Source organism: Parasteatoda tepidariorum, chromosome 5, assembly GCF_982258835.1.
Source record: "Parasteatoda tepidariorum strain Cologne lab strain chromosome 5, Ptep-v5.0, whole genome shotgun sequence".
Lineage (NCBI taxonomy): Eukaryota > Metazoa > Arthropoda > Arachnida > Araneae > Theridiidae > Parasteatoda > Parasteatoda tepidariorum.
Window position 1 is genome coordinate 28,247,999 of NC_141759.1, and position 62,791 is coordinate 28,310,789.

The 62,791-nt window shown below is 30.8% G+C and overlaps 2 protein-coding genes across 2 annotated transcripts; both read right to left on the minus strand.

Annotated features, from left to right (window-relative positions):
- Positions 1-8,955: 8,955 nt before the first annotated feature.
- LOC107448184 (carbonic anhydrase 1) lies at positions 8,956-34,595 on the minus strand. Its single transcript, XM_016063299.5, has 7 exons — positions 34,468-34,595; positions 27,187-27,264; positions 22,171-22,338; positions 17,346-17,491; positions 12,806-12,862; positions 11,155-11,412; positions 8,956-9,130 (listed from the first exon to the last, which is right to left on the minus strand). The coding sequence occupies exons 1-7, from the start codon at positions 34,520-34,522 to the stop codon at positions 9,011-9,013; spliced, it is 882 nt and encodes a 293-aa protein (XP_015918785.3). The 5' UTR covers positions 34,523-34,595; the 3' UTR covers positions 8,956-9,010.
- A 1,384-nt stretch (positions 34,596-35,979) lies between these two features.
- Positions 35,980-47,819, minus strand: LOC107448183 (carbonic anhydrase 1). Its single transcript, XM_021145344.4, has 7 exons — positions 47,676-47,819; positions 46,633-46,710; positions 44,845-45,012; positions 43,368-43,513; positions 42,687-42,743; positions 38,624-38,884; positions 35,980-36,162 (listed from the first exon to the last, which is right to left on the minus strand). The coding sequence occupies exons 1-7, from the start codon at positions 47,725-47,727 to the stop codon at positions 36,043-36,045; spliced, it is 882 nt and encodes a 293-aa protein (XP_021001003.3). The 5' UTR covers positions 47,728-47,819; the 3' UTR covers positions 35,980-36,042.
- Positions 47,820-62,791: the final 14,972 nt, after the last annotated feature.

A 62,791-nucleotide genomic window follows, 5' to 3' on the forward strand; every position in this document is an offset into this window, starting at 1 on the left:
ATTTTTTATCGGTAAATAGTTGTTATAATCATAAATTCAAGAAGGAAAGACATATTTGTAAATTTTAATTACTTCTCCAGGTCATCATAGGTATTTGTAAATGGTATAGGTATGTGTAAAATTTTAAACATATTTTAAGTAAACTAAGAAATATTGAGAAAAAGGAAAAAAACCTTGTTTAAATTTTTTTCCAATTTTTCATTTTAAACTGTTTTTTTTTTTTTTTAACTCAAGAAATTTTCCGTAATTTTGACTTGGGCTCATAATCACCCCTGGAACCGGTCATGAAAAGGTATCACGCTGTCGCTGGCTAAATACGGTACTCCTACATACAGCATGTCTCACGGATGTCAGCTAACATACACACAAGTTATCACGATAGGTACAAGTGTTTCTCGTTCAACAAAATTGCACACGTAAAATAGATATTTACTCACTCTTAAAATGAATGAATTAATTCCCCTTCCCAAAAAAGAGTGAAGTTTTTGAACTCAACTTGAGTTGAATACATAATATCTGTTCGAGTCAAATATTTGCTGTGCGTTAAATCGAACTTGAGCTGCAGATATTTAATATTCAAGCGATACTTATTAAGTTTTTTTTTCTCGCTCAAGCATGATTTTGTGAGTGGCAACATAAACTGATAAGAAGAGATTCCATAATTAATTGTGTGCGAGCTATAAGCTAGAGTTTGTCTCGATATATTAAAAAAAGAAAACGATGTGGATTTTCAGTTGCTATGACGTTATGACGGAACAACTTGTGTAAATTAAAACTTTATGCTTTCTTTTATAAATTTTTTTTATTTTAATTGAGGTATGTACGACAAAATATTAAAATTTCTGATAGTCTCCAAACAGAAACAGACGCCGTTCTCTCTTCGTCTTTACGTTTTGTTGGATATTTAATTTTTACTTGCGATTATGTGTTTAAATATTTTGAATAAAGGAGAATTAAAAGATAATCTTATTAGAAGTAGTATTTCTGAAGAAGACACTATTTTACTTTTTGGTAAGTTAATATATTTCTGTTAATATATTACTGCGTATTTACAGTATGTTATTTGCAATTAATATTTTCCATTTAAATTGCCTGTGAGTTCAGCGTTTTTAAATAAAATACTAGTCATTTAAATTATTCTTCAACAGGAATTTATTAAAACTGAAATTGGGTCGGCAATTCAACGGCGTTTATAAAATAAAATATAAAATTTTGAAGTTCAGCTGTAAGATCTATTCATTATTATATATGAATTATAAATGAAATATTAAAAATGTCGAAAATCGAAAAGAATAAAATGTCATATCTTCATAAGTTATCATTTCGCATAGGAAATATCCGTTTAGTTTCGACGAATGAAAGAAGTTATCCACAGGTTTTCACTCCTCAGGGCAAATACCATAGGATAAATTCAAATATTATGTTACTATATCTAAATATATATTGCTATATCAAATTTATATTGCGATAAAATATCTAAATTCAGTTATTTTATAATTTTATTCTACTATATTAAATACAATAACAATAATGCTAATACAATATACGCCGAAGAGCTTTACATTATGACCACCCTCCCTCTATAACAATGGGCTCGCTCAGGTTTTCATGGCTTCTCGCCCAGGAACAATGTTTTCATGGGGCACATTAGGACCCATAATCCTCCTAGAACAGGGATGGCGAACGAATGGCACGAGACTCAATATTTTGGGCACGCCACCGATCACAATTGTTATTACACTATGAATTGTTATTACACTATGAAGCATATGAAACAATTAAATTAAAATTCACAAAAACGAACAAAATAAACAATTATTAATAAAAAAATTGACAATTAATGCTAAAAAACAATTAATAACCATAAAAAACAAGCTAACTATAAATAACTAGCAAAAAAAAAATAACAATCCTGCTTAAACTAACATCTTACAACCTAATATAAGTTATTTGTCATCTAATCTGCAACAACAGAATGTTACAGACACTGATGTTACTTTAAGTTGTTTTAAGACATGGCAAAAGGTTTTTTTTTCTTCAATGTAAATAAAGAGTTTTGATTTGATAGTATTTAGTATTATTATTTTTCCAATAATCACGAAGTCAAAATTATTGTCTTTGACCTAACTAGAACAATTTTTAGAAAAAATGGCACGTTGGCCTATAAAAGTTCGCCACCCCTGTCCTAGAACAATCCCTGACGTCTGTAAGCTAATTGAACATAGTTGCAGACTAGGTTCACCCATTCATGGCAACAGTTTTTCCTGCGGGGGATGGTGTTTACCAACAGGATAATGCACGATGTCATAAGGGTCGAATCATCGAGGAACATTCCAGTGACTTTCAAGTCATGTCTTAGCCCCCAAATTCACCTGACCTTAACCCAATAGAGCATTTTTGGTCCTACTTGGAAAACCAAATTCGTGCTGTCACGCTACCCCCTCGCAATGTGAAGGAATTGCAAGACCAGTTGGTGAGCGCTTGGAACCAAATACCTCAGACTACCTATCAGCTCCTTGTGGAATCAATGCCACGGCGGGAGCTAGCAGTTTTGAGGGCTAAAGGTGGTCCTACATGTTATTAGCAGGGTGGTAATTTAAAAAAAAATTATAAATGTCTTATAATGTATATGAATCATCAAATTACTGTTGCGATTAGCCGTTTAAGGGATAAGCGTTGCATAATTTATTCTGAATCAAATTATTCTAAATCAAATTATTCTAAATCAATTTATTCTAATTTAAAGCATACAGAAGAGGTAACTAGAAGATATTCAATACACCTTTGATGCTTGCTTGACGTAGTACAAAACTGACATTTTTTGAAGTACGAAATTGGGGTCAGGAAATAAAATAGATGTAATGCAATCATCACTTCTTCAGCACTGACATTTGATCTAGAACTTGTATTTTTGTTAGAGTATTTGTTTGAAAAATATTCGTTACCTTTCGTGTCATCATCATATTTTTATTTTGAGATTTGTTTTGTTCTAAAAATAATATCAAGTGTGAACTTTCAATTTGTAATTTCTTAAGATTTAATGTAATGTCACCTAAACAAAAATCAGTGGAAAAAAAAACTGAGATTCATGATGAGTAGACCAAATAAAAAATTAATGAACCAAAAAATTGCTACGTTTATAGATAATTTCTAGATAAAAAACTGTTTCTAGATAATTGCAAAACCCAAAATATATCTTCCACGTGGAGACTATAAATATTTATTGTAATCATACTTAGTATTTATAAAATTTGTTACACCAAGCAAAATAGTCTCCAGAGATGAAAACAAAATATTATTTAGGTGCCATAATTCCTCTACTCTCTATAAAGGATTGTTGTTGTTGTTGTTTCTAATACCACTTCGCCAACAAGCGATTAGCTTGTGCAGCAGCTTCGTGAAACCAAGCGATTTTAAGGTAGAGGGTGAGTTTCTTGTTTTTGAGTGGTGCCATCTATTGCCAAGAGTACGACCTAAGTCACACACTTCACAACTCGTTCATAGGGTGGACCCATTCCTACATACATTCATTCATCCACAGATTGTAAATTTAACCTGAACCTGAGGACGATCAATCTCCAGTTTAGTACCCCCAAAGGTCAGGGAGCCTTCAGACGGCACGGTTTGAACACATGACATTTTGGACATAAGCTCAACCCCTACTAACCAGGTTATCCCAGCCCTAAAAATGTTTATTTTCAGGAACATGTTTCCTGAGATAAGCCTTCAGAAGAATTTGTTTTTTCCTTACAACCATCTATTTAAGAATTTAGTTTATTGCTCTGAATGTTAAATTAGCTCCGTAACAAGACCTAAAATTAGTTTGGAAAAATTAGAGGCAAAAATATTAAGTGTATCAATGAAGTTTTTAAACCTCTAGTGATATTTAAATTCTCAATTAATTCATTTTAAGTGATTGGAGAAATCTTGAAAATGAAATGAAAATGCCTTGAAAACTATTGTCACATGATGAACAGGAAATTGATAAAGAATATAGTTAGGAAACTAGAATAAAAATTGTTACTTCTTCATGATCTTTAAACTTTTAATTCTCCAACTTTTTTCCTTTTAAAAGTTAATATGTATTAAATTTAATTTGAATACAAAATTTGCTTTTTTTGTAACTTTATGGCTCTATGTTCTGTTTCAATGATATTATCAATTATATTATTTGAAATGAAGACATTTTTCTTTTTTTCAATTATGCATTTTATGCCTATCTTGGTATAAAAAAATATTATTTATGGCTTCTTACTTAAACAATTTTACGATGGATAATTAGCAATTGTATGTAGTTTTTCTCTTTCCTTAGAAAATAATTTTTCTTCGTAAAGTTCGTTAATATTCTTCAGGAAGGGTCAAAATTTGATGGTGGTTAGTTGGTTCGGGTCAAAAGTCATTTTTTCTTTTTTTCAGTTTGGCATTTGAGCCTATCTTGGTACAAAAAAATTATTGTTTATGGCTTCTAACTTAACGATTTTATGATAGATAATTAGCAGTTGTATGCAATTTTTCTTTTTACTAAAAAAATCATTTTTCTACGGAGAGTTCGTCAGAAAAAATACAAATTATTCTTAGATCTGTTCGTTAGACAAAGACATTCCAAAAATAAAAGTTTCAGTTGAAAGCATTATCTTCCAAATAAGCCTAGATTTGCATTTCTGCAACTATCCTATCTATTCCGATTTTATAGCTAAAAATGACGTCCGATATTTCGAGCAAAATTATGATTTTTGTTCAAAATTTGACGTTTGGGAATAGGATATATATATTATTATTTTTTTTGTTGCTCTGATATTTTCGAATTATGTTATTTTTATATCGAATGGCTCCATTTTAAAGGGTTCGGTCAAAGAAATTTGACATTTTATTTCTTACATCCACCCGGCCTGTTAAATATTGACATGTGTGTTTTTTTAATTTTTGGTCTTTTGTAAAACTGCAGAAATAATTCCAATTTTACTAATTATAATAAATTTATGCAGCCTAAATTTTAGCATTAATTTTTTTCCAAACATTTCCGGAACGCATAATGTCATACCTAAGTCAATAGTATGTAGGCTATCATTATACTTGCATTTGGAATAAGGACAAGATATGATGACTTACAAGGACAAGGTTTACATTAAGATAACTTTTAAGTTAAGATAACTTTACAATGTCACAGCAAACATCACAAGGATTAGAAATCAGAAAAAAACTTGGAATTATTTTGGTTAAGAACCACATTTTATTATTAATGACCGACCAAAACCCAAAAAAAAAAACCTCTTGATTCTTTTTATGCTGAATAGTACGATATTTTCTTATTTTATGAAAAACAAACTATGATAAAAAGTGGGATTATACTGTAAAACATTCTTGAACTTTTTTACGAATTTCCACAAATAATAATGAGTATTAATAAACTTTATTAAATATTAATGCATATATTTCTAGCATTTTAGCAGTTTAATTAACATAATTTCTAATTATTTACATTTAAATAATACATAAATTTAAAAGTTATAAGCGTGTAGAACGTATGTTGAACTTCTGGGGGTACTGGATTGGAGATCGATCGTTCTCTGATTCAGGTCAAAATTATGATCTGTGGATGAATGATTGAATGTATGAATGGGTCAGCTCTATAAACGGGTGCGACGTAAGATGCGGCAGAAGTCGAATTCTTGGCCATTCTTGGCCATGGCGCCACTGAAAAACAAGAAACGCACACTCTGCCTTAAATTTTTCTCGGTTTCACCAAGCAGGCCTGCCCGTGTGGCAAGTGGCATTAGAACCAACCAACGTATGAACCACCTTCTCTAGATAAGATGTTTATTTTAATTGAGTCAAATTATAAAATTCCCCCTTACCGTTGTTTTGATCCAAGAAATTTGAATGAATTATTTAAGTCCTTTTTCAGCTTGGACTTTTTCATAAAAAATTTTATGAAAATTTGTTACATGACTGTAACAGATATTGGCTCATTTCATATATGGAACCATATATGAAAACTAAAAATATCGGTGCCAAATTTAACCGTGATGTAAAGTTTCGCGAGTTACCCGTCATTTTATTTTAAACAAAATCATGACAGAAGAATGTGGTAATTAAAGAATTTACATTAAGTTTTGAACACTTTATATCTTCCCAAAAGGAAATTTATTTTATTTCTCTTATATTTTGTAAAGAAATGTGAGATACTTAGAATTTTGCAACTCTAAAACGTTAAGTTATCTTCTTCTTTTTCTTTGTCTCTCTCTTCTTTTTTCTTCTAACATCTCTTTTACAGCCATCTTTTGAATTGGAATAAATAAATAAATATTTTCTGTTGTTTATTTTTATATTTTTCTTCATGCAAATCCTAAACACCTCTTTTATAGGTTGTGCTTTGTTTATTTATTAATTTGAGTTTGGAACTCCGAGGCCGATAAACCATAAGTAAACCTAATTGCTGCAGGAATTAGCTCAGCACTAATTCTCACTCGTAACTTATAATCTCACTCTCTCATTGGTGCAGGTGCACACCTAAAATCACGCAATATTTTATTGCTTATGCTAGGTATTCTGAAATGTCTACACTTTGTATCTTTTAAATTCTGCTGAAAATAAATTAGAAAAATTGTACGTGTAGAGAGGGTTGTAAAATAATAAAGCCAGATTGAAGGAAAACGCTTATCTAAATCTGTCAGACTAAAGAAGCCGGGATTGAAAAGAATTAAATCTGTCTGATTGTCGAGGGAAAATTGAAAGTGCTTCTGACATTCACTGTTTCATTGGGCAAACGATTAGGCCATTATGTGTTTTAATCACGGCTTCTTCAATTGCGATTCGTCAGGTTTCGATAGTACTTTTTGGGAACGGGATACAATGGCTGATTGAGCGTTGGGCTCATGTCCGTGAGGTCGTGAGTTTGATGCCTCCTACCTGTACAAAATCGGGACTGATGCACGATAAATATGTTGGAGTCGCAATGTTCTTCAAGTTCCCATAACAAATCAATACGTCTGAAGGTACTACATGGAAAATTGATCGTGCTCTTGCACAGTTCCTCAAAATTACAATCTGCTGATGGATGGTGTGTGAATGCGTCCTCCCTTTAGAACGGGCTTCGGTAAAATAAAAATAAAAATATGTGTTGCATTGAGTTTTCTATCTTTGTTATTGTATTTGCAACTTCAAAAAATATTTTAGGGTTCAAGTTAGTAGAAATTTATTTTAAAAAAAGTATTTTATCTCTGCTTTTCCTGAACTCTAAATTCTTATAAAGCAATTTAGGTCATTGCAAATGTTTTTATGATATTTAAAACATTTGATAAAGATTTTTTTTTTAAAAAATGAAACAAAAAGCACAAGTAAACATGTTAAGAATGCATTGTATTTATTTTGAGACAGTAAAAATTTCAAAGGAAAAATAGTTAAAATATTTTGTGTATTTTATTTATATTTTTTAAAAGTGAAATTTTTAAAAAGATATTGGGTAACTGTGAAAACGAGAATTAAAGTAATCATAAATAAGAAAAAAAAGTTGTTATGAAAAATTTTAGTCAATGTTTTTTTCTATTTTATTTCTAATGATATTTCACTAATAATTTGGAATTGATCATTGTTTCTAATCATATTAAAATATATTATAAGGCAAGGACAATATTATTTAAAATCTCTAATTTTCAATTCTTTTAATAAATTACCACTAATTGAAAGGCTAAGTTTTTATTTGTAATAAGAGCATATTTTTATTATTTTTTAATAACGTTTTTAATTTAGGCTCTATACTGCTAATTTTAAAATTACATGTGCATTACATTTAAGCATTAATAAAACCAAGATTTATAATAATAATTAGAGCAAAGTAGCTTTCGTTCCTTTTAGCATAGCACTTTAATATCTTTACTTTTTAATTAAACTGAATATATATTTGAAGCACGAAGAGAGGTTTTTCTGAATTTTCAGACCTTATTTAAATTCCTACTGCTAAAAAATAGGTACAATAAGTATCGGAGAAGAGGTTATTTCTTTAAAAATTGTGTTTCAAATACGAGTAAATGATGTTTGCATCTTTCTTTCAAGGAGTGAGTAAAAGCTAAAGCGCAACGGCTTTATCGTATCGAAGATTGGGGAGTGCAGTCTCATCCTTGCCTACACCTTCATGGGTGAGAAAACTTCAAAACTGATTTTTAAAAAAAATAATTTAAAGTTAACTATACGAAATTTTAAGCAGTCTTGAGAATAGTTTGCCCCCACTCTTTAATTTTTCCAGGCTATGGAAACCCTGTATTTGGTGAGGTATCCTAATAGTAACTTTGGGTTTGAAGAGTCATTACACTCTAGGTATCTACACAGAAGAGTCATTACACTCTAGGTATCTACACCGAAGAGCCATTACATTATGACCACCCTTTTAATAACTTGTAGTACCACCTTTAGCCTTCAAAACTGCTAACTCCCGCCGTGGCATTGATTCCACAAGGTGCTGATAGGTAGTACCAAGCGCTCACCAACTAGTCCTACACTTCCCTCACATTGCGAGGGGGTAGCGTGGTAGCACGAATTTGGTTTTCCAAGTAGGATCACAAATGATCTATTGGATTAAGGTCAGGTGAATTTGGGGGCCAAGACATGACTTGAAAGTCACTGGAATGTTACTCGAACCAATCCATGATGATTCGACCCTTATGACATGATGCATTATCCCGTTGGTAAACACCATCCCCCGCTGGAAAAAACTGTTGCATTGAATAGGTGAACCTATTCTGCAACTATGTTCAAGTAGCTTACAGACGTCAGGGATTGTTCTATGAGGATTATGGGTCCTAATGTGTCCCATGAAAGCATTGCTCCTGGGCGAGAAGCCATGAAAACCTGGGCGAGCCCATTGTTATAGATGGAGGGTGGTCATAATGTAATGGCTCTTCGGTCGATATAATTGCGCATTTTTGAGAAGAAATTTTTTTTTTAACTAGTATAGGGCAAAATATATCCTCTTTTTATTCAAATTGTTACAGAAGAAATTCATATACGCAGTTTATTATTTGTAAACTTTTCTACCGTTTAATGGCTGCACTGGTCTGTAAATGTTTAACATATGACATTTATCAGCATCTGGTGTACCTTCCTTCACCGAATACAAGCGATATAGCCCATTCAACTGAAAATTTAAAAAAATAATGAATTCATATTGGTAGAAGATATGCAACATATTTATTAGTGTGTCATAACAGTTTGACCATCGAAATAATTCAAATATTTTTCTCTACTCAGAAGCTTTCATATCTTTTAAAAATTTTCATATAATATGTTTGCACGTATGATTTGAATATTAATTACTTCAAAAATAAATTGAAACTTTAAAAAATGATTTTTTAAATAAAGTTTCTACAAATAGAGCATTATCAAATAATTGAGATGGCAAAAAATATAAGGCTTACTTCCCTTCTGAATTGGATTTGAAATTTAACAGTGCTTTATTCTTTTATCCTAATTAGTAAAATTATTTAACAATTTTCTTAGTTTCCCTGTGGTTTCGAATAAAAAATAAACCCATCTAATTGCTAAGCAGTTCTTGTAGTTTGAAACCCCAAATGCTTATAATATTAAAAATAAAAGTCTTGAGTTCACTTAGGAGTTTTATTATATTATTTATTATATTATTTATTAGGAGTTTTATTATTATTAACTATATAAATAAAAAAAGAGCAAAAATTTTAAAATTTACTGCGCAAAATAAGTCAATGGCAAAAGCAACATTTTATTAAGAGCAACAATGTCATTAACTCTTTGCTTTCTGTAGTACTTTATATTTAGAAAAAGTATATAGATTTGTTTATACTTTGAATCTAAATTGAAAGAATAACAATGGATTAAAACAGTATAAAATATATTTTTGAAAATAAAGATAAATATTATTTTAATAACATGTCTGGCAACTACTGAGCTTTTTAAAAATATTTAATAGAGTTGTAGACTATCGAAAACGTAAGCTTTCAGAATTTCGGATTAATTTGCTAACATTTTAAAAGACACATTTGCTTCTCAAAAAACCTCATCAAGAAAAAACTAGATTAAGGTCGCCTTTTATTTGCACCTTTGAATGACTTGCAGTTGAATGAAAAATAACTTTAAATCAACTTTTCTAAACAAAGAATCATATGTTAAAGCGTATTATAGAAAAAATTTCCCACAAAACGCAAAAAGTTTTAATTCTCGTATTAGTACAATAATAAAAGTTTTTTTACATGTGTTTCGCATAAGCCACATTATTTTAAATTTTTTTGCTGTAATTTTTAATGTTTCATATCTGCTCTATTACTTTTAAGTGTTTCACATCAGCTCTACTATTTTGATATTTTCACATCAGCTCCAATATTTTGATATTTTCTCAGTATCCCTATTATTTTAAATGTTTCAAAATATAGTTCCAATATTTTGAGAGTTTTACACTAGCCTGAATAGTTTGAGTATCTGTTCCAATTGCTTCCTTCTAAATCTGACATTCTATTTATATTAACTTTAATTAAACGGCAAATACAGGGTTTCCATGATTCTTATTTTTTTTAATGATATTTATTTTTTTCTAAAAAGAAATACGAGGTGGTTTCCACAAATGATAAAAATTGGTCTTCCTTACGATTAAGACCTTAGGAGCATAATTTATACAAAATATATTTTTTCATTATTTTGTATTTATTTAGGTCAAAATAAGAGAAAAACATTAAAGTTACCATTTCAATAACTTATGGTTATGAAATAAATCATACGACATCGTTGTCTTTTTCGGCATTGAGGTTAAAAAATTTTAAATAGAATAATTTTTCAACAAACACTAATTTTTGAAATTTGAACTTAGTTGCAGTTATTTAGATCTAAAAGAAAAAGTTATTCATCATTGAAATTTCTTTAATTTGCGAAACCAATTGTTGATAAATTTTTTAGTGTGAAGGAATAATTTTTTATGGATTTTATATTTAAGTACAGATCTAATTTTGGAAGTTTAACATATATTTTTAATAAGTATTTGATCATTTCTAATAATTTAAAAATATCAAATTTCCAATATCCTTGTGACATTTCATCCACAATTCTTACAATCAACATCGTACAAATTTTACCAATAAAACATTTTACGAAGATTCGAAGAAATCTTGGTATTGAGCATGAAATTAAAATACATACTTGGTTTCTGCGTACTCCCTTGTGTCTTCTGCATATCAGCCGAGTAATTCCTTCATCACATGGTGGAAAATTCAAGGAACCCTCATACCTGTAGAATGGACACCCATTGTCAATCAGATCTTCCAGATAAATCTTGCCCTGTCTATGCGAATTACTTCTATTCAGATGAATTTCTCCTTCGAAACTTTGTCCTGCATATTGAAATGAGTCCATCTGGGACAAAATGTTGTATATCGCTGAGTTTATTTGACTGCTTTCCTAGGAATTGAGAAAGCATGATTAAGTTTCTTTTTTTAAAGTATATTTTGACTCTTTCATAAATATATAGATTTATCTCAAAAGTCTTTTTAGAGTTCATTTTTTACATGGTAGTACCAATTGGTTATGCAGCAATTGATTTGATATAAAGGTCCATGTCATACTGAATTATGCAAAGCATATTTCCTAACATTTAAAAACCAAGTTATTTTCTTATTTAATCCTTCTTCTATAAATAAAAATCATCAATATAATCTGTAACTTTTTCATACTACAACTTTGAATTGAGAACAGAATAAAATCTATTTTTAGATATTCCCTCTACATCTGCCTAACCAACGCCTCCTGTAACTGAAAGCCTCCACACGGTTTTTTATAGATAATCTGATCAGACCACTATAAAGGATATCCACTTTTCGAACGAGTCATTTAATACAAAATCTAGTTAAAATAAGAAAGTGGTAGCAAATATATGACTAAAAATTTGTTTTATTTATGAATATTATTGGTTTGCCTTTTTCATTTGTCAACCACTGCAAATTCAATTATCAAATATATATGATCAATTTCTCTTAATTACTTTTATAAAAGGTTTTGGGTTCATGCGCACAACTGGTTCACTTTTTAAGCAGTCTGCGCGTACTACTTATAAAAGACCGTGTGGAGGCTTTTTGATGTAGGAGGTTATGGCCTAACACATTAGCATAGTATTCAAAAACCGTTATATGGATGCTAATGTTTTGGATTCATGAATATTTTTTTATTATTTCTCACGTTTTCTCTTTCGCCAACATATTTGAATGTATAAGGCTAAGAAAAATAGCCTTGGCATTAAAATTAATCAATTAATAGCATGGATTCCTTAATTTTTCTCAACGAAAACAATACTAGCGCACACAAGACGCTCTATTTTTGATTTCTTGGTAGACGGATGCGTCTTGTGGAGCTCAGCCCTGCAACCACACTCTCCAAGCCATTTTCTAAACTTATTAATTTATATGTATACAAAAATTAATTTTTTTTATCTCTGGAGCTCCATATGATTCCATATTTCTAAAATAAAATATTTCATTATAATTTGATTCTTAATTAGCAAACTTATGATTTCTGATAACTAGTTGCTTACTTACTTTACTCCGGAATAAAATATTTTCAAGATAGTAATACGCCAACACCAAATTCAACGATTGATGGGATTGAACCCAGGACAGTGCCTTACATACGCAGGCTATCCCGGCCTTGAATGGTTAACTATAGTTTTTTGTAATTACATGATGTATAAAGATATAATTTTGTAATAATAATTTACAAAAGAACCGGGTTAAGAGCAAGTTTTGCGCGTGGTACTAACAATCGTTTTAAAGACAGATAATAAAAAAAACAATTTTTATACCTTCAGAAATCCTGCAACTGTAACATATTTTTCCTCGTTTTGATGAATAAAGCGAGTCTGTTAAAAAAAGGAAAAAAAAAGGTTAGAAAATGATTAGCATATGTAAATATAGTAAGAAAAATTAATAGTAATAAAGTAATTCCTCCGTATGTGTAAATTACGCTCTTGGCGTTGGAGCATCTCCCTTGGCGCACTGTAATTACGACACTTTGGCAAGCACAACCTTTTCTAAACGCTAAAACTAAACTCAGCGGCGCGACAGCCCATGAGGGCTAAGGCCTACTGTGCCCATCTCAGTTTTCTTGACCTTAGGCTCTGGGGTGCAGGAGCAGATGTTCCGATCAGGTGATCAGCCGAATGCGGAACCCCCAGTGTTTAGTTCCCAAGCATGCTTGGTACTCATTTATCGACCCACTAAAGGGATAAAAGGTTGAGTCAGCCTTGCCCGGCCCGAGGATCGAACCAGGGACCTGTGGCACGACAGCGCGAAGGGCTACCGCTCAGCCACCGGACGTCTTTCTAAACGCTAATAAACTCATTTTAATAAAAATAAAAATTTTGCTCTTCATTTACGCTACCACCGCACATTTTGGTCCTTAGTGAAACGAAGGTGATCCAGATCCTGTGGAATACAAAATAATTAACGTGCTGTGATTGAATTTAATAAATTCATTCCGCTAAATATGGCAAATATCATAGGGCTAAACCGCAAGCGTTGCAGCATCAAAAGCCAGCTGACGAAATTAAATAATGTCCTTACAGAAAGACAAGACAAGATGGACATTTCTGAGCTTCAGGCTCAATTGGATATTGTGCTTAGTATCCAACAGAAGTTTGAAACACTAAAAGATAGCTACTACGAAATCGCAAAGGAAGACTTCCAGAAAGTCGAAGCCTCTGTCTTCGAAGTGGATGACGACATGCAAAAATTAGAGGGTAAGCCTCAAAACCTCTATTTATATATTAAAAACTATAAACATTGACTCTGGGCAAAATCAAAATGTTGATAATTCTATCATCAGTAATCAGCCTAAAAAGGCGTTAATTAAACTTCCTTTTTTCTGCGGAAAATTCAAGGAATGGAACATGTTCTAAACGCAACTCAATAGCCTAATTTGTGAAAATCTTGATTTTCTGACCATGAAAAACTGCATTATGTACGCGGATCTCTTAAAAAAGGAGCTAAAATCATAGAAACTGTTGACGATAACTTTTCTTCTCAATTTAAAGCGTTTGAACGCCATGAAAACAAAAGAATGATTGTTAACTGTCACATCAAAAACATTTTAAACATCCATCCCTTAAAGCATGAATCAGGCAAAGATCTCCGTAATATATTGGATAATATTTTGAAAAACCTCAGATCATTAAAAATTTTAGATTTCGAACGAGATAAATTATTCAACTCTTTATTATTAAATATAGTACTCTATAAATTAGGCACTCGCAAATCCCGCAAACAATTTGAACAGCAACACCCGCAAACAATTTGAACAAATGTTCAGGATGTTTAAGGTTAATCCTTCGCAAACCAAGCTTCAAAGAATTCTATGGAAGAACAGTTAAACCGCACCAACTACAGTTTATGAGTTGTGAACTGTAACATACGGAACAGCATCCGCTCCATACTTAGCAGCAAGGGTTCTGTAGCAACTTGCCCTGGAGGAGCAAAAGGACTTTCCTTTAGCGTCAAAGGCAGTACTTAAAGATTTTTTTATGGATTACCGCCTCTCTGGTGCTCCGGAACTTAGCGAGTTCGAAAAACTCAAATAAGAATTGACACAGCTACTCCAACGAGGAAGCATGACTTTGCACAAATGGTGCTCCAATACGGCTTCATCATTTGAACTTAAGAAATTCTCACTTGAAAGAAATTCTGATGAGATAATGAACAGTTTAACAGATTCCTTTACGTATACGGTTGCCTCCAGTACAGATTGCAACTACACCAAATGAGGTGCGCTTTTACAAATAGCTCGAATCTATGACCCACTAGGACATCTATAACCTGTCATTGCCAAAACTAAAATATTCATGCAGCAATTGGGGTTGCTTCAATTGAACTGGAACGGAACATGAAACTCTACCACCAGGTGTGTCCAAACAATGGGAAAATTTCATTAAAACTCTACCAGATGTAGAATCCATTCATGTTCCTAGATGTATCTTAAGTTCGTGCAAGGTTCGTAGTGTTGCACAGATTTGCAGACGAATCTTCAAAGACATATGGAGCCGTGATTTACTTACAAAATGTATCTAACTCCAATGAAGTAACTACCCAATTTCTTTGTAGTAAATCACGGGTGCGCACCAACCAAATCCATAACAATCACTAGGCTCGAGCTTTGCTCCTGTCTGCTTTTCTCAAAACTTGCACAGAAGGTCATAGCTGCAATAAGTCTCGAAATAGACTCAGTTTTATTATATTCAGATTCAACAATAGCCCTAGCATGGATAAACTCTCCTTCTTCTTAGCTCAAAATATTTGTAAGCAACCGAGTGTCTCAAATTCAGCAACTATCCAAAGATTTCCACTGGAAACACATTCCATCAGAACTTAACCTCGCAAAATTGATTTCCTGAGGACTTAATGTTACGGCCCTTGCAGCCAGTGAATTGTGGTTTAAAGGACCAACTTTTTGAAATTAAACTTACCTGATCTTCAGAGTGGGAAGATTTCTAGTGGCTCAACCGAAAAACTTCATAGTGATGAGTTGAAGCCAGTTTCCAAAATAACTTTGATTTCAAATAATGACTCTAAATTTCTAGATGATTTTCTAGTTGTCAATAATGACTTTCACAAATTAATCAGAATTCTAAAATTTATTTTTAGGATTGCCCAAATCTGCAAATTTCCTGAAAGGGTAAAAGGATTTCCCAAACAGGAGGAATACATGAACGCGGAAAAGGTGCTCGTAAAAATTTTCCAGGTGAAGTATTTTTCTTCTGAGATCTCTGCTTTAGAAAAACGATGGCCAGTTCCATCTACCAGTAAGTTAAAATTTCTTAATCCTTTCATAGATCCATCCGTTGGACTAATTAGGGTAGGTTGTAGACTTGCGCATTCCAATTTAAATTTTAATAAGAAGCATCCACTTATTCTTCCGTCGGGAAATAAATTAGTTAAGCTCATATTTCAGTACTATCATAAACAAGATTTCCATGTAGGCCCTCATGCCGATCTATATACTGTACGTTTAAAATATTGGCCCATTGGTGGTAGGAATGGAACATGCAAAGTTGTTCACGAGTGTGTAGAATGCTACAGGAACAAGCCAGTTGTCGCAAATCAAATTATGGGAGACCTTCTTGCAGAAAGAGTTACACCTAGTTCAGCATTTTCAAATGCAGGAATTGATTTATGTGGACCGCTTGAAATGAAATATAGGGGACAGAGAAAGGGTACTCTTCAGAAAATATCTGTTGCTTTATTTATATGTATGGCAACCAAAGCTGTACACATAGAGTTTGTCTCAGATTGAATGTTCGAAGCTCTAATCGCAACCATAAAAAGATTTTTTGCGCTTCGTGGCAAAAGCTCCATGATTTTTAGCGACAATGCGACTAATTTTACAGGAGATTCCGCCGAACTTGAACGCTTATACAAACTAATGTTAGGTAGCGAAGATATTTCGAATATGCTTTCCTCCGAGGATATCAGATGGAAATTTTTGCCTCCTAGGGCTCCCAACTTTCGCGGTCTTTAGAGGCGGGTGTAAAAACTTCCAAATATCATTTTACGAGAGTGGTAGGATCTGCAAGACTAACTCTTGAAGAGTTTTTACCAGTAATCATCAAAAATAGGGAGGGCATACTCAGTTCGCGAACTCTCAACCCCCTACACACTGATACTGACGAATTTCAAGTTTTAACTCCGGGCTATTTCCTTATAGGAAAACCTATAAATTCGACACCAGAACCTAAAATCATCGGCAAAAGAGGTAATCTTCTTAACAGATGGCAAAAAGTTTCAAAAATATGTGCAAACTATTTGGAGACATTGGCAAAGCAGTTATTTGAACCATTTGCAACAGCGCTTCAAAGTGGCTGCTCAAAAAAAACAAAATTTATGTTCTGACATGCTAGTTCTTGAGATGGACATCCAACTTCCAACTAATCAGTGGTTTTTAGGTCGAATCACATTGTTTGTCATCGGTAGTAAATTGTTTGCCATTGGTAGTAAAATAACATTTGTAGGGATAAATTATAAGCAGAAATCTTTTCGGTTTAGTCTGCACCTAAGTTTTGAATACAAGAATAATCTGATTTTTTAACTATGTACCTAAATATGTTATGGGGTTCAAAACCTTGAAATTTATTAAAACAAGAATGAAGTGTCAACAAAACATACCACTCATGCCACTTTAAAAATAAAAACTTGGAAAAATCTAATATGTTGTTAGCATAGTGCATAAGAGGGGAGAAGGATTTTATCATTAAATACTCTATAATAATAGCATAGTCTATGAATGGGATATCGAATGACGAATCAGCTTAACGTCGCAGGTGTCGGGTAACTAAATGATTTTTTTATGCTTACTTCCATGGTATGTCTTCCACCATTTATCACGTCTTCTGATCCTTCGTGTGTTTTGTTACCCCAATTGAAGTGAAAGTGTTGAAATGTATAATTCTTACCATCAAGTTTGATTGATCTTTCAACTCCGTCTTGAGGTGTTACAAGAACTGAAAAACACAGTATTGTAAAAGAATTTAAATACAATTTAAAGTAACATTATTTTTAACCTGACTATTTGCGATTACTGCAGAATCAAGAATTACTGTAAGAGTTGCAATCTATTAATTTTTTTAAAACACATAATCTTTAGCCTCTTTTGTTGTCATAAAGCATTTTTATACCTGAGGTAGGACATTTGGTTAGTTATTTCTTATAATTTGTTTGTTTATATTATAAGAAATTATCACAACGAGAACATATCCTTTAGCAATATATTCTATATTAGACTACATCCTATATCCTTCCTTAACTGATCAATGTCTCATTATATCGTCTTTTATGCATGCTTTTGACTTATTTATATAAAGATACTTATTGTTGATCAAATTATCAATGTGGTTTTTACCATGCTTAGTAAATTGTTAATCAAATATTACTAGCATGTAGCAGAGTTAGCCGTCGATTACAGTAATCGATTATAACTGTAATTGATTACAGATAATTACAGCTATGTAATCAATTACTTGTAATCACGATTACAAGTAATCAGAATTTTTGATTACATCAGAGTAGAGCGAAAATGTAATCGATTACATTTTTCAATTACAGTAATCAATTACTTGTAATCATGATTACAAAGTTTGATTACAGCTGTAATCATGATTACATAGTCGATTACAGTAATCAATTACTTGTGATCGTGATTGAAACTTTCAAAAAATTTCGATTACAGCTGTAATCATGATTACAATATTGATTACAGTAATCAATTACTTATAATCTTGATCACAGCTGTAATCAAAATTTGGATTACTACTGTAATCATGATTCCAAGTAATTGCAATTGCTAGTAATCACAATACGAAGGATTACGAGTAATTATGATTACAAGTAATCGAAATATATGATTACATGTAATCATGATTACATGTAATCGTGATTACATGTAATTTGATTTCATGTAATTGTGGTTACTTGTAATAAAACTATATGATTACAAGTTATTACGATTGTATACTATATGCAAATTCATTATGTAAGTATATATGAGTTTACATATTTTTATGTACATAGAATGTACGCATGCATGAACGTACAATTTGTGATTCCTTTATATAAAATGTATACTCAAACGTTGTTTGTACGTACAATCTATATAATTATATTGTAATATACTTGATGCAATACGTATATGCTGAATACATATAATTATTCATTTATGATACATGCACGCATGTATGTTAGTTTGTATGAAAATGCAATGCTTTGTATCTTTGTATACATAGACAATATATGTATGAACGTATATGAAAATAATGTTTATACGTTTGCATACTTTTATGTACTTAAGTACATACATTGTATAAATTTAAGATGGGAGAAGGATTTAATCATTAAATACTCTATAATAATAGCATAGTCTATGAATGGGATATCGATTGACGAATCAGCTTAACGTCGCAGGTGTCGGGAAACTAAATGATTTTTTTATGCTTACTTCCATGGTATGTCTTCCACCATTTATCACGTCTTCTGATCCTTCGTGTGCTTCGTGTTCTGATCCGCACGTATATACAATGTACGTATGATAAAATTGTACGTATTTACATACAATATGTAGGAATGTTGTTTAAAGGTACAATATATGCAAATAGTAGCGTAAATATATTGCATTCATGTATGCATATGCATTTATATGTACATCGATTTATGTATAGGCAAAGTATGTACTTATGTACAACGTGCGTATGTACTTATGTACAACTTACGTATGTACTTGTATAACTACATACTTTGTTAATACTTATGCGCATGTAATGTATGGATGTACACAAAAAATAGTTACATGCACAATGTACATACAACGGATACATGTATGTATACATGCATGAGTACATCTAAGTATATGTAATTACAATATACACATACATTGTGCATGCATTAAAAAAATTTATGTAAGTAAAGTTATTAAAGTTAGTTTTAAAATTTATTCTAATGCGTATAAAACTCAACCTCATATTTTTTAGAAAGCAAACGATAATCTTATTTTAAATTTCTAAATATTTATATCCGCACATAAAATTTACAGTTTTTCTTTTTTGTCATTTAAAAAATTTGTATGAACCATGCATTATGTTATAAAAAACTAAATCTGTATTGTCAAACATTTCATGAAAATACCTGAAAATAATTTTTTATTCAAAGAATTTTAGAATGATATGGAACAATTAAAGCTGAAAACTAAATTTATGCATTTTATTTATTACATTGTACACATATTTAGACATAAATGTAATGTACATATGTATGCATGTAATGTATGTACAATGTATGTATATACATTCATGCATATATAGTACATATGGATATGCATACATAGAACATACGTGCATTGAACACATATTTAGACATAAATGTAATGTACATATGTATACGTGTAATATATGTACAATGTATGTATATACATTCATGCATGGTACATGCATATATAGTACAAATGGATATGCATACATGGAACATACGTGTATTGTACATGTGTAGATACATTCATTAGACATATATACATTGCAGCATATGCATAGATTGGGATAGCATGCATGTACACATGTAAAATTTGTACGAAAGAATTATGGTCAATATATTTTTGCACATATGTACTGTATATGTACGCACATATGTACATTATATGAACATTATATGTTCATTTCATCATATGTACATTATATGAATATGAATCTGTACACTATGTGTATATACATCTGTACAATATATGCATCTCAAATGTGTGTATGTACATATAGTATGTATGCCGAATGTAAGTATGAATATATGTAAAATATAAATACGCCCAGTGTACGTACAATCGTACACAAATGTATTATGCATATTTGGATACATACATTGAACATGAACATATTGTGTATATGTACATCCATACATTGGAAATGCATATCATGTACTTGTATACATACATATATTGTGCATACTACATATACCTATATTGTACACATATACATATATTATACTGTTCATAAATAAATTGTACATGCATGCAAGGGACATACATTGTACAGACAATGTATGTATGTTTGCACAAACAACAAGTACTTGTATATACATGCGTACATGAACATAGATATACATTTTACATATACAAATATTTGCACAAAATGCATATATTCATTGTGCATAAATGTACATGTCTACATTGTTTGCACATACATACGTAATTATTAGCTATATACATACTTATATATATTTAATACTTACAATATAAGTGTATGTACATGCGTGTGAAACTAAAATGTCTGTACATATGCACTAGATAAAATCATATGAACATACATTTTAGTTACATTCATTTGTACGTATAAAAATACGTAAAAAAATGCAGTACATGTAAATACGTGCAAAATGTATCGTAAAATACATTATACTATCTACTGTAAAATATATTAATTTAAAAGAATACAATAGTCTTGTAATCGTGTATTTATATTACATTTAATCATGTATTTTGCTTACTTGTAATCATAATTACTCGTAATCGTTTCTGTTGTGATATCTTATAATCGCAATTACTTGGAATCATGATTACAGTTGTAATCCAAATTTTGATTACAGCTGTGATCAAGATTACAAGTAATTGATTACTGTAATCAATATTGTAATCATGATTACAGTTGTAATCAAAATTTTTTGAAAGTTGTAATCACGATTACAAGTAATTGATTACTGTAATCGACTATGTAATCATGATTACAGCTATAATCAAAATTGTAATCACGATTACAAGTAATTGATTACTGTAATCAAAAATTTTAATCGATTACATTTTTGGCCAACTATGGCATGTAGGTATTTTATTTTATAACCGTTGATGACCCAATTTTATTTTTTAGGTAACGGCTTCTGATTTCTGTAGCCTTGTAATTTTGAGCGCAATCCGGAAGATAAGAGAACCTCTGCATCAAGTATTAGACGAAATTTGCCTTCGTGGAAGTCTTATTTGATTACCCGCATTTGCGTAACATGGAGAGGAAAATCACGAAAACCTACCAGTCTGTGGCGCTTTCCACTGACGGCAAGGGGAGTCTAACCCATGATCCGCCTACCACTGAGGATATTTTTTGTCAGTACTGTGGTCGGTGAGAGTCGGGTGTGGAATGTAGCATACATGTAGCTCTACCGCCGCTCTAGCATGTATGTAGTAATATTTGATTAATAGTTTACCATGTACGCGAACATGTTTACGTTGCTGTTGTTTCTAATGACACTTGGGCAAGCAAAGATTGGCAGCCTTGCTTTCGTTTGATAAGAGAGCATTGCTATGGTGAAAGTGCGACACATCAACTTCCTGAGAGAAGGCAGCACCACTTCATTTTACTAACATGTATTTGGTTTATCCTAAGGGACTCGAGGACTGGAGCCCAGTCCTTATCTCTGAACCATCTAGCTACCATAGCCCGAATATGTATATATTTATTGTTGATCAAATTGCTTTCTTATCACATTTAGTAAAGAAATATTCAAAATCTACTAATTTTAAGAACGCGCCTTTAAAAGGAGCCCAAAAGTTTGGAAATATAGTAAATTATAATTCAAAATTGGCGATAATGAAATACATGGTAAACTTTTTTTGAAATGAGTAAATCTTTATAGAGTCAAAACAGAAAGCAAACCTTACTCGTAAAACCAGTGTTCATTATCGAGACGTTTGTAATAGGTTCATCGTAGCCATGAAGTTCAAGTATCTGACGCTCTCCACTTCTCACAGTTTCTCTCGTTTTTATGTTTATTGGAGATTGAGATGTTCCATTGCAATTAGGATACTTCTCACCCCAATGCAGCGGACCTAATGGAAGTAATTCAAATAAGTATGTAAAACTGCAGGTATAATCTGATGCATAAGACTGGATTTTGTTTCCATTTTTTGTTCGAATATGTTTAAATTTTGTTAATCCGGGACTTCTAAGATTACGTTACAAACTCTCCTGTGTACGCTTTTCCTTTTTTGCCGAAATTGGGGGTGATTTCCCGCCAAAGTGACGGGCCTCTATTTCTCGTGCTTGTGATATTTCCATGCCGATGCGTTGTTCAAAAGTATTGCACCAAAACGATTAAAACAATCTACACTCTGTAACAAAAAAATCGGAGTACCAAGAAGCACTCAACCGATTGCTTTGAAATTTCGTATCCATGAATGTTTTGAACAGATATGACTGCAATGATGCCGACTGGGGACGTATAGTCTTTAGCGACGAATCCTGCTTCCAACTGTGTCCTGACGATCATCGAAGATGTGTTTGGAGACGCACAGGGCAGAGAGGGGATCCTGCCTTCACTATTGCACGCCACACCGGCCCTCAACAAGGCATTTTGGTCTGGGGTGCCATTTCCTTTGACAGCAAGACCCCTTTGGTCGTCATTAGAGGTACACTAACTGCAAAGAGGTACGTCGACGACATTCTAAGATCTGTTTTGCTACCGTTCCTTTTTGCAGTGCCCTGGGCTGGTTTTTCAGCAGGACAATGCCGGACCACATACGGCACGTAATGCTATGAACTGTCTGCAAGCTTGTCAAACTCTTCCTTGGCCTGCCAGATCACCAGATCTCTCTCCCATCGAGCATGTCTGGGATATAATGGGAAGGCGATTGCATCTGGCACGGAATGTTGATGACCTCTTTCGACAATTGGATCGAATTAGGCAGGAAATGCAGTAAGAGACCATCCGGGAGCTTTATCGGTCTATGCCACGCCGTGTGGCAGCTTGTATCCAGGCTAGAGGCGGGTCAACACCTTATTGAACTTGTTACTGTAACTCAGCAATAAATTATTCAATTTTTCTGAAATTTTAATCATTTACTATTCTGTACATTGTCTTCCTATCCACGAATTTTCGTTGCAATCGGGAAACTCCTTCTTGGTGCGTCGATTTTTATTGTTATAGAGTGTATTTATAATACGCGGAATCATGTTTATTTCTCAATCTGTAATCCAGATGATAGTGTTAGATAGTTTATTTAAAGCTAGAAATCAAACAACATGTAAAATAAAAATTTACCCATAAATTAAAAATGAGTTTATATACTTTACATACGTAGTTTTATATAAACTTTGTAAGATTTAAGTTTACGTCAATTTGATGAATTCAGTTAGTCAGTTGTAACACAGATATTGAATTCGCAAATACTTTTGGTTTTTTGTATTTATTTAAAACATTTTGTTCCCTTCTTCTTTTTCTATTATTTTAATTTTTTTAAAGTGCATACCCTGTCCTTTATACTTGCAACTATTTATGGACCTGATGTTACTATTTCAATAAGTGAGACTTGTTTATTAGGTATTTTTTACGTTTAATCAAAGAAGAACTTTCACATTTATATGGAGCGAATACTTCTAGAGTTGAAAGTATTGTCACGTATAAAAATTACTACTCTTGACGTGTAATTAGGTACTCTTTTTATTACCACGTTTATATCAACTTGCCTTCGTGTATGTCTGTTCGGATAGAATTTTGTAATCGATTTTAAACTAACTTCCCGACTAGCTACAGACTTCAAATTTTGCACATAGTTCAGAATTGCATGACAATGCATGAAAATGAAGCGAAAAAAGACATACAAAGTAAAATAAAATTAAAATTAAAGAAAAATTAATGTTTATGCGATTGTCTTCTGTTGTCGATTCGATTATTTCAAATTAGTGTCACACGTCAGTTGAAGAGTTTTGTGTACAGTGAGTGAAAAAATTGAGATTTTAGAAGAGAGTACAAAAAAAGTCAAAATCAAAATAATATTTTTAAAAACCACGTTTTTGTAGTGGAGAATAATAATTAAAAAACAAAAATTGGAAAAATGAAAAATGTGGGGCGCTAGAAATACATCTCAGTACATATACACATACATATACACATTTTCTTACTTATACACATGCACAACCACATGCACATACACATGCATATACACAAACATATTCCACATACACATACACATTCAGATACAATTACAGATATACATACACATATTCTCATGAGCACACATACTGTTACTGTTATGTATTTCATGCTCCCCACGTTTTTCGTTTTTCAAATTTCTGTTTTTTAATTATTATTCTCCACTACAAAAACGTGGCTTTTAAAAATATTATTTTTATTTTTATTTTTTTTAAAATTGTGGTCTCTATGGTTTATCTTACCAGGCTTTCTGAAGAAACAGGATTTATCTGCATTACAAAGCACAAGTACAATAGTACTTTTTATACAAAAGAAGCAATTTGCTAAATTAGTTCGTTTGATTGTTGTTTAGTCTTAATCGATGAAATTAAAAAAACATGGGAAACAATACTTCACTTTTCTCCACAGCAATGTAATATGCGCAAATAAATGCAAAGTTTTACATTTTGTACACAAACTTATAACTGCTTAATTATTCATTTTATCGATTCTTGTTCTGTTCAACTCAGCATACAAACTGCTCAGGAAGCAAATTCCTGACTTGTTTAGATAATAATGTCAAATGCGTATATACGTACAAGTTGAGAATTGTACTTTTTGTAATTGATCTCATTTAATCAAGGCTGGCGAAATAAACCCTTACGGTCTTTTTGGAAGAAAGTCACCACTCCCCCTCAAAACACCACGATTTCTTTCAAAAATAGGGATTTACTTACTTTATTTACATCTAGAAATTTACAGAAAATTTATAGTAATAACATTTTTAATTTAGCAGTCGATGTGGTAGCTAATAGAAAAACAAGCACTTTGCTTAAGTAAATATAACATTTGAATATCTGATTCATCGAATCTAAGTTGACATATATAAATATAAACATAATTTGACATATATATATATATATATACATAAGTTGACATGTACTTATTGCAACTCACAACAAGACTTCCATCACCTAATTTTTCAATGTCCTAAATTTCAAACGCGACGAGGCAACAATTTTCACAACAAAACAGAACACCAGATTTACTCTAACCTGACCTGCAGATCAATCATCAAAGACATTATCAAAACAACTTTGGAAGATACATTAAACCCACTGTAAATTTTTACTAACTCTGGCCGTCCAACTACCGTATGGATCAGCGTTTCCATTTCCCCTGAGTCAACTCTAATTTTTTTGCTTTAATTACCTCATCGCTGGAGACTCTGGTTCGGCGATTTTGATTTTTAGCCGGGATGACTATCCTTAAAACTGGACTTTCAGTGACTTTAAAAAATTTTTAAATCTCATGGTGTTCTTAGGTTGGATTTGAACTGTCCTCGTCATTCACACCATTTTAATCCACTTTTACTATTTCAACACTATTTTGATGATTTTACTATTTGTAACTCGTTTAATTGTTTCCTTAATAGGCAATTTGCCCTATGATTAGTTTTTAAATTTTATGCCATTTGATTGCTTCAATATAAGGGTCTGTTGACCTGGAATGGCAATTTATATTTTAATTTCCTTCTAATATTGCTGGTGTTTTAAATTTAATTGTGTTTTTAATCCTTATTTTAGGGTCTGTTGACCTGGACTTTTCATGGCATACATGCCAGATATATTTGTCAAGTTTTCTTAAACATTTAATATTCTGACTAATTGTAGATAACTAATTTTGTTCAAGAGTATAGTTCGCCCGCAAAGTTTACCCGCTGTTGCCATTTGACTTTTGTATCTTATGTATTTTATGCATTTTTTGTATTTTATGTTCTTTAATGTTTTTTTACTTGGTTTTTAATAAACATTTACCCGTATGCCCTCAATTGGGGCAGGTCGGGGTAAATATTTTCATACATAAGTTGACATAAATAAATATTAACATAAATTGATACATATTTCACTAATTAAATTTCTATATTTTAACTAGCACATATTTAATTATGACATACATTGAAGTTCATTCGAATGCATTGTGGTAGCCATAAAAAAAAATCAAGCAGTTTGCTTGTGAAATAATAAAACAGTGAAAAAATTTAATATGCCAAATTGACGTTTTTACTTAACACTAGAAATATGGATTGTAGACTTAAATTAAAAATAAAGATAAAACATGATTTGATACGTACAGTAATTGATTTTTGAAAAATGAAAGGCATAATTGATGAACAAAAATAGGGTGAGCGTAGAGAAGAGTAAAGAAGATTTTTGTTATATTTTATAGTGATATGTTAAAATATATCTTGCGATTAATTCTTCCACCGAAGCAGCCTTTTTTTTTGTTGTTGCTAGAGTTAATGAACTAATGAAAATGTCAAACACTCTTTTTACATTAATTTGCGCAAACCCTTGTGTATAATTTTGAAATTATGAGAATCATACGCAGTTCTATGTACTAGCAAATTACTGATTGTTAATTATGATACTTATAATTAGTAATAATAATAATTATCAGTATCATAACTTGTAAACACAGGCAGTTATTGCCCAGTGTAATATTTGCAGGCTAATTTCTTTTTTTAAGACATTGTGGTTGAGCAATATGTTCAGTATCATCCTTTGAAATTCCATTTTTTAAGTGAACCAAAAAATTGTTACCCAACATAATTTTAAAAAATTATATACGTTTCTGAGAAAGATTATTCAAAATTTTAAAAACAGACTGTAAATAGGTGAATTAAAGATATTAGTAAAATAAAATAATTAGAACTACGAAAAATAGGAAACTGAATATTAGAATAAAATGTTCGATGATGCCTCACCATTAGGTAAGTTTAAATCGTAAGACCAATCCTTGTCTCTGTCTGCAGGGCATTCTTCAGCAGATATAACGACAAAACCTATAATATATTTATGTGCTTTTAGTATTTGTTTTAAATAAAGAACATCAAATAATTACTTTGTTATTAAAAATTTTTTAAAAATTGGCTTAATTTAATAACTGACTTAATATAGTAAAATAATATAATGACTTAATATAATAAAAATTGACTTAAAAATTGATAAATGGCTTCTTAAATAAGGTTTTAAGATTCCATGAAAGAATAAAAAGTTCAGTAGAATCTATCTGCTTTAATATTATTATAATGCAAAATGCATATTAACTTCTATTTCAGTTTATGTTCTCATGCCATTTTATAGCTGAAATACTAACTATTATGAATTATTACCAGCATTATTTATGAATCACTTCCAGCATTTTTAAGTTTTATAAAAACAGTTTAATTAATTTAAAATTGAGCTTACAAATTCCATTATTTAAAGTGATAAGTCACACTCAGGGTTACCAACTAACACTACGCTTTTCGCTTTTCTCTTATAGAGTGGTAGATAGTTAAAAACTAAAGCTTTTAGAATTTTTGGTAATGAAACTTTTTAAAATCCTCACAACAGGAAAAATGGAAAAAAAGGCGTTTCATATGAAGTTTTGAATTGTTTACATCTAGTGATGTTAAAAATGACTTAAAATCAAATTTGCTAAACAAAGAATCATACACAAAAACATAAACTTTGGTACTAATATAATAAATTATTCTAAACATCTTAAAATGCTGACTACCCTGCATCAGCATGTTTTTATAAATGTCTTTTTATTCTACCTAACACACAGCATTGAAAATTCATAAAAGCATTAAACATTTGCATGAATAGATGTCTATAATAGGTGTATATTATTGAGATAAGGCTAGATATGCATATTATCTGATGCACAACTAGTTTGAACGCTGTTACGAAATTGGTAGGAAGCAATGAGGTGTATCTGTTTATTTACAAGTGAATGATTCAGGGCTGAGAGCCCATATATATCAAGGCGGAAAAGAGTAAAAACTAGTGACAAATAAATTTCATTTTTTAGTTTTTATTTTCCGGGAATAGTAAAAATCCATAACTACCAATTGTTTTTAACGAATGAAATTTTCATATTGAATTTCTTCTTCACCGTGAAAAATTTCCCTACAGTGAATTGTTATTGTTGAGAAAAAATTAACTCCTCCCAAATATTATCTAACATTGAAATAGTACTTCTACCAGTATTTTCTCCTTTCCGTCCAGTGTTGCCAGATTGGGCTACAAGTAGCGGATTGGGCTACTTTTAAAAGTCCCCGCTACTGAAAATTGAATTTTCGCTACTTGCTACTTTTTGGGCTACTTATTATTTTTCGAACGCTACAAATCTTAAATATGCGCTACTTTTTTTCCTTACAGAAATATATATATATTTTTTAATTTTTTCCCTTCCCATTATAAAATGATTCTGAAAGTTTGCAGCTTCTTTACCATTTTTAAAAAGGACATTTTTGTTGTTGTTGTTGAAAACGTTCTCGCTTCAGTTTTGGATTCTTGATATGTTTTACTGATGGAGTCTATAATCTTTCCATGTTTAAGTTTCAAATCGTAGACTCGGGAAATCGCAAAGATATATATGGAAAAATGCACGGAGACTATGATGGGGAAAAAGTTTTTTAACTCCAACTATTATTAATCGTTTATCTTCTGGAGAAAAAAAATCACGTTACTCGCTTTGAAACTCAGAAAAATTAAATCCTAAGTCATTTTACCTGATGAATGAAAATAGTTGTTGTGAATGACAATGAGTTTCCAAAAAATATCGTACTGTTAAATGCTTTTTAGTGAATTCATTTCACTTTTGTAAATCACGATCTATTCACAGTTGCACGAAAAATAGGAAAATTTTTATATCTCTCTAGAGCAGGGATGGGCAAACTACGGCCAGCGGGCCAACTGTGGCCCGCCGGAAGGTTTTATCCGGCCCGCGGATATAATTTTAATTTGCCGATCAGTGGCAATATACATAAACAATATACATCCATTTTCTTGTCAACTATTTAAAATTATTTCTGTTTTTCCTTTTTTAACAAAGTAACTGATGACCTTTTCACTTTCTCTATTTTTGTTCTACAAAACATAAATTGATGGAAATAGTTAGCACAGACAGCTTCAATTGGTAAAATGTTGAAAGCAGAAGTTCTTCATAGAATAGTCTTAGATTGGCTCTAACTAGCGTTTGTCTTTCTCGAGGAATCTAATATAGGTAAATTGTACTTCACATTTGGCAGACTACGCATTTTAAGATCCAACGAGCGGACAATCTAACAATCATCTGAAGCAATTGTTTCTAAATATGCCAAAGTTTTACAAATCATTACCAAAAGCTAGTTTCCAAAATTTAATATTTCATGCCCAGAAAATCAGGTCTATGTTTGCTTAATCTTATATATGTGAACAAGAGTTTTCAACTTTGAACCTTAGAAAGAATCATTTCAGAAGTGGACTAACAGAAAAGCATTTAGCCTTGTTCCGTAAAATAGGCACATCTCGCTTCGAACCTTAATATAAGGAACTTTTAAAAACGAAATCGCAATTTCATTCATCTCATTAAATATTTAAATTAAAACTTGTATATCGCTTTTTTTTTTTAAATTTTGAAAGTTTTATTTGTCCCACCAAACATTTTTTTTCTCGATTTTTGGCCCTCGACCAAAAAAGTTTGCCCATCCCTGCTCTAGAGCTTAGATTTGCCCGTTGTAAATGATGAAATAATTTTTTTTTAAGGGAAGCTATAATATGTATTGCTATGGTTACAGTTATTATTTTTCACCTCATTTTGCCAAATATGCAATAAATAAACGAAACAAATAAAAATTAAGTTTTGGATAGTTATCATATTAAAATAAAATTCGTATTACCAAAAGCAAATGATAATCAGAATTGGCATCAAGGAGAACGACATGAAGAAATATTTCATAGAAGGCCAAGGCCCACCCAATGATGACGATGAAACGCAAAAGATGGATTTTGTTTTTAAAACAAAAATATATACTATGAAATTTCAAATAATAATTAACTATAACAATGAAATTATGAATAAAAATGACAAAGTTAATTGAAACATAATGCACTTAGGTATCAGGAAAACTGAATAACGACAATTTTTTTAATTCGAAAATTTCAACATTTTAAACCTTTCAAAACATTTATAGTAATTGCAAAATAACTAGGAAAAATAATTACTTTAAATGATAAACACGGTAATGTATATGCTGCGTGTTACAAAAGGAGTTTAGAAAATTATTAAAGCTACTACAGTGAAACTATCGTAAACTGATCAGAAGTGGAACTACAATTTGATGGTTTTATAAGAGAAGTCATCTTATAAAAATGATAATAAATTGTTTTTACCAGTTTTGCACTTGATCATCAAAATCTTAGATAGGTGATTAACTTATAGAGATGGTCAACTTAACAGGTTTCACTGTGCAAGTAAAGTAAGCACAGCAACTAAGGCGAGCTGCGAGAAAAGAAAATATTTACGAGCATTTAGTGCAAATCTATCTTTTTATCATTGTTTTTTTTTAACTTTACAACAGATGTTACGGCTACTATAAATGAAAAAAAAATTAGTTAAAAGTATTTGTTGCTTCGTAGACGCTTTAAAATACTGTTTCATACGTGGTCCAAATCAAAATATTCATTTGTTCACTAAATTACTATCAAAACTATTCTCAATCGAGTTTGAAACAATTATTGATGCTGTTACAAAGAAAAGCAAAGTCATATTTCTCATCTGCGAGCTGAATGTTTGTACTTTGTATTGTTTCGAACTTCAGAGCAGAAATGATTAAATAAATTATTTTGCTTATCAAAAAAAGATTTTTCGCCTTTTATTTTTAAATACACGCAGATCTGGCCCATGAAGTTGAACTTTTCTGAATTTCTTGTTGGAGATTGGGTCCTAGTTAGGTCTTATTTTTAATTTCCTCGAAACGCGAGATAATTTTTATTAAAAAAAATTACCTAGTGAGAACATTTTTATGTGCGAGTAATTAAGGTTCTTGAGGTTGGGGAACGAAGCGAGCTGAGGTCGAAACCTCTTAGTATTCTTATGCAGCTCAAAGACCGCACCAACATTAAAATATCGAAGACAGTTCCGACTGATTTTTACACATAAAAGAGCTGGAAAAAAACGAGCTAGCCAATGTTATTATAATTTTAGTGTTTTCTGGCAAACGGCGCTGTTTTACAGAAATATAGCCAAATAAATTAGTGCAGTAAATAAATATATATATATATATATATATATATATATATATATATATATATATATATATATATATATATATATATATATATATATATATATATATATATATATGATTTATTTTTTTGGGCTACAAAATGTTCGAATCCGCTACTTTTGGCGCTCCCATTCGCTACTTTTTAATCTTATGTTCTGGCAACACTGTTTCCGTCCCGCTTTCAGGCCTGGAATGATTTGCGATCAACTCTTCAATATCCCTTTTTTTCGATATATCAAACAATTTATAAGCACGTTGTCCGAAATGATACGAAAATTATAGATCATATTTATTCAGAAACACCAATTTTTATTCAAAATAGCTACAGTTTCATTAATTAAAATGGAAATTATTGTTATGAAATTAAATTTTAAATGATAACGATTCTCTAATTCAGACTTATGGTATCAATCCCCCTTCCCACCCATTAATGATTTTATTTTGGAGAAAAGAGTACATAGCCCCTCAGGGTTAGGCACTTTGAATACGTTGTTACAGTCAGTCTGAAAAATAATGATTATTTCTATATTTACATCCATCATTGAACAATGGCGGAAGATTTGATGTGTTGTTGTTGTTGTTTCTAATATCATTGCCACATTAGCAAGTCTGCTTGGCGAAGCCGAGCAATTTTAAGGCAGAGAGTGCGTTTCTTGTTTTTCAGTGGCGCCCTCTATGACCAAGAATCAGACTTCAGCCACATCGTAGATTTCCAAAACTAACCACTGTTGAGCGACAGCCCTTAGAAGCCCAAGGCCTATCGTATCCACCCCAGTTATCTTACATTCTTGATCTCAGGGGTGCAGAATCATATGCTCCGGTTGTATAGTCAACCTATCTTAATATATATATAAATAGATATATGTTACCGGCAAAGTATGAAACGCCGGCATTTGTATAGAATGCCTAGGCATTCTATACAAATGCGGATGTTTTTAGGCAAAGTATGAGATGTGAGAAGTATTACATACTTTCCCTAGGCATTGTATAAAATACCTAGACATTCTATAGAATGATAAATGCTATTTAGGCAAAGTATGAAAAAAACGTTTGTTTTATGTTCGCTACGGTTCCTTGGGGTATTCATCCACTTTTCCTTCTAGGTTAATATCTTCTTTACCTGTACTATGCATGATTCTTTATCGCCTTACGAGATCATTGCCAACAAAACCAATTATTTTTATTTTTTGAAATGCCGGATGCTATTTAGGCAAAGTATGAAATAATCGTCCTGATGAGGTTATTATGTAAATGATGTGCATGTTACTGTGAATGACCGAAATCGGCTGTTGTTGACTTTCACCGGTGAATGTTGACAATCACATAGTCGCTTTGGTGAATGTCCGAAATATTTATTACATCCGATTTCATATTAATTTATTCGTGGATATAATTACATTTATTCGATATTTTAATACTTATTGACGATAGATTGGAAGAAACATCTGTGTTTGGAATATCGGGCAAATATATACAGGGCAATGGCACTTGACATTAAAAAAATATCAGTGTAGGGTATACCGGGCAGTGGCACTGAACCTTAAAAAATCATCAGTATAGGATATACCGAGCAGTGGCACTTTACTGGATCTAGTATGACTAGACCTTTGGTAAATATACGAAATAAATACTAGGTCTAGTTAAGTGCCACTGCCCGGTATACATTTTCCCGGTATACAATTGCCCGGTATATCCTACACTGATGTTTTTTAAAGTCTAGCCATTCCCCGGTATATATTTGCCCGATAATCCAAACGCTGATGTTTCTTCCAATCTATCGTCAGTAAAAATTAAAATATCGAATAAATGTAATCTATCGGCTTTAACCCCTTGGGGACGGGTGATTCAAAAATGCATTCGTGCAAAATCAGAATCAAGTTGCAATTAAATAAAAAACGGTAACTTAAATGTAGTCGTTACTAATTTGACAGACTTACTTTGCTTTTATTTTAATTATTGTTAGTTTAATCATATATATAATCAATGATTTTCAAAGTATAACTAAATAGTTTTATTTTGAACAAAGTAATGGTGAATTAAATAAATCAAAAAATTATAACTCCGCCCACAAATAAACTGCTAAAGAAATACTTTGATTACCAGTTTTATCTTCTTACCCTGATTGATACGGTTTTTTGCTGTCACGTATTTGTGACAGTCGGCGCGAAAGGGTTAAGTATTAAAATATCAAATAAATGTAATTATATCCATGAATAAGTTGATATCAAATCGGGTGACATTTTGAATTTGTCATTTTTGAATGGCATTTTGACGAATCGGAGATGTATTTTATACTTTGCCGGTTTCTCATTTGTCATTCTATGGAATGCCAAGGAAATGTGTGAAATATAAATCATCTCATACTTTGCCGGCTAATTTTAGGCATTATATACATTGCCTAGGCATTCTATAGAATACCGGATTTCATACTTTGCCGGTAACATGTGTATAACTAGTCAGAATATTTAGACAGAGCTTTGCTGTGCATTCGGCTAGGTTACCATTTGATCGAATTTATATTGTGCAAAATAATTTTAAATGGGAAGTGATCTGATTGTCTTATGCGCCAAGTAATAGTATAGCTGACATTTTGTACGGTAATTGATAAAACGTTTTGCTCCTGGAAGTATCTTATATCTATAATATATAAATCTAGGATTTTAACGTGACATAAAACATCAAAGTGCATTTGCAATGTAGTTAAACCATCAATGTTTTAATAACCATGAAATATAAATAATCCATGAAACATCCATAAACAACTTATATGTGCATAAGATCTAATTTAGGCATATATAATTTAAAATGTTAGTAAGTAAATTTGATTAACTTTTTATAAAAAAAGAAACAAAATCACATTGAAAAAGAAACACGAGATTTTTTTAAAATTTTAAATAAAAAAAAAGAGATTGAAAATTATATATAGTAAGAAAAGAAATAACTTACAACAAGATGAAATAACTAATAATAATGGTATCTGCATTAAAATTTTGTAATCCATGGTCCCGTTTACTCGGATTTAAAAATGCAAGACTTTATTGCAAGTTCTCAGTTCTTATATACATTTCCTATCTCTTCCTGTTATCTAATAAATGTTGCAAGTGTTAAAAAAAATTGTAATGGCAAATAAATGTTAATTTAAATTTCGACAGTCTGACTACACCTTGACGAATTGGTATTACGAAGGATTACGATTGATAAAAAACAGTGACGAAGATTATATGTAGTGACATAGTGATTTTAATGCAAATCTCATGGAGGCTAATTGGGGAACTGAATCTATTTATAGAAATTTCTGAAGCAGTTGTTACAGCGCCATCTATACGAGCCATGAAAAATGTGTTATTTTGAAGTGCTATGTGAGATCATGCTTGTGTGTGTTGTGTGTGTGAAGTGTGAACACAATGTGAAGTGCAAGTGCTAATAAAGGAGCGTTTTTATATACAATCCACAAGAGTGTTTTTATTTTAGTGGAGTGATTTAATACCTAACTGGCCTAAGTAACAGGACTGTATGCAATTTTAACAAAAAACCTCTTTTTCCAAAAAAATTTATTCCAAACTGATTATTCTTGTTCTTATCATGTTGCATCATTATGCATGATGCTTTGTGTTTAATACTAAGTATTTTTCCGGTTTCTTACCATCTCTTCAAAACGAAATAGTTTCTTAATAAAAAAAAATACTATAAAGATAGTTTGTCAATAGATATAGTTAATTTTGTAACGTAATTAGACAAGAATTACTATACAATATTACAAATTATACTAGCTAGCCTATTATGATGATTTTTTGGGAATAAACTGTTTTAAATAATCTGTCTGATTGTCGAGGGAAAATTTAAAGTGCTTCTGCCACTCACTGCTTCATTGGGCAATCGATTGTGTTTTAATCACGGCTTCTTCAATTGCGATTTGTCAGGTTTCGATAGTACTTTTTGGGAACGGGATAGATTGGCTGATGGAGAGTTTGGCTCATACCCGTGAGGTCGTGAGTTTGATCCCCTCCTACCGAAAACTCCACCTGTACAAAATAATGAATGATGCACGATAAATCTGTTGGAGTCAATGAGTTCTTCAAGTTCCGATAACAAATCAATACGTCTGAAGGTACTAAATCAGAGATTGATCGTGCAGGTCAAAATTATAATCTGCGGATGGATGGATTGCCAGGCGAGCGGATTAATCATCGCTGCAGGGAAGAGTGGGGAGCACCGTCTCATCCCTGATTATACATTCATGGGGGTGAAAACATCCAAAACTGATTTTTAACAAATTAATTTGAAGTTAACTTTATGAAATTTTAAGCAGTCTTGAGAAAAGTTTGCCCCCAATTTTCCAGAGTATGGAAAATTTAGGGAGGTATTCTTATAGATATTTCGAGTCTGAAGAGATTAAAAAAACTCTTTAGGTACCTACATAATTGTACATTTTTTTAAAAAAGTAGAATGTAACAACTGTAGAATCAAACATAGCCTTTATTTATTCAAATTGTTACAGGAAATTTTCATATACGCAGTTTATTATCTGTAAACTTTTCTACCGTTTAATGGCTGCACTGGCCTATAAATGTTTAACATATGACATTTATCAGCATCTGGTGTACCTTCCGGCACCGAATACAAGCGATATAGCCCATTCAACTGAAAATTAAAAAAAAATAATACATTCATATTGACTGAAGATTTAAAACATATTTATCAGTATGTCATTACAGTTTGACTATCGAAATAATTCAAATATTTTCCTCTACTCAGAAGATTTCATTTATTTTAAAAATTTTCGTATAATACGTTTGCAAGTATGATTTAAAAATTAATTGTTTCAAAATTAAATTTAAACTTTAAAAAATGATTTTTTCAAATAAAGTATCTACAAATAAGCATTATCAAAAAATAGAGCTGGTAAAAAATATAAGGCCTGTAACTGTTTTCTGAATTGGATTTTAAATTTTAACCTTGCTTTATTTTTTTATCCTAATTAGTAAAATTATTTAACAATTTTCTTAGTTTCTTTTTATGCTCCCGTGGCTTCGAATAAAAATGTAAACTCATCTCATTGCTAAGCTAAGCAATTTTCGTTGCTTGAAACCCCGAATTCCTATAATATTAAAAATAAAAATCTTGAGTTTACTTAGTTTTATTTTAATTATATAAATAAGAAAATTGCAAATTTTAAAATTTACCGCTCAAAATTAGTCAATGGCAAATGCAACATTTTATTAAGTAAGAGCAACAACGTCATTAATTCTTTGTTTTCTGTTGTACATACACTTTATACTTTGAATAAATACATATATGTGTTTACACCTTGAATACGTACTTTGAATATAGATTGAAAAGAATGGCAATGAATTTAAACAGTATTATATAATTTTTTTTGAATTTTTTTTAAGGGCGGGCACTTGGGACAATGACCCATTGGCCACAGGAATGCTAGAACTGCTACTCTCTTCTCGTTACCCAGTGGGCACCTGTGGTAAGACCACGGCGGTGGAGCAGAGTCGCCCACGTCACACAACCACAAACCCGTTTATAGGGCGGATCTCATTCACACAAAGGAGAAAGAACAAAGAACACAGAGAGAGAAAGAAACATTCATGCTCTGAGCAGGATTCGAACCCGCTACCATCGGATCCACAGTCAGACACGCTAACCACTCGGCCACCCGATCGGCTTTTTTTGAAAATAAAGATGGATATTTTTTTAATAACAAGCCTGCCAACTACTAAACTTTTTTAAAAATATTTAATAGAGTTGCAGACAATCAAAAACTTAAGGTTTCAGAATTTCGGATTAATTTGCTACCATTTTAAAAGGCATATTTTCTTGTCTTGAAAGCTCCCCAAGAGGAAACTAGATTTTTATATTCACCTTTGAATGACGTGTAGTGGAATGAAAAATAACTTTAAATCAACTTTTCTAAACAAGGAATCATATGTTAAAGCATATATGTTATGCAAAGAATCATATGTTAAAGCTCATTATAGAAAAATAGTTCCCACGAAATGCAAGAGAGTTGTAATTCTCGTATTATAATAATAACAGTTTTTTTAAATGTGTTTCACATAAGCCACATTATTTTAATTTTTTTTTAGGTAATTTTTAATGTTTCATATCTGCTCTATTACTTTAAGTGTTTAACTATTTTGATATTTTCACATCAGCTTCAATATTTTGATATTTTCACAGTATCCCCATTATTTTAAATGTTTCAAAATAGTTCCAATATTTTGAGAGATATACACCAGCCTGATTATTTTGAGTATCTGTCTCAATTGATTTCTTCTAAATCTCACATTCTACTTATATTAACTTTAATTTAGTGGCATGATTCTTATTTTTTTTTAATGATATATTTTTTTTTCTAAAAAGTAATACGTGCTGGTTGCACAAATGATAGAAATTGGTCTTCCTTTTGTCACCACGATTAAGACCTTAGGAGCATCATTTAAACAAAATATATTTCTAATAACTTTTTCATTAATTTTGTATTCATTTAGGTCAAAATAAGTGAAAAATAATAAAATTATCATTTCAATAATTTATGATTATGAAATATAGCATAATACAGCGGTGTCTTTTTCTGCATTAAAGATAAAAAAATTTAAATACAGCTCATTTCCAAACAATAATTTTTCAAATTTGTATTTAGTTGCAGTTATTTAGATCTAAAAGAAATAGTTATTCATCATTGAAATTTCTTTAATTTACAAAATCAAATATTGATAAATTTTTTACTGTGAAGGAATTTTTTTTTCTTAATTATTTTTTATGGATTTTATATTTTAGCACAGATATAATTTTGGTAATCTAACATATATTTTTAATAACTATTTGATCATTTCTAATAATTAAAAAATACCAAAATAAACATATTTTTGCTTGCAATTAGGGCGTCTAAAAATATATGAGAGCGAAAGCTGTGTTCTATCTGCTTTCATGTTCTATCTGCTCTATTAAATTTTTCCAATATCCTTGGGAACCCTGTAAGTGACATTTCATCAGCAATTCTAACAATCATCATCATAAAAATTTTATCAATAAAACATTTTACAAAGATTCGAAGGAATCATGATATTGAACATGGAATTAAAATACATACTTGGTTACTGCGCACTCCCTTGTGTCTTCTGCATATCAGCCAAGTAATTCCTTCATCACATGGTGGAAAACCCATGGAACCCTCATACCTGTAGAATGGACACCCATTGTCAATCAGATCTTCCAGATAAATCTTGCCCTGTCTATGCGAATTACTTCTATTCAGATGAATTTCTCCTTCGAAACTTTGTCCTGCATATTGAAATGAATCCATTTGGGACAAAATGTTGTATAGTACTGAGTTTATTTGACTGCTGCTTTCCTAGGTATTGAGAAAGCTTGATTAAGTTTCTTTTTGTAAAAGTATTTTCGAAAACAATTAATTCTTCATAAATATATAGGTTTATCTCAAAAGACTTTTTAAAGATCATTTTTTACATGGTTGCACCAGATGGTTATGCGGTAATTGATTTGGTACAAAGGTCCATGTCATGAAGAATTATGCAAAACATATTTCCTAACATTTAAAAACCAAGTTATTTTCTTATTTAATATTTTTTTCAATAAAGAAAAATCATTAATAGAATCTGTAACTTTTTCATACTACAACCTTGAATTGAGAGCAGAATAAAATCTATTTTCGGATATTCTCTCAACATCTGCCTAACACTTTAGCGCAGTATTGGAAAATCGTTAACTGGGTGCTAATGTTTTGGGTTCATTAATCTATAAATATATTTCTCTTACAAGGCGACAAAAAAAGCCTCATTACAACTCCCCGAATGGCAACGCTAGAAAATGGACCAATGATTGCCGCTAAAAATGTCACATGCCAAATCTAGATGTGGTGGCTCAACATATAGCGCTTTTAAAAACGGAAACTGAAATAACCACAGAGAGCATAAGCTAGGCAGAAGTGTCTTCGTCGATAGATCTCTATTTTAGTATTTTGTCGAAACGCTTTTTTTCACGAATTTATATATTACGAATTTATTTGACGATTTTTGATTTATATCACGAATTTATTTGTTTTACTAGAATTTATTTGTTTATGCAGGTTTTTCCATTGCAATTCACTTATTTCAATTTTTAATAGACTTAATTATAGCCAAAATTTTAACCTTTTTAAAGAGATATCAGTTTTAGAAATTTTATCTTAAGATTTTATACTATAGTACATTTCTAATAGGTTTAACAAATTACATGTCATTTATTTGAATTCAAATTTAGTTTAATGACTTAGTATTTACTAAAAAGATGTAATTTTTTTCTAAAAAAAAAGTTGTTATATGGATTTGAATGATTGTTTTGAATTCTTAGAAATTTCTGCATTTGCAATGTACCTAAGTTAGTAGCGAGTGAAGCGAGCTTGGTTTGCGAAGCAAACCATATAAGATAGCGTAGCAATTTTTGGGGGTTGGCGAGCGTTAGCGAGCAGGGGGCGCAGTCCACTAGTGCTTTTTATTATTTTTCACGTTTTCTTTTCGCCAACACATTTGAATGTATAAGATTAAGAGAAAGAACCTTGGCATTAAATTTAATCAATTAATAGCATGAATTCCTGAACCTTCCTTGGCGGAAATAATGCTAACGCACACAAGACGCTCTTATTTTTGATTTCTCTGTAGACGGATACGTCTTGTGGAGCTCAGCCCAGCAGCCACAAACTCCGAGCCATTTTCTAAATTTATTTACTTGTATGTACACAAAAATGAATTTTTTTTAAACTTTGGAGCTCCATATGATTCCATATTTCTAAAATAAAACGTTTTTATTCATTATAATTTGATTCTTAATTAACTAATTTATGATTTTTGATAAATAGTTGCTTGCCGTCATCACTTCGGAAGAAAATATTTTCAAGATAGAAATACGCCAATCAACAAATTTAACGATTGCTAAATTCCAACAACATCTTCAAGAAATAGTAATTTCTACAAACACCTAAACATTCCTGGATAATCCATTAATAGTGACCATTACATTATTAATCTTAGATGATTTTTAATGATGCAATGCCTATCAATGAAAACAAACATAGATACTGCTTTCTACAAGCCTGACGCAGATATTCATTAATGCCTCTGCCGCCATTGAACAATTTAGAATTGTTAGAAAATAGTTTGTTGCCTTTTTGTATGCTTCTTGCAGTCCATGTACCTCATATAAAGGTCTTAAAGCTGAATTTCCATACTCTTAAATGTGCCTCGTACAGTTTATGAAGCTCATATAAAGGTTATAAGTTTGAATGTTCATTGTCTTGATTGTGCATGTAATATATGGCGTTCATAAAAAGTAATAAAGCTTAATTTTCATATTCTTAATTTGCTCCTTTGCAGTCTATGAAGTTTATATAAAGGTTATAAAGCTGAAGCAGGGTTTCCTTCAGTCTACGAGGCTCATATAAAACTGAATTATTATGCTTTAAAATTATTTAATCATCATATATAAGCTAATGGTTTACTTAAAATGTTGAAATTATAACGAATTTTTATGAACTCGAGGTAAAATTTAGATTTAAATTAAATTTTAGTGTAAAAAATTCCATTTGTTTTCAAGAAGAGAAAAATTATTCTCTTGATAAAGGAACGAGAACAATTGGTGAAGCAACGATTGATGGTGCTTACATTTATGCAATGTTATGTTGTTATTGTAAGCATTCAAACTGTTATAAGCATATGGATCATACACGCTTATCACACAAATGACCGCCATGAAAGCTTTTTTACAGGCCTAATGCATTAAATTATCAATAGATTTTGATGAATACATTTACAAATCAATATAAACTTCAACTTAGAGGTATTGACAGAAATTTGGACACAACTCCACAATTACATTCCACAACTCCAATAAAAAAACAATATATTCTGTATCGCATAAACTTTTAGAATAAAAAAGCCTTCAAATGACTAAAAGCGTAACTTTTTTCCAAAATTTACCACTATAAAGGAATTATCGAATCAAAAAATAAAATTTAGAATTATAACAAACAAAAAATAAATACTTATTATTAATCTATCCACATCTATATCAGAGAGAGCTAACAAGCGTAATCTCTATCAGAAAATTTTCACAGTGGTTGCAAAAATATATAGCGCATCTCGATTATGCAATACATTTGTGACAACTGGTGTTTATTATTTCGTAAAAATATTCATCTCTAAAAGAACTAAAGCCTTACCTGACCTCAAAACGATTAATATAAATCTGCAACAATTATTTATTTTTTCTGTGAACCCTGTGAGCCTTTACAATTTTTATTATCCTTCACTCACCCCACGATTGTGTTTCCAAGATAGCCTAATTAATTCATTAAAACATTAGCGGTAAAATTAAGGGGAAAATAATTTCTAAGAGACTACTCAAATACGCAATAAACACATACATTCAGAATATAATATTCCCTATTATTAAAAACATGTAACTAGAGTTAAAATTGATTTCAAATCGCTTTTAAGAAACAAATTTATTAGTCTCTTTCACTCTACAACGAAAATAACTATTTATTTTTTTAAATTAAGCTTTATTATTCATAATTGGTAAATTTGTTTTTTTTTCCACACACAATTATATCAGGTGGGATCACTATTATAGACGATGAATTTTGTTCATAGATTTTTTTTTCATGACGCCAACAGAAATGGCATTTTTGCCCCAAAAAATGACACTAAACTAAACTCAGCGGCGCGACAGCCCCTAGAGGGCCAAGACCTACAGTGCCCATCTCAGTTTTCTTGACCTTGGGCTCCGGGGTGCAGAAGCAGATGTTCCGGTTAGGTGGTCAGCCGAGCGCAGAACCCCCAGTGTTTAGTTCCCAAGCATGCTTGTAACTCATTTATCGACCCACTGAAGGGATTAATGGCTGAGTCAACCTTGCCCGGCCCGAGGATCGAACCAGGGACATGTGACACGACAACCCGAAGCGTTACCGCTCAGCCATCGGGCGTCGTGTATAAAGGTATAATTTTGTAATAATGTATAAAGGTATAATTTTGTAATAATGTATAAAGGTATAGTTTTGTAATAATAATTTACAAAAGAACTGGGTTAAAAGCAAGTTCTGCGCTTGGTACTGACAACCTTTATAAAGACAGGGAATAAAAAATAATAATTTGGTATACCTTCAGAAATCCCGAAACTGTAACTAATTTTCCCTCGTTTTGATGAATAAAGCGAGCCTGTTAAAAGAAAGAGAAAAAAGTTAGAAAATGATTAACATATGCAAAGATAGTAATGAAAATTAATAGTAATAAAGTAATGACTCTTCAAACTATTATTTTTAAGTTTTCCTTTATATTGATGCTGACATTAATTTCATTATAATAAGTTTATTAAAATGATAATAATCATAATAGCAGTGGTTGATTGTCATTCTTCATATTTGCACTTTGAATACGTAATACGGTTACGTCTGCACATTTTCGGTAGTAAAATAACAATTGTAGTGTTAAATTATAGGCAGAAATCTTTTCGGTTTAGTCTACACCGAAGTTTTGAATACAAGAATAATCAGCATTTTTAAATATGTATCTAAATATGTTATGGTGTTCAAAATCTTGAAATTTATTAAATGAAGAATGAAGTGTCAACAAAGCATACCTCTGATGCCAGTTTAAAAATAAAAACTGGGGGAAACCTAATATTTTGTTAGCAAAGTACATAGGAGGGGAGAATGATTTTATCCCCTTTATTTTGCACATTAGATACGGTATAATAATAACATGGTCTATGTATGGGATGTCGAATGATGAATCAGTTTAACGTCGCTGGTGTCGGGTAACTGAATAATTTTTTATGCTTACTTCCATGGTATGTCTTCTACCATTTATCACGTCTTCTGATCCTTTGTTTGTTGCGTTACCCCAATTGAAGTGGAAGTGGCTCAATGTATAACTCTTACCATCAAGTGTGATTGATCTTTCAACTCCATCTTGGGGTGTTACAAGAACTGAAAAACACAGTAATTTATTAGAATTTAAATACAATTTAAAGTTAAAATATTTCTAACCTGACTATATGCGCTTCTTATAGCATGGACTCTTAGGTTACTATTACTGTAATAGTTACAATTAAGTAAATTTTTTAAAACACATTACCTATATCCTCCTTCATAATCATAAATGATTTTTACCTGAGGTAGGACATGTGGTTATTTATTTATTTTCGAGTTAGTTATTAAATTTCGAAGAAATTTGTTGGAATTATAAGAAATTCTCAATTTGACACTTCATCTTTTAGCAAACACCAAAAATGATCAATGTTTCATTATTTTGTTTTTTATACTTGCTTTTGAATTATTCATTCAAAAATACTTGTTGCTGGTCAAATTATCAATATGATTTTAATCATGCTTAGTAAAATGTTAATCAAATATTAATAGCATGTATGTATTTTATTTTATAACCGTTCTTGTACAGCCTACGCAATTTTTTTGAGTTCAAGGCTACCCATGTTCATTTTTGTAGCCTTGTAATTTTGAACCCGATTCAGAAGACAAGGGAACTCTTGGATCAAGTATTGGGAGAAATTTGCCTTCGTGGGGGCTTTTTCTCGATGAAACTAACCCGCATTTGCGCTACGTGGAGAGGAAAAAAACGAAAACTTTCCACGGTTAGCTTGACGGTAAGGGGACTCTAACGCATAATCCGTCTATGACTAAGGATATTTCACGTCAGCACTGTGGTCGATAGGAGCCAGGTCGATGCGATTCATATCGACCAGCCATCGATAGGATTCGAACCCGGTTCACCTCATTGGGAGGCGAGTGCTCTGTCACCTGATCCGTAACGGTGCTAGTATGTACGTAGTAATATTTGATTAATAGTTTACTATGTACGCGAATATGTTTACGTTGCTGTTGTTTCGAATGGTCTTGCCTTCGTTTGATAAGAGAGCATATGGTGAATGCGACTTATCTCAGAACCCCCGCATAGATGGCAGCACCATTCGTTCATAAGACCATTTCATTTTACAAATATGTATGTCGCATATACATGGTTGGTCTTAAAGGACTCGCGGACCAAACCCCGGTTCTTATCTTTGAACCACCTGGCTGCCATAACCAGAATATTTATAAATTTATTGATGAGATTGTTTTTTTATTAAATTTAGTAAAGAGATATTCAAAAACTACTAATTTTAAGAACGCGCCCTTAAAAGAGCCTAAAAGTTCAAAAATTTTGTAAATTATAATACAAAATTGGCAATGATGAAATACATCGTAAATTCTTTCTAAAATGAGTAAATATTTATAGAATCAAAACAGAAAGCAAAACTTACTCGTGAAACCAGTGTTCACTATCGAGACGTTGGTAATAGGTTCATCGTAGCCATGAAGTTCAAGTCTCTGACGCTCTCCACTTCTCACAGTTTCTCTCGTTATTATGTTAATGGGAGATTGAGATGTTCCATTACAATTTGGATACTTCTCACCCCAATGTTGTGGACCTAATTGAAAGTATTCAAATAAGAATGAAAAACTGCAGGTATAATCTGATGTATAAGATTGGATTTTGTTTCCGTTTTTTGTTCGAATGTGTCTAAATTATGTCGATCCGGGACTTGGATTTTTTTAAAAATAAAAATAAATAATTAATTTCAATATTAAGAATCCTATAAGATTTCGTATTTATAAGATTACGTTATAAACTCTCCTGTGTACGTTTTTCCTTTTCTGCGAGGAATGAGGATGATTTCATGCCGGTGTGATGAAAAGCAATGCGCCAAAACGATTAAAGCAATATATTTATAATGCGTGGAATCATGTTTGTTTCTCAATCTGGTCACCAGGTGATAGTGCCGGACTATTTGTTATGTGTTTAGAGACAGTTTATTTAAAGCTAGATGTCAGTACTCAAGCATGCAAAATAAAAATTTACCCACAAATTAAAAATGAGTTTATAAAATTTAAATACACTTTAGTTTTATGTAATTGTCTTGAATTTAAAAAAATGAATACTTTTATGACCATTTTCTTCAAAATCATGCAATTATTAAGCATAGATTTCGATGCATTTTTTACCCTAAATAGATTCAGATCATTTTCAAGGGAATTGGTTAAAAATAAGAAAGGCTTGGTGGGCAAAAAGTATACTTTCAATTTGGAATGAGTTCTAAAGTTGTGGTGATTTCATGAGATTATCGTAAACTTTGTAAGATTTAAGTTTACGTCAATTTTATGAATTCAGTTAGTCAGTTGTAACACAGATATTGAATTCGCAAATACTTTTGGTCCATTGTATTAATCCCTTGTTCTTTTTCGATAATTTTTTAAAAAAGTGTATACCCTGTCCTTTGTACTTGCAACTACTTATGGATCGGATGTTGCTATTTCAATAAGTGAGACATTATTTATTAGGTATTTTTCATGCTTAATCGAATGAAGTTTTTCACGAGTATATGGTTCGAATACTTCAAGCGCTGAAAGTATTGCCACACAAGAAAAGTACTACTCTTGACGCGTACTTAGGTACACTTTTTATTGTGCTATCTTTGGTTTATCTTACCAGGTTTTCTAAACCAACAGGTTTTATCTGGACTCATTTTTTCCGATGTGCTTTATCTTGCTGAAGTGATTGAAATGAAATTCGAGTAGATAGCATCAAAAGCTCTAATATAGTAATGCATTTCTTCATAATAAGAACAAGTCAAGAATATCTATATACAAGTCAAAAATAAGTATCATACACAGTTTTAAGCACTAGTAAATTACTGATTATTAATTACGATTATTAATTATTATACAGATAATTAGTAGTAGTAATAATTATCAGTATCATAACTAGTAAACCCATGCATTTATCGCCCTGTGTAATATTTACAAGTTAGTTTCTTTTTCAAAACTTTGCGGTTGGACAACAGATTCAGTATCATCCTTTGAAGCGTACCAAAAAAATTTTTCCCAATGCAATTTTAAAAAAATTATATACGTTTCTGAGAAAGATTATTCAAAATTTTAAGTAACATACTGTAAATAGGTGAATTAATGACGTTAGTAAAATAAAATAATTATAACTACGAAAAAATAGGAAAATGAATACTAGAATAAAATGTTCCATAATGTCTTACCATTAGGTAAGTTTGAATCGTAAGACCAATCCTTGTCTTTGTCTGCAGGGCATTCCTCAGCAGATATAATGACAAAACCTGTAATATATTTATGTGCTTTTAGTATTTATTTTGAGTAAGGAACATCAAAGAATCACTTTGCTTTTAAAAAATTTTTTTAAAAAAAATGCTTCATATAATAACTGACTTAATATAGTAAAATAATATAATGACTTAATATAATAAAAATGACTTAAAAATTCATAGATGACTTCTTAAATAAGATTTTACGATTCCATGAAAAAATAAAAAGTTTAGCAAAACTAATTTGCTTTAATGTTATTATAATGAAAAATGTTAGGTTGTCTTAAGTTATAATTTAAGTAGTGTTAAATAGTTACACGCTTAGTATAAATTTCGAATAATTTTGCATTAATTTTTGAATTTCGTAAGGATTTAAATATAAAGAAATTATTTAGATTTATTTTTGATCCTTTCTAAAAATAGTTGTAGATATTTTAAATATAAACAGTGCTATGGTACCGCGTTCCCTACTCTCATATTCATTATTGATGAGCTTATATATATATATATATATATATATATATATATATATATATATATATATATATATATATATATATATATATATATATATATATATATATATATATATATATATATTGTGTAAAATAATTTTAAGGGATGAGCAAGCTTATTGTCTTGGCAACAAATAATAATATAGCTGTCAATTTGTAAGATCATTCAGAAAAAGTTTTGTTACTGGAAGCAACTTATATTAATAATATATAAATCTAGGATCTTAACGTGACAAAAAAATTGAAGAAACATCAAAGTGCAATAGCAATGTAGCATCAATGTTCTAATAACCATGGAATATGAATAATCCATGAAACATCAATAAACAACTTATATGTGTATAAATTTGATTATTCTTTTAAAAAAACAAGCAAAATCACATTAAAAAACATGAGAATTTTTTTAATTTTAATTTAGAAAAAAGAGATTGAAAAATATTCATAGTAAGAAAAGAAATAACTTACAAGATGAAATAACTAATAATAGTGCTAACTGCGCTAAAGGCTTATATTCCATGGTTGATTCAAATTTAAATGTAAGACTTTATTGCAAATTCACAGTTCTTATACACATTTCCTATCTCTTCCTGTCATCTAAAAAATGTTGCAAAGGTTAAAATTCTTTCATTGCCAAATAAATGTTATTTTGAATTTAGACAGTCTGACTAAATTTGGGCGAATTGGTAACGGTATTTCCTGTCTTTAATGTTTACGATAGATAAAAATCATTGACGAAGATTATACATAGTGACTTAGTACTTTTAATGCAAATCTCATGTAGGCTAATTGGGAACTCAATCTATTAATAGAAATGTCTGAAACAGCAATGCATGCACCAGTGAAATTTTAACCTCTTTTTCTTAATTCATTAGAAATTTCTTTCATTCCTGATCATTCTTTTTCTTATCACGTTACATCATTATGCTTTTTATTTAAATTATACAAAGTATTCTTCCGGTTTTTTTACAATTTCATCTAAATGAATGTAATATTCTTTTTAAAATAAAAAATAGTTTAGAGATGGCTCATCAATAAAAATAGTTCATTTTGCAACGCAATTAAACAAGAATTATTACACAATGTAAAAAATTATACTAGCCAATTATGATACTTTTTTGGACATAAACTGTTTTAAGTATTGAATATGCCAACAGAGATGCCAACTTGCTCCGGACAGTAAATATATATTTTAAAGTGGTATTTTATCAATTGTGATTCTTGATTTAATAAATTCAATTTAGTAGATTTTTAACCACAACTATTTCTAAATAATTCGTAGGCTTATATAATTCACAACTCTATTGCTCCGGACAGTAAATATATATTTTAAAGTGGTATTTTATCAATTGTGATTCTTGATTTAATAAATTCAATTTAGTAGATTTTTAACCACAACTATTTCTAAATAATTCGTAGGCTTATATAATTCACAACTCTATTGTTCTTATTCAAGCTACACCTTTTAAAAGGCAAACAATATTAGTCAAATATTTGCAAAATTTACTTTGTAATTCTTTTCTGTTATTTTAATTATTTTGGCGCGTCCGGAGCAGTTGGCATCGCTGATGATACTTAAAATAATTCTTTCCTCTAAGTAATACGAAGGAGGAATGGAACTTTAATAGGAGGAACAATGTTTTCCTCACTCTAACTTTGCAGCATTGAGAAAGACAGGTATTGTGAAGGGCAGGTGTGCTATTTGAAAAATAGTTTTTAGTTGCTTTGAAATTCTAAATAGTTAAATGCGTGAAGATGGAATTTTTACGATAATGGCAGAGGTGCCGACTTTCTCCGAACAGGAAATAAATATTTTCGAGTGGTAGTTTATTAATGTGTTCTTTTTGGTTTAATAAATTCAATTTATTAGATTTTTATCCACCACTATTTCTAAATAATTTGAAGGCTTTCACTTTGAAGGCTTTTCGTTCCTTTGTTAAAATTAAGTCAAGTTAAACCGTTTAAAAAGTAAACAAAATTAATCTTGCATTTGCAAATTTTAGTTTGAAGTTGTTTGCCGTTTCGTAAACTTATTACTTTAAGCTTTTGGTAATTTCTAGATGTATGGGATAAGGCCGCTGCGGGACCCAGGTGCCCAATTTTTTATGAATAAAGTAAGTAAAATTACTTTTAAATTGGAATTTGGATTCATGCGCACAACTGGTTCACTTTTCAAATAGTGTGCGCAGACTTCTTATAAAATACTATGTGGAGGCTTTCTGATGTAGGAGGTGATGGCCAATTCCAGGTCGAACGAAATACGTATATTTACCACAGATTGTGGTGTTTCCTGTGTAATTCACAAGAACGGGTGATGAAACTAATTTTTGATTGATTAGAGCTGCAAGCTAGCAAATCACTCATATTATAAAATTCTTTCTTTGAGATGCAGCACAGGAAACCTTGATAGAAAAGGGTTTTGACGTAGAAAGTTAGGTCCGCCGTATCTTTGAACGTATGTGCACCAAATATGGCGCGGAACTGATCAGAATTGCGGATTTGTATACGAGATGCATACATACAAACAGGCATTGCTCGTACGGTTATTATAACATTTAAAAAGCGGTGGCTATAATGTAATAAGAAATTTAAAATAATTCTTTTTATTGTATTTCACTTGAAAATATTTAAAAAAATGATGGCCTTTCTTCTAAATTTTATTGGCAAATATAAAATTGAGATTATGAATTAGAATACATATAAATACTGCTTTATTTCCATAGATTGCACAACTTTTTTTTATTTACTTATAAATTTGTGAATATATTGATGTTAGATGGGTTTATATATGTCATATAATAATGAGTATAATAATGACATACATGTCAACTTCTGTAGTCGTTGATAAAACTTTTTTGTAACTGGAAGCATCATTTATGTATAATCTAGAAATCCAGGATTTTAAAATTTCAAAAAATTTTTGTACTTAACATCAAACATTTATAATTTAAATATGTGTATAAGATTTTTAATTTCGGCAGTTATACTTTAAAAGGCTTAGTTAATTAGATTAATTTCAAAAAATTGTTTTTTACTCTCATTATAATTTTACTACCATTTCTTTTAAAATCTTTCTTAGTGACCATTCAAGTTAGCAAACATGTAATAAAAGAAGAAACGCTAGAATTTTTTTTTAAATGAGATAATATAAAATTGTAAAAATTTAAATAACTTGCAAAAAGATTAAATAATTAGCAATGTAGCTAATTACACATAAATTTTAAAATCCATGACTGTCTTCATTCACTGAGAAGTAATTAATTGCAAATTCACAGTTCTTATACACATTTCCAATCACTTCCTGTTGTCTTATAAAGGTTTCATAAATTAGCAAAAAATATTTTTATTGGCAAATCGTTTTCAGACACTTAAAATATGTTTGAAATGACTTGACGAATTTGCAACGATATTTCACCGATATTAAAAATTATGAGTGATAAAAATCAATGACGGAAATTATACCTTTCAATTTAAATCTCATGGAGGCTAATTGGTGAACTGAATCTATTAATATATATTTACTGAAACAACAATACATACAATACATCGGTGGAATTTTGACGGAAATCCCCTTTTTTAATACATTACAATTTTTTTACTTTTGTTTTTATAATTTTTCATCGATATGTAAAATATATGTTATTATATTGTCGGGAGGTGTGGTTGATGGAAGGGCCATGTGGTGAAGATCATTCGCCATCTGCTTGTGCTGGAAGTTGTATGTCTCCATTCAAATGGAAAACACAGATTTTTGTAGACGAAGGCATTTTATTTAACATTTCTATTTCATTTCAGTTTTTGAGAAACATGTTCATTTCAGTAAGCGGCTCATCAATGCACAAGAGCCTAACTGCACCACGTGCATGCTGGATCCTCCCTGTGTGCTCCAGGGAGTAGATAGTAATTTAATTTAAGTCATTTGAATAATAATTGTTTTCTTGCTGAATTTACCTGATGCATCAAATAATTAGGAGATAAGGAAAAACTTATTATGGTAAAAATCAATTATTAAACTCTAGAGCACACAGGGGGTAAAAACAAAAATTATCCTGCTGCTTAAGAAAGCAACCAACTATTCGAGATCCACGGGGAATACTGGTCTATCTCCAAAAGATAGCGTCCCCTCCTTAGCGGTTGCAAGAATCTCTAAAGACGAGCTATGAGTCGAGCCCTAGAGATCCTGCAAAGGCAATGAAGAGGGCGCTCCTGTTGGAGACAGCCCAGTAGGAAGAGTAAATATTGTGGTGATCCCATGATCACACCACAAATTCCCCCTTTGAATGGGAAAAAATTAATAGCCACCCCTTTAATGAAAAAAATTAAGTTTAAATTACCCCATTAAAATGTAAAATTTAAAATCAAAAAACTTAAGTTACCGTTAACATAAAATGTGAATCATAAAGATAAAAAAATCATACATACATATCATGTTCAACATAAAAAAATCTTGAGTAAACATATACATTAAATAAAATGTTGAGCTACATAAGTGTCCTCAGTAAAAGACAATTTGACTGGTGCCCTGAAAACAGAGTTCAATTGTCCTGATGGCCAATTATAAAATAATTGCTTTTTTTTTTTTTTTTTGAAATTCAAACCATAATTGTTGAGGTGGGATGACAAGGTGAGGTTAAACCTTTGACGAAAAGTAAAATGGCATTTACAAGTATGAGTAAATATCACATATAATAACAACCTTGACACATTAAATGTACTTTTCACTATAAAAGCATTCGCTGCACTTGGAATAACATCAAAAAACTCTCATTATAAGTAATTCAAATATATTTTTTTGTCACATTATGGAATAACTTAAAAAAAACTCTCGTTGGAAGTCATTCAAATATATTTTTGTCACATTATGGAATAACTTTAAAAAACCTAGGAAAAATGTTAATTCCACAAAAGAAAATAATTTTTTTTTTTTGAATGTTAATTTCGATAAAGAAATCCTAAGACGCATGACAATAAAGTCAACTATAAAATGCTTAAGCATTAGTAATTATGACCACCATTATTAAATGTTTATAATTATGTAGCAAAAATAAATGAGAAAAAACTTGGATAAATAAATATAACCAAAAAGATGAATACGTGTGAGTATTCAGTGTGATAATCAAAATTCAATCGTGATATTCAATTTTCTCTTAAAAGAACCTAAAATTTTAATTTGTTTGTAAAATACAAACATTTTTCTTCATAATTGTAAAAATTACCAATTCTAAGAGAAATATCACTCGTAAAAATAAGAATGACCGTATTAATTATGTACACGCACAGCATTTTCATTCCTTATAAAACAAGTATAATCATTTCAATAAATGATCAAAAAATCATATTAAATAAATTCAATAAATCATGGTACACATATCATTAACATATGACATGCAGTAAAAGTAAAATATGCAATTATATCAACATTTAATAGTTTTGATACATTTGTCATTTGAAAAACCTTGTAAAAATATACTCAATTGTTAAATTGAGAAAAATCGACTCAGTGGAATAAATCAGTATCCAGTAATTGCAAACAAAATAATTTAATTTTTTTTTTTTTTTGTGAAGGTTAAGAGTTAAAGTTAAATTTAATCCCTTATTAAATACTGTTAAATGAAATAGTTATATAATGTTAATTGAGTTTGATTAAGTCCAGAGTTTGATAATGTCCACACAGCCACGCCCAAGAAAGTATTGCTGTCACCCACAATAATATTTTTTTTTTTTTTTTTTGATTACATATAACTTATCATTTTCAAAATAAAATATTGTTATGTAAAGAACAGTTGCGCACCTGTTCACCATTGCCAGCAATAGAAACTAACAATATTTCACAAGAAAATAATCCTTAATTACTTATTTATTTACTTACTCAGTTACTTAACCAAAATATGGAATCTCATGTATGACAGCAATATCTATTAAAATTATATTTATCTTATCGTGCTCGAAGGTTATATCCATGAAATGGATTATTAATTGGTGGGCTCGTAGAATAATTAAGATCTAAATGAGAGAGCCGGCGGGGTGCAAGTCTTAACCTGTCACTATGTATTACAAAACCTTTATGAGAAGGTGTGTCTAAAGGTCTAATTTTAAAATTTACATCACTTTGCTTGTTTACTATAATATAAGGACCCAAAAATTTTGGTTTAAAAGTATCATTTGATCTCATGTACACAATATCGTTTGCATTAAAGTTTCGAAGTTTAGCCTTTTGCAGTTGTTTTTGATTTTGTAAGATCTGCTGTTCTTTCAGTTTATTAAATGCTATATCATAAGTTATCCTTAAATCTGATATGAAATTTTGAATAAAGGAAGCCTTGTCAAGTTGTTGTGGCTCTATATTTGGATCAAAAGTATCAAACATAGTGGGAGGGCATCTACCAAAATGTAAATATACAGGTTCAAAACTAGTGCTGGGATGAACAGCATTATTGTACAAATTTTGATGCATAAGTAATGAATTCTTAAACGATACACCTGCTTCGTGCAAAGTCAAAATAGATGATTTAATGGCACGATTCAAAGATTCAGTGGCACCATTAGCTTGTGGGTGTTTAGAAGAAGTATGGGTCAAAAATATACCTAAAGTTTTATTGATGCAATGAAATACCTCTGAATTAAACTGAGTGCCTAAATCTGTCAAAATCATGGCTGGTCTACCATGTATCGAGATATATTCAATTAGATGTTGTGATACAGTTTCGGTAGTTAAATTTCTTAAAGGGTATAAAGTCAAAAATTTGGAAAAATGATCCAAAACGGTTAATGCATAACCACAATTTTTAATGGGGCCTACTATATCAATTGAAATAAATTCTCCTGGGACTTTAGGGATGGGAACATTCTGTAAAGGTGCTTTGGGAATGTTGTAGGATTTGTTGCGTATGCATGAGTCACAAGATAAAACAAAGTTTCTTGTATCATTATACATATTTTTCCAAAAGAAATTTTTTTGAACAATTTCATATATTTTCTTTAACCCAAAATGTGAGATATGACTAATATTTAATACCTTACTCTGTAATGATTTTGGAACAACAATTAACTTAACTAATCTTTTTTTGTTTGTAATAAACATTAATAGTTTAGTATCAGGATCAACAATAAAATTTTTAACTTTATGTGCATTAATTAATTGGTTGTAAACGTAAATGTTTTCTAATTACAATCAACACTAAACAAGTATCTTATAGAACAAACTCTTTTACTATCACAAAAGTACACAAAAAGTATATATGTTGCCAACAAAAGAATAATGTAAGAAATAATATAATAAATAATATAATAAATAATCACCGCATCTGCGTTCACGCAGTTGCGTCTGGAACAAAGGTGACTCAAGCAGATCAATAATTTCATTTATATTTGGATCTTTCCTTTGCTCTTCATAAAAGGTGTTGTTAGATATTTCATTTTGAGGGTCTTGTTTTTGAATAATATTTACAGCTTCCAATTCTATATCTTGGTCAACAAAAGGAAGTATTAGCTCATTATCTTGGGACTGTAAAGCAGGAGCACAATTACTAGGATTTTCTCTTCGAGAAAAGTAATCAGAAAGAAAATTAATTTTTCCAGGAATATATTTCATTTCAAAGGAATATTCGGACAGTTCTAGTAGCCAACGAGTAATTAAATTTGCAGGTGAAGTAATTTTCTTATAATGGAGTAGGGGCTTGGAGTCTGTTAAAATTGTAAATTTTCGGTTGTAAAGATAATCCTTAAAAGAAGTTACAGATTTATAAATGGCGTAGAGTTCTAATTTAATGGCCGGATAATTTTGTTCAGCCTTAGAAAGTGCTCTACTATAATATGAGATGGGGTGAAGGACACCATCAAATTCTTGTAAAAGAACACCTGAAATTGCCTGTTTACTGGCATCAGTGTTCAAGAGGAAAGGTTTATCCCATTGAGGGAAATTGACAAAAGGTTCGGAAAAAAATATTTGCTGAAGAGATTCAAAAGCATCTTTATGTTCTTTCGTCCATACAAATTTTGATTTACTAGCACTGAGTTTACATAAAATATCAGTTATCTCTGCATATTTGGGAATTAGGTGGCGGTAGAAGCCGCAGACTCCTAAAAATGATTTAACTTGGTCATGATTTTTAGGTGGTTCAAATTTCATTATTTTTGCAATGTTAGTGGAAATAGGTTTAACGATTTTATGGGAAATATTAAATCCTAAATAATTAGTATCAGTTTTAAAGAATTCAGATTTACTAGGGGATAAAGTTAAGTTATACTTAATAAAAATATCTAACACTGCTTGAATTTTTTTCAACATATCTTCAAATGAATTAGCTCCAATAATTATATCATCCTGATACGAAAATATGCCAGTGATTCCCATATTCTTTAATTCATCTATGATAGTGTCTATCATAGCTTGAAATATACTGGCAGCTGTTTTTAAGCCATAAACCAGTCTTTTGCTACCAAAAGTTCCGAAAGGTGTGGTAAATGTGAGAATATCTTTAAGATCCTCTGAAATTTTTAATTGTTGATATGCATGGGGCATGTCCATGGTAGAGAAAAATTGAAATTGTGATACTTCATTAATTATAGTAGAGATGCGGGGTAAGGGATAAGTTGCCGAATCTATTATAGTATTTATTAAACGCAGGTCAAGGGCTAGTCTAAATTTTGTAGGTGCATTAGGGTCTTTAGGATTAGGTCTTTTCTTAACTACAATTAAAGGGCAAGACCAAGAAGAAATATTTCGTTCTATTATGCCTGCTTCTACTAATTCCATTAAGTCTGTTCTTACTTGATCTTGTATGGCATAGGGAATTGTAAATGGTTGGCACTTCATAGGATTTTTTGATTTAAACTTAATTTGAAGTTTAATAATATCTGAGTGCCCTAAAGTTTTAAGGGATTTTGAAAAAGCAGCATATCTTGAAGTAAACAATTGCAATAATTTTTCTTGCCTATCAGATGGTAAATGGGCAAGGGCAAAATCTTCTTTAGTTAATTCAATTTTCCTCAAATCCAAAATCTCTTGTGTGGCAGATATCAAATTACAAAATTCCATATCTTCTTCTAAATTATGAATAATTTCCTGAGAAGAATTCTCTTCAAATTCAGGATTAAAGAAAATATTGCCTAAGTTAGTGTCTTTGTTTATATGAATAGTTTGTTCGCCAATATTTTTAACAACAGTAATAAATTTAGATTTGTCACAATTATGTAAAGAGGGAAAAATTTCAATATTTGAATTTTTAAAGGTGGGTTCAAACAAGAAGGTTTTGTCTTTATCATTAAAATTTTTAATTTTTAAAGTTATTTGAGCTGATTGTTTTGGTTCAATTACTAATTTTCTATTTACAATTGCCTTAGAGTCAACAATTGAATTACAAAGTGTTTCACATTTTTCAGTTAATTTAACTTTAAAATTTTGAAAAACAGCAACATTATCATGGGGGAAAATTTTAATATCATGTTTGGAAATGAAGTCATAGCCCAGTATGGCATCAAAATTGCCATGTGCAAATTCAGAAATATAAAAAGGGTTTTTAAAATGTTGTTTATCAATTTTAAACGAAATTTCAGAGCAAAACAAAAATTTTAACTCTGAATTTACAGTTCTAATTTGAACATTGCTCGAAAGAAGTCTAGTTTTGTTATAGTTCTTTATCGCTGAGTATACATCCTTAGCCATGAGTGAAACACTTGACCCGGAATCCAATAAAAATTTAAAATATTGATTGCCAAACTTAATATCTATTATGGGTAAATTCTTACTTGTATAAACATTATTGATATAAATTAATTTAGATTCTACATTAAAACTATTAAAATAATCTCTAACTGTATCAAATTGTTCAGAATTCATCTTAGAATTTAAGTATTGATTAAGTTTTTGCTTGGGTGAACTTGTACGTGGGAGTGAGGACATTATGTCACCCTTTAATGGCCTCGTCTTAAGTTTAAATGACTCTTGTAGGTAGATTTTGGCATAGTTTGTTCAGAATTATATCTCGTTTGACTGTTAAATTGCCTTGCATTATACCTTTGTGAATTAGGATTTTGAAACCTATCATATCTATTGGGATAATTGTAATGAGGGAAATGAGGGGTCACATATCGTGGACCCTGAAACCTAGGATAATTAGTGGGACGAACAGTTGACAAATATAGTCGACAGTGGGCCATAATGTGACCTCTTTTATTACAAAAATGACAAATTATTGGCTGCTGTGGTTTTTGATGGGTGTTATCTACATAGTTTAAACTTTCCTGTCTGGGCATATTTGAAGCCTCTCTTGATGGTGTTATAGATAATTTAAACTCTTCACAATTGGCCAATGTATGTGGCTTTGAGCAATATTGGCAAGAAATTTCCTGTACTTTTAATGTTAGGGTTTGTATTTGGCTTTCCAGCCTCTTTAAAGTATCATTATCTGATTTATTTGTAATAGAATGTGAATTTAGTACCTGAACGGTGGCTTTCGCCATAGCTAACTTATTGGCTTTAATCACTAGAGATTCAAAGTCACACGAGTCCTCTAAAATTAATGACTCCTTCAACTCATTGGGCAGGCCATTGATCAGCTGGAGGGCTTTGATCTGGTTTAGGGCTTTGTTATCATTTACTGAAGTAAATGTTTTTGCAACCAGGGACTCGATTCTATGTGCGAAACTTCGAATCGATTCACCTGGCAGCAAAAACATACTATTGAGTGATATCAGATTACTGGTAGGGTTCACATCATTTTGGAAAAAATCCTTGAGCAACTTACACGTTGTCTCAAAATTAGCATTTACAAATTTGGGATTATTGGCTACGAAATCCTGAGCAACCCCTTGCAATTTCCCTTTCAAAAAAAGTAAGGCAACCTCCTCCGACCAGCCGAACAATGCTTTCATCTGGCAAATCTGCTCCAGAAACCAAGCAATGGATTCATCACCAGAAAAGGATTGAATATTTAGGTTAAAATTTTTAGCGTCGGCCATTGCTTGAGCTCTAGTGCGCATTAAAATGAAATACAATTAGAAAATACAGTTATATAATTAGGTTTTGCCAAATGAAAATGCCTTAAAACAAAATAGTTACTTATATAAAATTTATAATGAGGCACATTAAATAAGGAATAAATTTTAAAAATATAAAAATTTAATACAACATATTAATTTGTTTTAAATCAATGAACTGTTTACTATATTAATTTAATTCTTATGAGACCAATTAAATACCAATATTCAAATATTATATTTAAACTTAAATGGTTGAAAAAATTTTTGTAATCAATAAAATGCATTAAATATTAAATGCAAAAGATATATATAAATATATAAAATATAACGGTGAGCTTGACACATATAAACAAAACACCTCCGGATACTAACGTAAAAATTTTCATACGCATTATGTCATGTATACTCACAGGTGGAATCTTCCAAAAGCACAACATCAATTAGCACACGCGGAGCACAACACTACTAAAAATGCAGAACAAATTTCTACGATCTTCATCCTTGGTTCCATTTTCATCGTAAAATTTGGAACCCCTTACTGCATTTCGAATGGAAGACGATCTCACTAGACGATTTCAGTAGAAGGCGCGCACCGAAATTTTTTCCTTTCCGGTATTTCTCTAGATAAGCATCTAAAACCATCATCTGTTCTAGGATCCTGGTCATGCGGCTCCATATTATTATTATATTGTCGGGAGGTGTGGTTGATGGAAGGGCCATGTGGTGAAGATCATTCGCCATCTGCTTGTGCTGGAAGTTGTATGTCTCCATTCAAATGAAAAACACAGATTTTTGTAGACGAAGGCATTTTATTTAACATTTCTATTTCATTTCAGTTTTTGAGAAACATGTTCATTTCAGTAAGCGGCTCATCAATGCACAAGAGCCTAACTGCACCACGTGCATGCTGGATCCTCCCTGTGTGCTCCAGGGAGTAGATAGTAATTTAATTTAAGTCATTTGAATAATAATTGTTTTCTTGCTGAATTTACCTGATGCATCAAATAATTAGGAGATAAGGAAAAACTTATTATGGTAAAAATCAATTATTAAACTCTAGAGCACACAGGGGGTAAAAACAAAAATTATCCTGCTGCTTAAGAAAGCAACCAACTATTCGAGATCCACGGGGAATACTGGTCTATCTCCAAAAGATAGCGTCCCCTCCTTAGCGGTTGCAAGAATCTCTAAAGACGAGCTATGAGTCGAGCCCTAGAGATCCTGCAAAGGCAATGAAGAGGGCGCTCCTGTTGGAGACAGCCCAGTAGGAAGAGTAAATATTGTGGTGATCCCATGATCACACCACATATGTACAATGCAAAATAAAAATAAAAAACGAATTGCCCTGAATAACTTTTGACCTAATGTTTACGATCTTTACGTTGTGGGACTCAATCTTAAAGGTTTGAGAGGGTAATCTCAAATGTTCAGACGATATTTTAAGTTACGATATCAGAAGCAAAAAAGTGTTTTTTCTAATTAAACGCACCTTATTTTCGACGGTTTCGGATTTCTGACCGGTAAAGTATATGTACCGGTAAGTAATCTGGGTAACATGGTCCCTATAGTTTGGTCAGAGGAGGGTAAGTTTAGACTCCATAATGTTAATTTTATTTTTTACGCATTTTTGTGCAATTATTTCTTGAGCAAATTGAAAACTTTGACACAGAATTATAAAATACGTTTGACTAAAGATAATTCCAAAAAAATTATAATTTTTAGTAAATATTTATTATTTTATTTCATAATTATTGAACGAATTTTGAATTGTCATATAATTTTTAGATCATTTTAAAAATGAAACTTTACATAGCGAAATACGAAATTTGAACGAAATATGTCGTATAGTTCCTGAGAAATCGTATTTGAAAGAAACCATAGTATTAAAATTCAATTTTCCAGAAATTATGCAACCAATTTCTCTCAAATTTTGTATTTTTTTTTTTTTTCAAATTTTGTAAAATGAATATTCACTTTTCTTTATAGCCCTTTCCTCCTGATAGTCAAAATTTTATGAAATTTGGTTACAGGTGTTACTTTTGCAAGCTATATACACGCTATAAACTTTTACATGCTTTGCATGCACTTAAAATTTATTTGTTTCTTAAGAAGAAGTTCATTTTCTGTAAGAAAAATAATTATATTCCGCTGTGTATAAGTGAACTTTTCTTATAGTTTTTAGACATTTCTCTAAGATATTGTCATAAAACTTGACAAAATGAAAAACCGTCAAACCGTTCAAACTTATAAGGGTAACAAGCATTTTTTTTTCTTTTTGCAGGGTGTACAGAAGGAGGGTCGTTTGATAAGTTGACAGCGGTCTCAAAAATATAAGAAACTGGTAGTAAATCTCGAAAAGATTTTTGAAAACCTCACGTCCAAATATTTAAAAAAAAATATTCCAGTTAGAAAATCTCTGTGAGAAATTTTTGTTCTCAGAATTATCAGTAATTGGAAAAGTAAAGTAGCAAGTATTCAAACATCTGAATAAAAATTTTACAACCAGTTTGTTAATCTTTTAAATATATCAATCATATTATTAATCGATGTTATTAACCCATTGTATACCGATGTTGCCTCTGAAGCACCAGCAAAATTCACCATAAAAAATTAAAATTTTTACACGTAAGCAAATTTAATAACTACATTATTTAAAGATTTTTAAAAATTATATAATAAATACTGCGTAATGTATTTTAAATAGTTTATTGCTTATATTAGTTTACACAGCGTTTTAAAGTACTTGGATTGAAAAGGTAAAAGTAAGATAGAAAGAAAAATGCTATCTGGATTCTTAATCTGCAGAAATTTGTGACCCCTAACACGTATAGTTTTTCCACTTTCTCTTTTGAAAAGGATTCTAAAAACATGTAAAAGATTTCGATAGCATTTTTCATTTGTCTTCACTCAAGCAGAAATTTGTGACCTCTAACGCTTATAGTTTTTTCACTTTCTTTTTTGAAAAGGATTCTAAAAACATAAAAGATTTCAATAATATTTTTCTTTTCTTTCAATTGAGCATAAATTTGCGAACCCTAAGCGTTTAGTATTTTTTTTTTCTTTTTTTTTTTTTTGCTTTCTCTTTTGAAATGCATTCTAAAAACATATTCGACACTATTTTTCTTTTATTCTCACTCAAGCAGAAACTTGAGACCCTTAATGCGTTTAGTTTTTCTACTTCTCTTTTGAAACACATTATGAAAACGTATAACATACATGCCAACTTTTACGTTCTTCAGAGAAGCCTTTACTTAATGGTAACAAACTGAAACTTGGAGCAAAACTGCGAGTACACTTTTAATTTATACGCAACCCACTCTTCGATGAACGTAACGACATGTAGAAGATCTTCGAAACGTACGTGTAATTATTTAAATGTAATGTATTCAAAATCATTCAGAAGTTTATTAAAACAAGAAACAAGTTTTAAGGCATAAAAGTGGCTATTAGATTAATCGTAAAAATAAAATCTTTCGGAAAATAAGGAAAATGTGGCAGATTTGATACAACAATGGTGGTGATTATCCTCTTCAGATCTGTAGTGGCACGTCTGAGCCGGGAAATTGTTTTAAGTTGGTAGCTAATGAATTTGGAAAAATATACAGACTTAGAAACATACGTTACTATTAAAATTATTTTCATTTCGTTTATCATGGTGTGATGTACATGCAAAGAGCAAAAATATAAACTGACCGCTTTGAATAACTTTTCATCTAATTATCGAATCTTCACGTTCTAGGAGTCAATCTTACTAGCTCGAAGGGTTGACCTCAAATATACTAATATATTAATGCAGACGATATTTTAAGTTACGAAATTAGACAACAAAATATTATTTTCTCTGAATAAACAAACATTGCCTTTGACTGATTTCAAATTCTGATTCCCAAAATATAGAGGTAGCCGCAATCTGGGAAATATGGTCCCTATAGTTTGACCAGGAGAGCGGTCTAAAGTTTGAACTCTTTAATTTTAATTTAATTTTTTGCGTATTTGGTCATATTTCGAGAAATTTTTATGCGAATTAAAAACTTTTCGCTTATAAATTATAAAATTCGTTTAGCAACACATAATTTCAAATAATAAATTTCAAAAGATAAATTTCAGTGAGTTATTATAATTTTTCATTATTTTATTTCATAATAGTCGAAAAAATTGAGTTGTAAGGTATATAATTTTTTACATCATTTCAGGAAATGTAATTTTGCAAACTAAAATACAAAGTTTGTGCAAAATTCGGTCTTGAGAAATTGAATTTTAAAAATACGACTTTTTCAAAATATGATTTCTGAGAAACTATTTGATCTATTGTGTTCAAATTGTGTATTTTGTCATTTAATATGAAATTGATGTAAAAAAATATATACCTTATAATAAGTTTTCGTTCATTTTTAAATATAATAATAAAAATAATAAATATTTACTAAAATCTGTAATTTGCATCGAATTATCTTTGAATAAACTAATTTTATAATAAAGTGCAAAAATTTTTCAATTCGCTTTAAATGTTTCCGAGACAAGGTTTAGTACGAAAAAAGTAAAATTAACATTAAGGGGTCCAAACCTCGGATATTTCTCTTGGTCAAACTATCGGGACCCTATTT

What these genes read in the sequence shown, in the direction of transcription:
- LOC107448184 (XM_016063299.5), bottom strand. Translation starts at nt 34,522, where the DNA reads ATGGATTACAAAATTTTAATGCAGATACCATTATTATTAGTTATTTCA. An exon ending in ATTAGTTATTTCATCTTGTT is followed by an intron (nt 27,265 to 34,467) that starts GTAAGTTATTTC and finishes AATATATTATAG; the next exon opens with GTTTTGTCGTTATATCTGCT. An exon ending in CGATTTAAACTTACCTAATG is followed by an intron (nt 22,339 to 27,186) that starts GTGAGGCATCAT and finishes TACTTCCATTAG; the next exon opens with GTCCGCTGCATTGGGGTGAG.
- LOC107448183 (XM_021145344.4), bottom strand. Translation starts at nt 47,727, where the DNA reads ATGGAATATAAGCCTTTAGCGCAGTTAGCACTATTATTAGTTATTTCA. An exon ending in CAGTTTCGGGATTTCTGAAG is followed by an intron (nt 38,885 to 42,686) that starts GTATACCAAATT and finishes CTCAATACCTAG; the next exon opens with GAAAGCAGCAGTCAAATAAA. An exon ending in AGGGAGTGCGCAGTAACCAA is followed by an intron (nt 36,163 to 38,623) that starts GTATGTATTTTA and finishes TTTAATTTTCAG; the next exon opens with TTGAATGGGCTATATCGCTT.